This window comes from Protomyctophum bolini (genome assembly GCF_963924005.1).
Source record: "Protomyctophum bolini genome assembly, contig: SCAFFOLD_336, whole genome shotgun sequence".
NCBI classification, from domain to species: domain Eukaryota; kingdom Metazoa; phylum Chordata; class Actinopteri; order Myctophiformes; family Myctophidae; genus Protomyctophum; species Protomyctophum bolini.
The window spans coordinates 17501-72043 of NW_027665619.1; the positions used below are offsets into that span (position 1 = coordinate 17501).

The 54543-nt window shown below is 40.7% G+C and overlaps 2 protein-coding genes across 2 annotated transcripts in view; both read left to right on the forward strand.

Annotated features, from left to right (window-relative positions):
- LOC308312226 (transforming acidic coiled-coil-containing protein 3-like) overlaps positions 1 to 3941 on the forward strand; it is a gene marked incomplete at both ends in the record, with an annotated part of 21380 nt that extends 17439 nt beyond the window's left edge. The window contains 2 exons of the mRNA XM_080794609.1: positions 2743 to 2786; positions 3926 to 3941. Of these exons, the coding sequence (XP_080650735.1) occupies positions 2743 to 2786; positions 3926 to 3941 (60 nt within the window). The remainder of the gene's footprint in view (positions 1 to 2742; positions 2787 to 3925) is intronic.
- A 12824-nt stretch (positions 3942 to 16765) lies between these two features.
- Positions 16766 to 40816, forward strand: LOC308312225 (transforming acidic coiled-coil-containing protein 3-like; the record flags this gene model as incomplete). Its single annotated transcript, XM_080794608.1, has 17 exons — positions 16766 to 16884; positions 18378 to 18540; positions 18929 to 19056; positions 19139 to 19185; positions 19290 to 20883; positions 21125 to 21188; positions 21756 to 21924; positions 22135 to 22193; positions 22297 to 22427; positions 22543 to 22615; positions 23036 to 23185; positions 23560 to 23808; positions 24711 to 24817; positions 24910 to 25030; positions 25159 to 25209; positions 39618 to 39661; positions 40801 to 40816. The coding sequence occupies 17 exons, from the start codon at positions 16766 to 16768 to the stop codon at positions 40814 to 40816; spliced, it is 3285 nt and encodes a 1094-aa protein (XP_080650734.1).
- Between the last annotated feature and the right edge of the window lie 13727 nt (positions 40817 to 54543).

The following is a 54543-nucleotide window of genomic DNA, read 5'->3' on the forward strand; positions in this document are numbered from 1 at the left end:
TATTTATTTATTCATTTATTCATTTATTCATTTATTCATTCATTCATTCATTCATTCATTATTTATTTATTTATTCTTTCATTATTTCTTTCTTTCTTTATTTCTTTATTCATTTATTTATTTATTTATTTATTCATTTATTCATTTATTCATTTATTCATTTATTCATTTATTCATTCATTCATTCATTATTTATTTATTTATTTATTCTTTCATTCTTTCTTTCTTTCTTTATTTCTTTATTCATTTATTCATTTATTCATTTATTCATTTATTCTTTCTTTCTTTCTTTCTTTATTCATTCATTCATTCATTCTTTAATTCATTCTTTATTTATTCTTTCATTCTTTCTTTCTTTCTTTATTTATTTATTCATTTATTCATTTATTCATTTATTCATTTATTCATTCATTCATTCATTCATTCATTCATTATTTATTTATTTATTTATTCTTTCATTCTTTCTTTCTTTCTTTATTTCTTTATTCATTTATTCATTTATTCATTTATTCATTTATTCTTTCTTTCTTTCTTTCTTTATTCATTCATTCATTCATTCTTTAATTCATTCTTTATTTATTCTTTCATTCTTTCTTTCTTTCTTTATTTCTTTATTCATTTATTTATTTATTTATTTATTCATTTATTCATTTATTCATTTATTCATTTATTCATTTAATTCATTTATTCATTTATTCATTTATTCTTTCTTTCTTTCTTTCTTTATTCATTCATTCATTCATTCATTCTTTAATTCATTCTTTCTTTCTTTCTTTCTTTATTCATTTATTTATTTATTTATTTATTCATTTATTCATTTATTCATTTATTCATGTATTCATTTATTCATTTATTCATTTATTAATTCATTATTTATTTATTTATTCTTTCATTCTTTCTTTCTTTCTTTATTTCTTTATTCATTTATTTATTTATTTATTCATTTATTCATTTATTCATTTATTCATTTATTCATTTATTCATTTATTCATTTATTCTTTCTTTCTTTCTTTCTTTATTCATTCATTCATTCATTCTTTAATTCATTCTTTATTTATTCTTTCATTCTTTCTTTCTTTCTTTCTTTATTCATTTTTTTTTTTTTATTCGTTTATTCATTCATTCATTCATTCATTCATTCTTTAATTCATTATTTATTTATTCTTTCTTTCTTTCTTTCTTTCTTTCTTTCTTTCTTTCTTTCTTTCTTTCTTTCTTTCTTTCTTTCTTTCTTTCTTTCTTTGTTCTTTCATTCTTTCTTTCTTTCTTTCGGACCAGAGACGGCCGAGATACGCCCGGGGACCCCTTCGCGGACCCCTTCGCGGACCCCCGCCCGGGCACGAGACCCACAGAGGCGGCCCCGGTCGCAACGAGATTCCCCCCATCCAAAACGGACCAGAGATGGCCAAGATACGCCCGGGGACCCCTTCGCGGACCCCTTCGCGGACCCCCGCGGACCCCCACCCGGGCACGAGACCCACGGGGGCGGCCCCGGTCGCAACGAGATTCCCCCCATCCAAAACGGACCAGAGATGGCCAAGATACGCCCGGGGACCCCTTCGCGGACCCCCGCGGACCCCCGGACCCACCCACTGTTGAGCAAGATTATGGTACACACATCACTCGCTCGCTCGCTCGCTCGCTCGCTCGCTCGCTCGCACGCACGCACGCACGCACGCACGCACGCACGCATGCATAACAGATAGTGTGCATAACAGATAGTCAGGGGAGACATGCATGCAAATCAAGTTTACCCAGGATAACTTGAAGCATCAGATACTTGTTTACAGCCAAGCCCTGTTCATAGAACATTTCATGGTAGTGGTTCAATGCCTTGTCCAAGGCCCAAGGGCACTTCACCGGTGGTGAAGTGTCGGACGGCTGATTCGAACTGGCGGCCACCGCTGCCACAGGTATATAGTTAATCTGCATACCAGCACCCTCTGGTGGTGCACAGAAAATACAGCCACCAACTGACACTGCCTAAGACTACATGACGCAAGATGTAGCTGATGTAGCAAGATGTAGCAAGATGGAGCAGACATTTACAGTGTCAGAGTGATTTATACTCAGTCCTCCTAAAAGCTAATGATTGGATTTCATCCCAAAACAAATTCAGTTTGAATCCTTAATCCTTGGTCCGCGGTCTCGTGATCTTGACTCCGGCTGCGTACCCGGGCCGTTGAAACTCAAATGCGCTGCGTTATCCATTGGACCAACGAGACTACGCAATCCAACTGATTTTTGGTAAGGTTGTTTTTATTTTTTTCCAGAGGGAGGTCAAAATATATTCTCAAATGTTAGGAAGGGACTACTGTTTGTTACTCTAAGCTACAAGTTCTGTGTCCCGATCTGAAACTGACAGGTGGGTAATATCTCTATCTCTCTAGTGGATTCGTTTTTAGATCCATCATGTTCATTGTGTACTGTTAAAACACAACATCACTATATTGTTGTAACTGCCGGGGACACTTGCTGGTTTTATTTGTTTATTTACATTGCTTTGGGATATATTTATTTTGACACTTGTTGTACGTTTGGTCTACCTTTTATTTTGAAGTGCCCAGTGTAACAGAGTTAAATAGTTAGTTAAATTGAGTTGTTAATTTGCCCCTTATTGAGCAGTACCAGACATTGTTTTGTTGTTGCAAACTAAGATAATTTATATAGCACTTTGGTTCACTGCATATCACACTGTTTGTCCTAGTGGTGTTCCCGTAGCTGCCGCTCTGTATGTCCTAGCGGTGTTACCGTAGCTACCTCAGTGGATTCCGTGTTCCTATGAGGTGAGGCGGCTCTTTGAAAACGCTGTGATGTTATTTTATGTTTTTGTTATGAAAGAGTGTTCATTTCAGCTGTAAATTGAAGCATACAGTGTCTAATATACATATGACTTTGGGTCATTATGATAATATTAACTGAGAGCAATGAATCTTTTTGTAAACAGCTTTTGGTTTATCACGGGGGGACTAGTGATGACGTCACGCAGTGTTATTCTTTTTGCACGAAAATAAAGTGAGTTTACTGTTTGTGTTGTGTTGCCCACAGACAGTCTGAGGAAGCAGTGGGCAGTTCCAACTACAAATATGTGTTTTATTTGTCTGTTCTTACAGGTATGTGCTATATATATATTGTACCAACTATAACTTGTTATAATTTAATGTTTTGATGGTAGTTCTTCTGTGATTGCAAACTCAATGTTGAGCCCAGTATGCTGCTATGGTATTCTTATTTCAATATTGTATTTGTATTAAAGACCTCTTATAATAAAATTAAAACATGTATTAGACAGAGGCTAATGTTATTGGTTAGGCAAAAAGTATTGGACAGATAAGCTACTGTTATTGGTCAGGTTAAAAAAAGAGTGTTCAATAGCAGACCTAAAAGCACTACAAGCTTGAAAAATAGCAGATCTACAAGCTCATAGCGCACCACCGAGTGGCGCGCTACGAGCTTGTAGGTCTGCTATTTTTTTAAACTGTCAGGATTTAAGACATTTTTGGAATCTGATCTCAGGTCAAAATGCATTGAAGAACCACCATTCTTCCATGCGTATCATCTCTTTATAATAATACAAAATATATACAGGTTGGAAACAAAAACAACAAAAGGGGGAATTTACTCACGACCCATACAAATTGGTGTGCGACCCGCATATGGGTCCCTGTTTTGGGAAACTAAGGAATAGGGTTTGGGAAGCTCACTGACTTTAATGGAACATTAATGGAACATCTGCACTCTGAAGAGTGCAGATGGACCCATATCCATGTGTACATTAACCCGTGAGGGTCCATTTGGTTCAAAACTATCACTCATTTTCCTTTCCTTTCCTTTCCTTTGTTTAAATAACTTAAGTCCATGCAGGATAACACATCGAAGAAGGTAAACTCATGAGCTACGTGTCCTCCTCTCTCCCTCTCACCAGACACGGAGACATGTGACTACGGATGGCACAAGTTCCAGGGTCACTGCTACGCTACTTCCCCACCAGGAAGAGCTGGGACGCGGCTGAGAGGGAGTGTCGTGTCCACGGGGCCCACCTGACCAGCCTGCTGTCCCACGAGGAGCAACACTACGTCAACCGTACGTCCCACAAACGCTAATATGGTATCCGTTTCGCATTCGGGTTCTTGGAAACGCCCCCCAGCCACTGCGCTAGTTTGACTGAGGTTAGGTTTAGGTATGCTTTACTGAGGTTAGGTTTAGGTATAGTTTTACTGAGGTTAGGGTTAGGTTTAGGTATAGTTTTACTGAGGTTAAGGTTAGGGTTAGGTTTAGGTATAGTTTTACTGAGGTTAGGGTTAGGTTTAGGTTTAGGCATAGAGCGTATATAGGTTTAGGCGTATATAGACGCCGCTAGACTGTATATAGACGGTGCTAGACTGTATATAGACGGTGCTAGACTGTATATAGACGCCGCTAGACTGTATATAGACGCCGCTAGACTGTATATAGACGCCGCTAGACTGTATATAGACGCCGCTAGACTGTATATAGACGGTGCTAGACTGTATATAGACGCCGCTAGACTGTATATAGACGCCGCTAGACTGTATATAGACGCCGCTAGACTGTATATAGACGCCGCTAGACTGTATATAGACGCCGCTAGACTGTATATAGACGCCGCTAGACTGTATATAGACGCCGCTAGACTGTATATAGACGCCGCTAGACTGTATATAGACGCCGCTAGACTGTATATAGACGCCGCTAGACTGTATATAGACGCCGCTAGACTGTATATAGACGCCGCTAGACTGTATATAGACGCCGCTAGACTGTATATAGACGCCGCTAGACTGTATATAGACGCCGCTAGACTGTATATAGACGGTGCTAGACTGTATATAGACGGTGCTAGACTGTATATAGACGCCGCTAGACTGTATTTAGACGCCGCTAGACTGTATATAGACGGTGCTAGACGGTGCTAGACTGTATATAGACGGTGCTAGACTGTATATAGACGCCGCTAGACTGTATATAGACGGTGCTAGACGGTGCTAGACTGTATATAGACGGTGCTAGACTGTATATAGACGCGCTAGACTGTATATAGACGGTGCTAGACTGTATATAGACGCCGCTAGACTGTATTTAGACGCCGCTAGACTGTATATAGACGGTGCTAGACGGTGCTAGACTGTATATAGACGCTGCTAGACTGTATATAGACGCCGCTAGACTGTATATAGACGGTGCTAGACGGTGCTAGACTGTATATAGACGGTGCTAGACTGTATATAGACGCCGCTAGACTGTATATAGACGGTGCTAGACTGTATATAGACGCCGCTAGACTGTATATAGACACCGCTAGACTGTATATAGACGCCGCTAGACTGTATATAGACGGTGCTAGACTGTATATAGACGGTGCTAGACTGTATTTAGACGGTGCTAGACTGTATATAGACGCCGCTAGACTGTATATAGACGGTGCTAGACTGTATATAGACGGTGCTAGACTGTATATAGACGGTGCTAGACTGTATATAGACGCCGCTAGACTGTATATAGACACCGCTAGACTGTATATAGACACCGCTAGACTGTATATAGACGGTGCTAGACTGTATATAGACGGTGCTAGACTGTATATAGACGCCGCTAGACTGTATATAGACCGTGCTAGACTGTATATAGACGGTGCTAGACTGTATATAGACGCCGCTAGACTGTATATAGACGCCGCTAGACTGTATATAGACGCCGCTAGACTGTATATAGACGGCGCTAGACTGTATATAGACGCCGCTAGACTGTATATAGACGCCGCTAGACTGTATATAGACGCCGCTAGACTGTATATAGACCGTGCTAGACTGTATATAGACGCTGCTAGACTGTATATAGACGCTGCTAGACTGTATATAGACGGTGCTAGACTGTATATAGACGCCGCTAGACTGTATATAGACGCCGCTAGACTGTATATAGACGCCGCTAGACTGTATATAGACGCCGCTAGACTGTATATAGACGCCGCTAGACTGTATATAGACGGTGCTAGACTGTATATAGACTCCGCTAGACTGTATATAGACGCCGCTAGACTGTATATAGACGGTGCTAGACTGTATATAGACGCCGCTAGACTGTATATAGACGGTGCTAGACTGTATATAGACGGTGCTAGACTGTATATAGACGGTGCTAGACTGTATATAGACTCCGCTAGACTGTATATAGACGCCGCTAGACTGTATATAGACGCCGCTAGACTGTATATAGACGCCGCTAGACTGTATATAGACCGTGCTAGACTGTATATAGACGCTGCTAGACTGTATATAGACGCTGCTAGACTGTATATAGACGGTGCTAGACTGTATATAGACGCCGCTAGACTGTATATAGACGCCGCTAGACTGTATATAGACGCCGCTAGACTGTATATAGACGCCGCTAGACTGTATATAGACGCCGCTAGACTGTATATAGACGGTGCTAGACTGTATATAGACTCCGCTAGACTGTATATAGACGCCGCTAGACTGTATATAGACGGTGCTAGACTGTATATAGACGCCGCTAGACTGTATATAGACGGTGCTAGACTGTATATAGACGGTGCTAGACTGTATATAGACGGTGCTAGACTGTATATAGACGCCGCTAGACTGTATATAGACGCTGCTAGACTGTATATAGACGCCGCCGCTAGACTGTATATAGACGCCGCTAGACTGTATATAGACGGTGCTAGACTGTATATAGACGGTGCTAGACTGTATATAGACGGTGCTAGACTGTATATAGACGGTGCTAGACTGTATATAGACGCCGCTAGACTGTATGTAGACGCCGCTAGACTGTATATAGACGGTGCTAGACTGTATATAGACGCTGCTGCTAGACTGTATATAGACGCCGCTAGACTGTATATAGACGGTGCTAGACTGTATATAGACGCCGCTAGACTGTATATAGACGGTGCTAGACTGTATATAGACGCCGCTAGACTGTATATAGACGCCGCTAGACATATAAGGAATCAACAGGAAGTTAACATTTTTATAATAATATATTGTCTGAGTTATATCAATATAACATTTTTATATATGATATATAACATTACGAGGTTTAGTGATGTTGTCCGAATCAACTTTGTTTGTGTTTGTTTACATACTAAAAGTATGAATACTTTCATACTATGTCATATAATCCTAGGCTTTTGACTTTGTTCCATGTGTTCCCAAAACTTCTGTTTGGCCTTGAATATTGTCCATTTGTTCTTCCTGGAGTCTCAAGCGATGTGTCAGTTTCTCCATGAGACATAATATCCTCTATATCAACTCTAACTTTTACTCAAGTGATATGGTATTGCTAAGTTTAACTTCCACCTCTGTCAAACACTTTCTCTCCACTGCACATCTGGAGTGCTCGTTTAAAGGGGCTTATAGGCTGATTTTTGTATTATTATATATATTTTAGTTCAGGTTAAAGACAACATCAGATTAAAAATATGTACAGTAAGAAATGCATCTGTGGCTAATCAAATAAGACCCATTGGTGTGCCAATGTGCAATCACAGACAGTAGTCAACAGTATTATAAATGCACATTGACGCACCTATACAATACATCTAACACACCCATTATTCATTTTGATTATCTGCAGCTGTGTCGCTCACGTCACAGCGTAGGCTACTACTATAAGGTCAGCCTTAGTGTTTGAGTTGGAAAAGAAACTACTAAATCAGCCTAGGGCTTCTCCCAACTTTAACTCTGAACGTGCACATGTGTGCCGGTATACCAAATGGTCCATTTGGTTTTTATAAACTCTCAGTTAAAGCTGAGTAATGTATAAATCTACAATGAGGCTTCTATTGTGTGGACCCATACATGAAAACTCTGGATTTAGCTGCTAAATAACCCAGTAAAGCAGAGAAGACCTACAGTAAAAGTAATCCCAGATTATATAGATTTGTAAAGTCAATGCTGTTGACTTTACAAATGCTAATGAAAAAGACAACAATTATTGCAACAATGCATGCATTGTCATATTTGTATGTATTATTGTTTGTTTGTTTTAATTCACTTTTTCTTTTGTCCATGGACTAAAGTCAATTTGACGAGGACCAGGACACATATGATGACATAGATACCTTGGAGAGGAATGGTATGTGACATCTTAGCTCTTCTGCTTCTTAAAATTCAACCTGCTTAACTCTTATTTTGATTGGTTTTGATCTGTTGTTGTTTTACTTACATGATAGTATTGAAATTTCAGAACAGAGATTAAAAAAATATATATACTAATTGGACCCACTTAGATTAGATACTAATGCTTAATTTACTTTGTAGCACATGTCAAGTACCAACACTAGCGGATCTACAAATGTAAAAAGATTCTCTGAAAAGTATTGTCTACAATACACTACAGTATGTTAAGCATGTAATCCGTGATCTAACTACCAACAGACCAAACAACCAACATTTAGTATTATTATAGAAGAGTCGCTGTCAGTGTTTTCAGTGTCTGGCTATATTACATCCATGTATTCTTTGAAGACAAATTCAAAAGATCATTTTAACACACATACTTTCTTTGTGCTGAGCTAAACTGCGAGGACAGTGAAATCATTTAGGAAAAAGGCTCCCAAGTCAATTGTTTAATGCTCCAAAACGTTTTAAAACACTGTTTGCCCTGTCTGAATAAAGTTTGCAGCAATAAAAAGGTGAATTGCAAGCCTTTTTCCTGAATCCTTTCAATAAATGCACTACCATGTCCCAATGAAGAGCATCATTTCAATATAGTTTCTGTTTTATGTTTTTTCATCCACAGATTCCTGGACGGACTGCAGTTCACAGCATCTGACTGGAGTAAGGACACAATATTAATTATAACGCCAGATTTTAAAACATAGGATGTAGATTTTGCAGGTGCAATAGAGCAGCAGATTGGTGTCAATTGCCAGCAAACCATGCAATGCATTATTGTGCATTTTAATGTTGTAGATCTGTGTAACTAAAATAAATGCACCAGCTAGGTTTATCTCGGACTATTTCCTGTTGAACATGCACTAGCCTGCTCATGGCCCACGTAAAGGACAATTACAGTACCCTGAATCATGAAGACAAGATGTGTATAGTGTTTAGAAGAACTGTGTGTTTGTGTACGTGAACGTGGGAGAAGGATGACTAATTCTAACGAACAGAATAACAAATAAAATATGGTATGTGTTGTTATTTACAGTTTATATCCGCTTTGCTAAAAAGCTTTTCAGAAGTGTGTTCGTTCAGGTAAAGAAAACTAGACGGACGTGTTTGAAGTATATTAAAGTGATTACGGTAACTTCACAATTTTGATCTGTTCATGGACGTTTTCTCTTTCAGGGGAGTGACGACAGTGAGGTGTATGAAATCATTGACGAGTAAGTGTAATACAGATGCAAATAATAATAACAAATATAAATGCAATCAATTAAATTACAGATAAAGAAATTGAACTTTTATCTCTTGCACTCTCGCCCACACAAAATGTGCAGGTGCCAGTAATGTGAACCTATAGGAATGGCACAGGGAGGAGATCCCAAACACTTTTTTGATCAGCAGTATCATATTATCTTCAAGGGCTTTAATTTGTCAATGTTATGACAGATGAAGGCTATTTTATTTTAATTGTATTTTTTGAGTCCCAGGGCTATTCAAAGAACTTCCCCAGACACCCGCACCGGGCCCCAACGACACCCTTTAGCTAAGTGGTTCTCAAAGTGGGGTCCAGGGACCCCCATGGCCAAATACTAATTAATTTGGGGGGTTCTTGACATGAAAACATTTGAGAACATTTGAGAACCCCTGCGAAACTGTATCTCCAAAATAGGTTTCCTATATGATTCTCTGACAAAGAACCACTTTTAGTGATATTTAGCACATTCTTTGTGATATGTTTCTCTTTCTTTCGCATTCTGAAAGAAGCCAACTGGAACTGAAGAAGGGATTCTCTGAGAAGAAGACAGAGGTGAAGACACATGGACAGCAGGAGGACAAGAGACAACAAAAGGAGAGACTGAAAGGGGAGCGTGAGTTGAGGAAGAAATTCCAGGTAGGATGTGGAAATGCCCACCTGCATGTCCATCTGTCCATGAAAAGTAAGAGAACTGTGTGACATAATAATAATAATAATAATAATAATAATAACTTTATTTGTATAGCACTTTTTAAAAACAAGTTTGTCGTGTGGTTTTGGGAGGACTCCTCCCTGAGTGGCTCCCAGTCCGCAGCAAAAGGACGAACAGTTTAAACTTTAAACACATACAGTACCTATTATATTAGCCCTATTATATTATTATTATTACTAGAGCGGTGCCCATTGGGCACTTGGAACGATGCAAGTTGGAAATGAATGCCCCACCCAGTTATTATGTCTGTGTCCCTTTTATGCCCATATGGAGTTCTTTGTCAGGCAGGCCCAAATATGGAGTCTATGCAGATGTCAGAACAAAGACTGTGATGTCAGAACAGGCCAGTTCCATATATGGAGATATATATAGACGGACTCTGCACCAGGCACTTGCACTCCCTGTGGTGGTGTGGAACGCGTATTATATGTCGAATTTGAAGTCTGTGGGGCAAACGGTTCTCGAGTTACGTGGATTACAGACGTACGTACGTACGCACAGAGACTTAGTGCATTTATTTATACATAGATATCTCCAAGCTCTCAAAATGCCGCGATGGGTTGTGAGACTGTAATATTGGCTATTTTAAAATATATAAATACTTTGTTTAAAGCATATTCACTTTGGGGGTCCATGACATGCAAATGGTGGAGAACCACTGCTGCAGGATATCATCAATGTATTGTATACTCTGAGTGTACTCTGTGGACTCAAAGTCAAAAGGGTTCATTTGTAAACCCTCAGAGTTGAGTTGACAGTGCTTGTCTTTCCTGCTGCAGATCAAAGGGGAAGTGGAGGTTCTCTACGTGGCTCAGGTGCGACAGGACTGGCATGGTGGCAAACTGGACCTGAACGTGCACCAGGGAGACAGAGTGGAGATCCTCCGGGTGAAGGACAATCCGGGCGGCCGGTGGCTCGCTCGCACCCCCAATGGAGACTGTGAGTTGTTTGGGTTTGGGCCGGCCCTCGGCCCACCTCAAACCCAAAAGAAAACATTTGTCATGCTGTATTTCAAAATGTACTTTTTTCATTGCTCCGATGCGCACCAAACAAAACACTGTTCAGGCGTATGGCTTGAGGATAGGCACAACAGCGGCCACATTGGACAGTCCAGCTTGCTCCCAAAAATGCACACATAGGCCTGGGCCGCGGCTGAGCGGTCCAAGCACCTAGGCTGGTAATGCAGCCTGACGGCGTGTCGCGGGTTCGAGTCCCGAGCCTGTCGGCCTTTGCCCCATCTCTCTCCCCCTTTCCTGTCTAATTATTACTGTACCCTATCAATAAAGGCAAAAAACGCCCCAAAAAAGCACACATACTGCTGTTACACAAGCAACAGCAGTATTACAGCAGTCTTTAACACTCAAATGGCTATAACCTATAACTTGATGATCATTGACCATCCCTCTGATCAGTGCAATATGGAACAATAGCGGTCTGAAGATCTAGTTTTTCAAGAACTTTCAGTGTTGCAAAATTTGCTGAGCTACAGGCTCAGAATGTCTCACAAATGCAAGCCGCTGTGAGCTTATAGATCGGCTAACATCATTGTTCATTGTACCGAAAAGTAAATGCTCACGGATGTTTATTAGTCTTGTCCTCTTGCAGACGGTTATATCAGCAACACCTGCGTGGATGTGGACTATGACGAGGTGAAACGTAAAGTTCTTCGAGCCAAAGGGTTGGATGCATATCCGCTACCACCACCTCCACCCGACCCCTGCCCGCCGGCTCTGCATCACCCCCGCCTACCGCCTTCACACGACCCCCGCCTACTGGCTTCACATCACCCCCGCCTACCACCCCCACAACATGACCCCCACCTACCACCCCCACATGACCTGCGTCTACCGCCCCCACAACATGACCTCCGCCTACCACCCCCACATCACCCCCGCCTACCACCCCCACAACATGACCCCCACCTACCACCCCCACATGACCTGCGCCTACCGCCCCCACAACATGACCTCCGCCTACCACCCCCACATGACCTCCACCTACCGCCCCCTCCACCCGACACCCCTCTGACTGACGACATCTACTACGATGTGGACTCGGGTGACCACATGGACAGGTGAGGGTCGTAGGCCATGTGTATTTTCGTGGCTATTATTCGATCAATCAAGCTTTTTTGTATATATTTGTTTGGCTGGAAATGGGGAGAGAGAGAGAGTCACGGGAGTGACACGCAGGAAAGGTCGTCGGGATCGGGACTTGCACCCACGGCATAATTACATTCACACACACGTTATAACACTGATGGCTGGAGGAAACCATGCAAGGCACCAACCTGCACATTGGGAGAAATTAGGGGTTCAGAGTCTTGCTCAAGGACACTTCGACACTTAACTTTGGGGGAGCCTGGGATCTTGTACGTACAAGATAAAATATATTCAGGGGCTCCGTAGATATGGTATATAAATAGCTATTAATTATGTACAGTATTACCTCGATTCTGTATTCTGTCTAAGTTGAGTTCTTTATTGTTTTTCTGCTTTGCCGTTTCAGCAGCAGCTGGGCACAGGAAAACGGTGAGTGCTGACTGTGTCAGAATGGTTCATATTCGTGATATTTATGATAGGTGAAGACTGAGTGAATAAGACTATAGTGGTTATCTGTGTCTCTGATTTTTTCAGATTTTATGGGTCCATCAGTGCCAGTGGATTTCCCCGCGCCTCCTCATGAAATCAGGTATCTGTCCAAGTGAAGTTGAGCAGCTCAATTCAATTCAATTCAATTCAATTCAATTCAATTCAATTCAATTCAATTCAATTCAATTCAATTCAATTCAATTCAATTCACAACACACTGTCTTAAAGGTGTTTGCACACTGGTGCGTTCTGATTCTGATCAGGGTCGATTTGATTAGTTTTACGCAGCTTTCTAGTGGGGCCCTGTGGGGTGTTGGTGACAGGCTGACAGCTAGTGATAGCCTACTGCTTTCGGATCTGCAAAACGCACCAGTGTGCAACCACCTTAAGGACTGTGAGTAGAGCAGAGGCCCACTGTTCTCATTTAGCTCTCATTTGCAATTTGGAACCTATTTTAATGAATAGATTGTTATTTTAACCAATCTGTATGTTAGACTGTTAATACAATATGACTTGCACATCTGCAGTGGTTGGAGGTTGTCTCCCTAGTCTCTATTACAACTAAAATAACGGATTGGTTATTTTCGGCAAGCAACACTGTACTACAATATGGAGTTGACTCCATACTACAAAGTATAAATTAAGCTTGTGTTGTTGCCAATTTGTTACAGGATAGATCCTAAAGTGGAAATGGAGCTGAGAAAAAGGTTTAAGGTAAATATCTCTTGTTACTTAAAGCTGCTATAAGCAATAATAATATGTCAAAGTTTGAATTTCAGACTGCCGTCTGAATACAAAAGAATGTAGTCACAGAGACTAAATTTTTTGGGAGCGTTCTACCCATTGCTGGCTGTCTGAATACCAAAAAAAAAATGTAAAATTAAAAATGTTGACCTTATTGCTTATAGCAGCTTTAATTTATTTACACTACGACAATGGTCATTGGGAACGCATGCCCCTCAGGTTATGCAATACTCTTTGAGCTCGTTGAGCATGTAAAGTAAATGTCACGTTGACAGGTGCGCTGATGTTCCAATCCGCACCAAACTTGGCACAAACACAGTTCAGGCACCGAAACGACTAAATTGCACACATATGTGGCACTATAACAGTGTTACGGCAGTGTTAAACACTTGTAATTTGCAATCACACATTGCTCTGATCTGAGTGGCCTGAAAATCTAGGATATAAAACGCACTTCTCGATTATTCGATGAATCAAAACGTGATCGATAGACTAATTGCTAAGAATATAATTGATGGTTTCAGCCCTGTACTGGTCTAAACCTGAATGTTCTCTTTCCCAGTATGAGGGACCCCTGACGGTTCTGCACACCATGATGGTGGACCCCAACGGCATCATCAGGAAGCCGGGGGGGAAGGATTTGGCAGTAGCACAGGGAGAGATCCTGGACGTCATCCAACTGACCAATGACACGAAAGCCCTGTGTCGGAACCAGTACAGACGATGTAGGTTCACACACCACTTCCTGTCTGAATAGTCATTTGATGTCACTGTTTCCCAGCGTAGAGTCTGAGGACCACAAGGGGTCCAAATAAACACCATGAGTCTGTAACTCTCTTACAGCAAAAAACTAAATGAAATGGGGGGTCCAAGGTCTAATGCATGCGTATCAAAATTGGGGGTTTATGTGCTCCTGGTCATATTATTGTACACTCATTTTGTATGTCTGTGGCAGAAATAGAATATTGACAAAAACATTCCACCACAAGCCAGCATGGTGATGATCCCTGGTCCCATCAGTTAACAGCTGTTTATTACATTCACTTTCATGGCCTGAACTGCAGCAGCCAGTAATTCACGCCCAGTAGCCAGGTTCGTAGCACCCTCTTGTGGCAGAGGCCAGGGATCACTTGGTTTTGAATTTCTGCCCTACAAACCAGACCAGACAGTAATAGCTAGGTCTACAAGGGAGAATGTTGAATAAAATGTTCACATAATACTGAAAGTATCGTTCATCCAGAAGATAATGTTTCACTCGTCATTTTATATATTTTATGGATGCATAGCTTTGTTGAAAATTAAACCATTGTGTGATGGAGTAGAAGTTTATCAATAGAACAATTTAGGCAACATACTGGTACGTACTATCAAAAATAATCTGTACATTGAAACTACGGAAACTATGGGATATCAGGTTAATCATGAACCCAGAATCTGTCTAAATCTAAATGGCATTTTAACCTTAAGTCTTCACATGGCCAGGCTAGGTCAAGTCATTGTTATTTGAAGTCTTCATCTTGTCTTCCTGCATACAGATGGATATGTCTCCAGGGCTCTGCTTCTCCAAATGTAAGTCTCCTCTGCCCGTTGTATAACTAATATTTGACTAAAAAGATGCCCTGCATTTGGTGTCGCTGTGCAGTAGCCTACAAAAAAAGAAAAAGTGCTTTTGTTGTCCATTCAAGAGTTTCAATGTTTTTTTTACAGGGAAGGGGACGATATTTATGATGATGTGGACACTTTTAACGGTATGTTCTCCCAGGCTCATCAGTATGCGACCACAACATTTTTGTGATACTAATATTAATGTGGTAAATACACTATACATTATGCATGGTAACAGTAAATGGTTATATGGTTTCATAAATGTTTACACATTAACATTTTTGGAGATAAGAGCAGAGAGAGGGAGAGCTTTTGTTTAGTTATTTCGGTCCGTTGAATAAACTATCATTTTTGGGGGGGTGTGTTTTTTTCATATTGATCCATGCAATTTTCGCCATAGTGTTATAAAATAAAATGCATGATAGCACTCATAAAGCTACCACTGGTGCAATGCTATCACATATTTTCTAACTCTAGACATGTATACCTTCACAAAAATCACTATGAGCATTATTCAGCCAGGTGGTACAGACCAACCCCCCTGGCTCACGGTCTATAAGTAAGTACTGTACAGTACAGTACAGTACAGTACAGTACAGTACAGTACATGCAGCATTGCAGCCACAGGTAACGCTTCTGAGTTAAAACTATCAGGTGTGTCTAACCTCAGACACACCTGAGGAATGAGGTACTGGAATGGCATAGACATATTAGTCTTTGTGCAAGTCCACATGAAGTATACAATTAAATCCAAATCAAAAGATAAGATGTGCACCCACAGGTAAAATCCACATGGTAAATTGTAAAAGACACAAACAGAGTAAAGATTGAGCAAAATTGACCCGTAGGAGTCCATTTGTTTCCACAATCTCTTTTCTGATTTTTGATTTTTTTATGCATTATAATGCATAATACACTGCAGGGGGTCCGGTTTGGGAATCCATGCACTAGATTAGGACATGGTGTCTGTCCCTCCATTGGGGTACAAATGAAGCTTTTGTTTCTCATCTGTTTTGATTTGATCTCTTTGCAGATGCTGACATGAAGATCTATGACAATGACAACCTACACTGATAGAAACATCCATCACTGTTTCGCACGGCTTCTCAAAGTGGCATATTTTGAGAATTGTATGTCAATTTACAATAATGCACTATTTGCTGTTGAGATTTAAACACATAAAATATTTTTTTGTTATTTGATTGTGTCATGATTTTATATTGAAAGCACCTTGCTCTTCCATAGAAAAGGTGAACAATATTGATTGACCATGTTACTGATTTTGTTAAAAAGATCATTTTCTTATGAGTAGCCAACACCTCGAGAGTTACTTTAAACCAATGGAAACAGTTATTACTCTGTTGTTTTAATGGAAATTACTACAGCTGTGATTAAATTATGACAATTTAATACCAGACTAGTCCTAATGTTAACCAGAGATCAGTAATTCTCACACTTTCAAGATTTTCAAAAATAGCAAAAACTATAGCTTGCCCTAAATGACAAAATTAAGGAGCTAAATGCTGCCAACACCTAGCCTGATTATCAGACTGTATAGCTTTCTTGAGAGTGGGCGGGATCTTTGGGCTGGATCCAGGCTAGCCAACACCATAGTCGCCAGGAATATGAGGAGGAGGCCACCACAGCCCAGCCCAGGCCAGGGCGTGTCAAACATGATATATCTATAGATTTAAAGATGACATGGAAGAAGACACTGCTGGCGTGGAAGAAGCTCTGGACGTTCCAGGTGAGGCGGCCGCCAACGCAGACAGTGCTTGATGCGGAGATGATGGATGTCAAAAGGCTCATGGAGAGGCACGCAACGCCACCAAATCAAGCCTGATTGAATGGCAGGTTGTTCCCTGGCCACGCACAGGTGTGGGAGGCTATATAAGTGGCATAGCTGCACTCATTTCCTCAAGCCCAGATCACCAAAGCACTGCTGCGGTCTCCCAAACCTAAACCGCCACCTTTAGTTTCTACCACCTTCTGCAACCCTCCAACCTGTGTGAGTCCAAGAACCAACGTCAGTTTGGATCATTTAGCCACTGTTTGTTCTCCCCTGTACAGTGCAGGGGTTAATGAGCACACATTAATGTATGTAAGGGACAATGTATCACAATGTATTATGGACTGCACATGTTTGAGCTGTAGCTCGACCACTTTTAACTGTTTGTTCTGACCTGAAATCCTAAGCAGTGCATTTAAGTTATATGTTTATTGATTATTTCATATATATGTTTATCCTGCTTAAATATAGTTTCTTACATTTAATCCTGAGTAAATCTGACGTGTACTTATGTACTCTTATTTGATGCTTTAAGTATTATATGATATTCTGATTTATGATTATTATGAATATGATTTATTTATTATTGCCAATCTTGAATATGAATTGAATGCTATTTATTTCGTTTATTGGATATGTATATAATTCCAAATATTGTATATTTGTTTACTTTGTACATCGATGTCTCAGTAAAGATACCACAAAGGATCTCTGTCTCCGCCTCCGCCCCGTATGGCACTGTCTAGTGAGCTAATCTAGTGAGCTAATTTAAGACTTGCGGTGGACGATCTCTTCAAAATAAGAGTACCCTCTAGAGCGTTGGAAAAAAGTTTAATTTGCACATTAGAACTACAAATTAAGCATTTAAATGATGCTATTAAATGATTTAAATGATGCTATAAGACACACATTATGTTCCATGATCAGCAGTTTACTAGTAAATCAAATCAGGGAATCCAGAGTAGCATGTAATCCACCCTCTAATCCACCAGGGTAACATTATAGAGAAAATGTAATGGAAAAACATAACTTTAATAATAATATCTTTAGCCTTGAACAAGGAAGATTTTTTTTCCTTTTTTTCTTTTTTACTAATTTATCTATTCTGACGTCTGTCGGATACTGAACACCACCCCACTGGACACTCTTACCACAAACGTCAAAATATAAAGTGAGCCAGTTGTGTTCTGAAATATCCTGTTATTATAAAGATTAAGAAGTTGTAATCCCGACTCACCACCATGTTACAATGTGTATCAGCACTGCTGTGCTGTTGCAGCAGACGATGAGCTGCAGATGAAAGTGGATATTATACAAGAGGGAGACCAGAAATTCTGTGGAATTCAGCCATTGCATGATGCTCACTAGCTCTGGTCCATAGCCTAATTAATCATAGAAGCATTAGGCTATGGACCAGAGCTAGATGCTCACATGGTCTCCACTCCAGTTTATTGTCAGGTGGAGGATTTTGTCAGAAGTTCAATGCACCCACTTAGCTCTCCATCTCCCTTTAAAACAGGATGGCATCCGTTCTGAATGATGAGAACCAAAGTCCCTGTCCTGAAGCGAAGCACATCGATTCAGTCCTGGACATCTTTGCTTTGGATCAGCCGACTGGGAGACCCTCCATTCTGCGACAGTCTGAGAACCTGCCCAGCAAGACTGTAGCAAAGGGAGTAAAGGTACAGAATTGAGTTGCCTATTTTTTTATGTACTGTTTTTTAACCTATCTTACTTAAATTATGGTCAGGATGTGTACCCTTAAGCAGTGACTGTATTATTTTATTTATTTTTATTATGTTTACTCAAGTAGTGTTTAAGATTGTAATGAGAGTAATGTGCTCCCCTTTTCTTTTTTTTTTTTTGAGTCACTATTATTATAATATGGTCAAACTTTAGTAATACATTTTATTATAATGCACTTTACATGCTTGCAAATCTCAAAGTGCTAAAATGTATAGAGAGATTTCACACTGATTAGAAAGATGATTGCTGGGACATTTTAGTTTGAATTTAAAGTTCCAGTTAACCAGCTATACTACACTGATTATTATTTATATGTCAATCCAGGTTTGTTTTCAGACTCCAAGAAGAGACCCTTTCACCAAAAGAATTGTATCTCCTTCAAAGACTGGCAAGAGAACAATCCTGGATGAGTGCACAAAAGCAATGGAGTCCTTACAGTTGCATAACTCAAGGTAAATCTTCAGTTTCTTATGAGTAATATTGTGCTGACAAAACTATTACGATGGCTAATCTGTTCTCTTTTGTATCTTATAGTACTTTGCCTCAGGATGTCACTGCACCAGTTGACAGGCCCAAAATTGGTAAAACATCCAGATATGAATATCGTAGCATTTGCACCTCTTATTTAGCTTTCCGAACTGCTTAGCTAATGAAGTGTTATCCCTTGTTCAATTTGTCCACACAGAGTTATCACCTAATCTTGATGACATGCCCATACAAAGCAAGGGTGGCTACAACTTTGATTTGGACAACTTGGATGCCATAAATCCATTTCAGGCGTCTATTAAAGTCCCTAACTCTCCAACCAGGCCTGCTCTCGAAGACGTTCCTGCAGGCACAAAAGTACCTCAATGTGGAATGCCAGAGAATGTGTCACAGGAGATTTCTCAAACCGAAACGGTACTGGATGATACACTTCCTATCACCCCCTCTATGGAAAATTCACTTGCTAATATGTCTACAGACATACACTCCACGGATAGCAGTGTGGTCATAATGTCGAAAGGAACGGCTGACAAGGAACAACATTCATCGTCCAACATAACCGATGAGGAAGCGGCTATGTCTTCCACTGTCATTCCAGAAGAAGCTACAGCCAATTATTCTGTAGAAGATGCCCCTCTGCCAACCAAAGGCTCTTACAATTTTGATTTTGACAAGGAACAACTTTCATCGTCTAACATAACCGATGAGGAAACGCCTGCGGCTATGTCTTCCACTGTGATTCCAGAAGAAGCTACAGCCAATTATTCTGTAGAAGATGATCCTCTGCCAACCAAAGGCTCTTACAATTTTGATTTTGACAAGGAACAACATTCATCGTCCAACAGAACCGATGAGGAAACGCCTGCTGCTATGTCTTCCACTGTCATTCCAGAAGAAGCTACAGCTAATTCTGTTGAAGATGCTCCTCTGCCAACCAAAGGCTCGTACAATTTTGATTTTGACAAGGAACAACATTCATCGTCCAACATAACCGATGAGGAAACGCCTGCTGCTATGTCTTCTACTGTCATTCCAGAAGAAGCTACAGCCAATTATTCTGTAGAAGATGCTCCTCTGCCAACCAAAGGCTCTTACAATTTTGATTTTGACAACTTGGATTCGGTCAATCCTTTCATGACGGGAGGCTCAAAAATGCAGAATTCTCCTCAGGTTGGGAAAAAAGTGTCATGCAGTGACCCGCCGGATATGGAAAGCGTAAACAAGGTAGACGTACCTGCCACGGTGGTATCCGACACGCCTAAACTAACGGAGGATGACTTCATGTCCCAACCCACTGGTGCTCCTCTTAAGGTCCTGGAAAGCATAAATAGTGTAGATGTACCAGAGAAGCCGGTAGCCACTGCAGTATCTGACACCCTTAAACCAACGAAGGATGAATCTGTGTCTCAAACAACTGATGCTCTGCTTAACGAAGGCCCAGTGAAACTTGAGTTCAATTTTGACGATGGTATTGATGTCAAACGGAAGCCACCCAAAAGGTTTAGTAAAAAGCCGCCTGGTTTGAAATCGACGGAGAGAAAGCCTGCACCTGAAAAAAAGAAGGAACCCACCCCACCAACAAAATCTCCAGTCAAGCCTGTGGCCGATGACGTTGATATTGCTCCTATTCCAAAGTCTTCTTACTCCTTTCAACTTGACGATGACCCAAACTTCAATCCCTTTGGCACAAATGCAAAAATGAACAATTCACTAACATCTGGGGAGAAGTCCAGTCCCGTGGGAATTCTGGGCAAGGCACCAAATCCAGTTAAAGAGATTCCCACTCCTGTGTGGTATGTAAAAAATAACTTTAAGGCCTAAACTGCACCAATGATATGCAACTACTCGCAACCAAACGGTTGCGAGTAGTTGCATGAAACTATTATCCCCAATGGCAGTTCCAAAGAGTTGCATTAGTGCGGTTTAGGCCTAAAAGGCAATCTAATTGCTCTGACCAATGCAAATTTTGAAGCACAAAATGCTATGTGTTAAAAGTATTCCAGCTTACGTGTGTGTCTTGTCTTTGCTCTCTAGTACTGGAGATGAGAAAGATGACATCCAAAAGATTGATGGACCCACTCTTGTTGCATTGAAAGAAGTAATTAATGATCTTAACATCTATTTGTTGAATATATATTTTTGTCTCCTTGCACACTTAGTTCTGAACTCCCAAGATTGAGCGGGGTGCATACTTAGTTTAGACTACATTGGCACCGTTTTAAATTTATTTTCTTTTTTTTAACCCATTCTGACCGGGCACCCATTTTGGTGTTGGCATCATGTTATGCTTTAGCTATTGAAAAATAGCAGATCTACAAGCTCATATCGCGCCACCGAGTGGCGCGATACGAGCTTGTAGATCTGCTATTTTTGAAAAATTCGAAGAACGACTGACATTTTTAGAATCTGATCTCAGGTCAGAATGGGTTCATCAGACCAGTGTGTGTCCCGTGGAAACCTCGTATGAATCTGATCTCAGGTCAGAATGGGTTAATGTAATAATCTGCTGTACTGTTGCTGCTGGACAGTCAAAGCATTAGCAGTGGACCCCCCCTACTATAGCTGTACTAAACTTGAGTCTTTGTATTTTGACACATTTGTCCACCACTGTACTTAGTTTGTACACCACTGATTATAAGCCTATCTTTTTTGTTTTTATTTTTAGAATAACATGACGACTGAGAAGATGGAGACTGCTCCTGGCCCTGACTTGGGATTTGAGACTGAGCAACCTGTGTTTATTACACCTGAATTCATTACACTGGGTCACCTTGATCAGAACTCACAGACTGGGCTGCTGGAACCCAGTGAGGAGTTTGTTCCTGGAACCATGTGTAAGTCATATTGTCTCACATTTTAGGACACTTCAACCTACAGACATTTAATGTTTACTTATCTTTTGTATTCTTGAGTGGTACATTTGAGGACTCTTTTATTTGTATATTCAAAAATAACTAAATTAAGTATAAAATTTCTCTTCCATACATTGAATATAAGCTACCTGAATTTGCCCTCTTTAATTTGCTATGTTATCTTTTCTCTAGTCATGGCAAATGACTTTGATGGTCAAATGGACTACCTCGAACAATGTGGGACTGGCAGCGTGAGTGTTGCCCTCATGTTTCTTCTTCTCTTTTTTTTCTCCTTGTACTTTTGTACTTACTAAATTTAAATGTGTTTTTTGTTTGCTAATCTGCTGTTAACAGTTCAAGGAATCTGCATTAAGGAAACAGTCTCTCTACCTTAAGTTTGACCCCCTGATGAAAGAGAGCCCCAAAAAGGCAGTGGGCCCTGGTGCACAGAATCCTATCCCTCGTCTAGCCCCCTTTGTTTCACGGTATGTTGCACCAACCTCACCCGCCAGATGCCCTAGCTTGACTTGTTCTATGCTGAGCATCAAATAGTCTTTACTTTAAAGCCAGTCAATTAATTAAACTGTGCTTTCTTTTCAGTTTGGAAGCTCCACAGATTGCTGATACAAAGGCTGCACAAGATGATTTCAAGCTAGTTGATGTCATAGAATCAGTAAGTCACCTGTCACATTTGCCACTGTAATTGGTCATACTTGAACCATTCCTGCAATATATGCAAGAGCCTTTTTTTCTGGATCATCCATCACTTCTTTCTTCTTAAATTGTACTAAAATTGTCTACCCCATCAGTAAAACACTTTAGACAATGTTTCTGCTAGCCACGAAGGAATGTGAAAGTAAAGAAAGAGGGAAGCGGTTTAACCTTGGGATGGAACAGAACTGGGAAATCACATCAGTTTTTTTTTTTTTTTTTCATTTCAGTTGATTTGCAAAAGCTTTAAAATTCCACCAGCTGCATTACAATTTTAAAACTCTGAAATTCATGGGATTGTAACATTAAATGGAGTTAATTTGTGTTGCATCAAAGCTGTTGAATCAGCCTATCTAAGCTATGTAAACTCATTTTTATTTAGACTGTGGATCCATTTGTCCAGGATTCTGAAATGCATGTGTGCAGAGTCGCTCCTCTTCCCCAGCCAACAAATACAGAGGATGCAATTGTTGAAATGTTGAAATACAGTCAGAAAGACATGGATCAAGCCATTGCGTTGGTTCAGACGGTGGTAAGTTAAGAGCTGATTTAATTCTCATTGCCACTGTTTATGTATTACTTTTAGTGTCAAGTTAATGTCTTGAGTATGAAATAATTAGATTAATTAAATTCAGACATACACTGATTCTAACAATAGAGTATATTTATTCAACAGGCAAATGAAAAAGATAAGCAATGGGAAGCAAAATATGACAAGCTTTTTGCAGAATCTGAGGACAAGAAGTGAGCCATTTATTACTGTTATTTGCTACTTTATCAATTTTATTCATGTACAGTTTAAGCAATTTTTCAATTTCTTGCACAGGAGAATCGTTTCTGAACTCGAGAGCTCAAGTGCAAAGATGAGATGTAAGTTATTGAAACCGAATTTGTATTTGATGGCAGGGTTCTGTGAATGTGCACTATCCCCCATCTTTATGGATCATTGTTTGTCTCTGTCAATCTTGCCTCATTCTACCAGTTACACAAGAGAGAGACCGCCAGAAGATGGAAACAAGCCTCAAGGAGGCCTTGAGGGAGGCCTTGCAGGAGAAGGAACAAGTGCAAACCGAGCTGAGTAACTTGGAGAGGTCTTTCTCTGAAGTCTTAAAGAGACTGGACAAATATAAGGAGGTCATTGTAGGTTGCAGAAAGGTGAGTAATAGTCATCACAGCATGACTTGGAGGTCATGCTGAACATATCTAATTTTTAACACGCATCATATTCTGAGAACATGTTGAAGATCTGATGTAACACTTCTTGAACTTGTCATGTGTCAAGAGCTAGCACTTGAAAATCGCTGCCAACCTGTGTTAAAACGTATCGAATTGGGTAGTTTTACATACAGTAGGCTGCCTGGTATGGAGAGAGAGTGAGTTCTTTTCTTCTTCTTTTCTCATGTCCTCCATAGGCTCTGTGCATAACTAGTCCCAGGGTTCGAGATGGAGGCACATCCGTTTTTTGTTTCCTGTACTGGGGTGATTTTCTCAATGGGTAATGTTAATTGTAAATTCTGATCTTTTATTTGATGGGCTCTGCAACAGATTTGAACTGATTGTGTAAACGCCTGCACCTGATATGTGTTTCCCAGTTTAAATCTGCTGCAGACCCAATCAAACAAAGCTATAGTAAAATGATCGGGTACACCCAGTACAGGCTTTAGTTTCGACATACTATTGGCCCGACTGTCATTAGAACGACAACCTACCTCAAACCCTAACCATAACCGCAAGCGGGGAGCAGCGCATGTTCACCAACCTTAATCCGATCGTTGTTTCCCCATGTCTGTCCAATGGTCAGATAAGCATGCACAACCCAAAATGATCCAGAACAGGAAATTAGTATGCCATCTTCGAGAACCCCAGGACTACAGTTGTACACATTGCACAGAGACTAGGAATGTGGGTGACGTTTGCCTGGGCTCACCTACCTAAGGCTCACCTATTAAGGCTCAGTCCTTGCATAGCCGGCCCGATTGAAAAGTACAAAAAAGGATTTGCTTTTATAAACTGAAATTTTTGTTATGACACAATTGTTTTATCTGCCTAATTACTAGAATGAAGAAACTCTGAAAGCATGCGCTCAGGATGCCCTGGCCAGGATCAAAAAGGAGGAGCAGCGCTATCAGACACTGAAAGCCCATGCCGAGGAGAAAATTGAGATGTAAGATTTACTAGACTCTACCATTCTGTTTATTGTATGAGCCCTGCCAAGACACTGGTTTTGTAAACTGACTGTGCTTGTGCTGTTTTCAGGGCAAATAAACAGATTTTTGAGGTGCGGTCAAAGTTCAAGGCTGAGATGGCAGGACTTCAAGCCCAGCTGCGCATGGAGCAGCTAAAGGTTCATTCTCTGGAAAAGAGCCTTGACCAGAAAGTAAGTGAACACTGTTAAGCAGAATAAAAATGACATTAGTTGATCATCTACTCTCTAAACTGTTTGTAATAATCTGAAGATATCTACTTATGTTTTCTGCCTTTTTCTCACCATTCTCTGTACCTCAGGGAAAAGAGTGTGAAGAGCTTAGTAAGGTCTGCGACGAACTCATCACAAAAGTGAGGAGCTGAAAACGGGATCATCATATTATTGTCCTGCTGTTTTGTTGATGTTCGTCTCTTATTGCTGTTTAATGTTTTATGTTCTGCTCTTATTGCTGTTCTGTGATTAACTCATCTAAAATGGCCAGAGGAGCTGAAAACGGCACACTTTGTTTTATTGATGTTTATTGTCGCTCTGATTAGATTTCTTGGAATATTTTGTACAAATAAAGTTAATACTGTTCTGATTATATGGTTTAAAATGTCTCTTATTGCTTGTTTGTTGTATCCCATTAATAAAGCTATTAACTATTTTATACTTTGGCTTTTCAAAAATAGCAGATATACAATCTCGTAGATTTTTATCGTAAACATGCCACAAATAAAATAAAAATTAAACTCAAATCTTTGCTTCTGGGTAGACCCTAGATTAGAACTACATATTTTCATGTGGGTCTGTGGCCAAATACTTGGCACGACTGACGAACTCTTTTTCAGAAAACTGAAACACAAATGTCTTGCAAACTATTTTTGCGGAATTGCGGAAATGGTAATTGCGAAAATTGCTCTTCACTTATAGCTATCTATTTTCAGGTAGATTGTTTTATTTTACTCAGTCAGCCATATCACTACTCTTTTTTTTTCATGAAAAAGGTCATATCTGGGTAATCTATTTTCAGGCAAATTGTGTTTATTGTATTTTATTTTACTCAGCCATAACAATTTATTTTCTGTTAACCAACTTGCTGGCTGGCAGGCAGGCAGACAGCTACTCATAGACAGGCAGACAGACAGACAGCTACTCATGGAGAATTGGACAGGCAGGCAGTCAGACAGCTACTCATAGACAGGCAGACAGACAGCTACTCATGGAGAATTGGACAGGCAGGCAGACAGCTACTCATGGACAATTGGACAGGCAGGAAGGCAGACAGCTACTCATAGACAGACAGACAGCTACTCATAGACAATTGGGCAGGCAGGCAGACAGTTGCCTCGCGGAGCCGTCTTTTGTCCAGTGTCCAGTCTGGGTCCGGAAACGGTAAATTTTTTTGCATTGACCCCAGTAGAAGCTCTGCTGCTGTGAATTTTACACCTCTCCCGCTTAGTGGAGAGTGGGGTGTGGTAGAGGACATCTCCCCGGACGCGTGGGTATGTCCAGATAGTTGCCTCGCGGAGCCGTCTTTTGTCCAGTGTCCAGTCTGGGTCCGGAAACGGTCATTTTTGTTGCATTGACCCCAGTAGAAGCTCTGCTGCTGTGAATTTTACACCTCTCCCGCTTAGCGGAGACTGTGGGGTGGTAGAGGACATCTCCCCGGACGCGTGGGTATGTCCAGATAGTTGCCTCGCGGAGGCCTCTTTGTCCAGTGTCCATTCTGGGTCTGGAAACGGCACTTTTTTGAGTGTTGACCCCAATAGAAGGTCTGCTGCTGTGAATTTTACACCTCTCCCGCTTAGCGGAGAGTGGGGTGTGGTAGAGGACATCTCCCCGGACGCGTGGGTATGTCCAGATAGTTGCCTCGCGGAGCCGTCTTTTGTCCAGTGTCCAGTCTGGGTCCGGAAACGGTACATTTTTTTGCATTGACCCCAGTAGAAGCTCTGCTGCTGTGAATTTTACACCTCTCCCGCTTAGTGGAGAGGTGTCCTGCGTTACGTCCTACGCTTTAGAGATCTACGTCCTACGCTGTAGAGACCTACGTCCTACGCTTTAGAGACCTACGTTACGTCCTACGCTGTAGAGTCCTACGTCCTACGCTTTAGAGACCTACGCTACGTCCTACGTTTTAGAGACCTACGTCCTGCGTTACGTCCTACGTTACGTTCTACGCTTTAGAGACCTACGTCCTGCGTTACGTCCTACGCTTTAGAGATCTACGTCCTACGCTGTAGAGACCTACGTCCTACGCTTTAGAGACCTACGTTACGTCCTACGCTGTAGAGACCTACGTCCTACGTTACGTCCTACGTTTTAGAGATCTACGTCCTACGCTACGTCCTGCGCTTTAGAGACCTACGTTACGTCCTACGCTTTAGAGACCTACGTCCTACGCTGTAGAGACCTACGTCCTACGCTTTAGAGACCTACATCCTACGCTTTAGAGACCTACGTTACGTCCTACGCTGTAGAGACCTACGTCCTGCGTTACGTCCTACGCTTTAGAGACCTACGTCCTACGCTTTAGAGACTTACGTCCTACGCTTTAGAGACCTACGTCCTACGTTTTAGAGATCTACGTCCTACGCTGTAGAGACGTACGTCCTACGCTGTAGAGACCTACGTCCTACGCTTTAGAGACCTACATCCTACGCTGTAGAGACCTACGTCCTACGTTACGTCCTACGCTGTAGAGACCTACGTCCTACGCTTTAGAGACCTACGTCCTACGCTTTAGAGACCTACGTTACGTCCTACGCTGTAGAGACCTACGTCCTACGTTACGTCATACGCTGTAGAGACCTACATCCTGCGTTACGTCCTACGCTTTAGAGACCTACGTCCTACGCTTTAGAGACCTACGTTACGTCCTACGCTGTAGAGACCTACGTCCTGCGTTACGTCCTACGCTTTAGAGATCTACGTCCTACGCTACGTCCTACGTTTTAGAGATCTACGTCCTACGCTGTAGAGACGTACGTCCTACGCTGTAGAGACCTACGTCCTACGCTTTAGAGACCTACATCCTACGCTGTAGAGACCTACGTCCTACGTTACGTCCTACGCTGTAGAGACCTACGTCCTACGCTTTAGAGACCTACGTCCTACGCTACGTCCTACGTTTTAGAGATCTACGTCCTACGCTGTAGAGACGTACGTCCTACGCTGTAGAGACCTACGTCCTGCGTTACGTCCTACGTTACGTCCTACGCTGTAGAGACCTACGTCCTGCGTTACGTCCTACGCTTTAGAGATCTACGTCCTACGCTGTAGAGACCTACGTCCTACGCTTTAGAGACCTACGTCCTACGCTTTAGAGACCTACGTTACGTCCTACGCTGTAGAGACCTACGTCCTACGCTTTAGAGACCTACGTTACGTCCTACGCTGTAGAGACCTACGTCCTGCGTTACGTCCTACGTTACGTCCTACGCTGTAGAGACCTACATCCTGCGTTACGTCCTACGCTTTAGAGATCTACGTCCTACGCTGTAGAGACCTACGTCCTACGCTTTAGAGACCTACGTTACGTCCTACGCTGTAGAGACCTACGTCCTGCGTTACGTCCTACGTTACGTCCTACGTTCCGTCCTACGCTGTAGAGACCTACGTCCTGCGTTACGTCCTACGCTTTAGAGATGTACGTCCTACGCTGTAGAGACCTACGTCCTATGCTTTAGAGACCTACATCCTAAGCTTTAGAGACCTACGTCCTACGTTACGTCCTACGTTTTAGAGACCTACGTCCTACGCTACGTCCTACGTTTTAGAGACCTACGTCCTACGCTGTATAGACCTACGTCCTACGCTTTAGAGACCTACGTCCTACGCTGTAGAGACCTACGTCCCACGCTACGTCCTACGCTGTATTTCATAGGCGTGATTGGCGTGGTTTGTTTGTGGGTGTGGCTTGATTTTTTGTGGGTGTGGTTTGTTTGTTTGTGGGTGTGGCTTGATTGTTGGTGGGCGTGTTTTGATTGTGGGCGTGGTTTGTTTGTGGGTGTGGCTTGATTGTTTGTGGGTGTGGTTTGTTTTTTGTGGGCGTGGCTTGATTGTTTGTGGGTGTGGCTTGATTGTTTGTGGGTGTGGCTTGATTGTTTGTGGGTGTGGCTTGATTGTTTGCGGGTGTGGCTTGTTTGTGGGTGTGGCTTGTTTGTGGGTGTAGCTTGTTTGTGGGTGTGGCTTGATTGTTTGCGGTTGTGGCTTGATTGTTTGTGGGTGTGGCTTGTTTGTGGGTGTGGCTTGATTGTTTGTGGGTGTGGCTTGATTGTTTGTGGGTGTGGCTTGATTGTTTGTGGGTGTGGCTTGATTGATTGTGGGTGTGGCTTGATTGTTTGTGGGCGTGTTTTGATTGTGGGTGTGGCTTGTTTGTGGGTGTGGCTTGTTTGTTTGTGGGTGTGGCTTGATTGTTTGTTTGTGGGTGTGGCTTGATTGTTTGTGGGTGGGGCTTGATTGTTTGTGGGCGTGTTTTGATTGTGGGTGTGGCTTGTTTGTGGGTGTGGCTTGTTTGTGGGTGTGGCTGTTTGCGGGTGTGGCTTGTTTGTGGGTGTGGCTTGATTGGTTGTGGGTGTGGCTTGATTGTTTGTGGGCGTGGCTTGATTGTTTGTGGGTGTGGCTTGATTGTTTGTGGGTGTGGCTTGATTGTTTGTGGGTGTGGCTTGATTGTTTGCGGGTGTGGCTTGCTTGTTTGTGGGTGTGGCTTGATTGTTTGTGGGTGTAGCTTGTTTGTGGGTGTGGCTTGTTTGTGGGTGTGGCTTGATTGTTTGTGGGCGTGGCTTGATTGTTTGTGGGTGTGGCTTGATTGTTTGTGGGTGTGGCTTGATTGTTTGTGGGTGTGGCTTGATTGTTTGCGGGTGTGGCTTGCTTGTTTGTGGGTGTGGCTTGATTGTTTGTGGGTGTAGCTTGTTTGTGGGTGTGGCTTGATTGTTTGCGGTTGTGGCTTGATTGTTTGTGGGTGTGGCTTGTTTGTGGGTGTGGCTTGATTGTTTGTGGGTGTGGCTTGATTGTTTGTGGGTGTGGCTTGATTGTTTGTGGGTGTGGCTTGATTGATTGTGGGTGTGGCTTGATTGTTTGTGGGCGTGTTTTGATTGTGGGTGTGGCTTGTTTGTGGGTGTGGCTTGTTTGTTTGTGGGTGTGGCTTGATTGTTTGTTTGTGGGTGTGGCTTGATTGTTTGTGGGTGGGGCTTGATTGTTTGTGGGCGTGTTTTGATTGTGGGTGTGGCTTGTTTGTGGGTGTGGCTTGTTTGTGGGTGTGGCTGTTTGCGGGTGTGGCTTGTTTGTGGGTGTGGCTTGATTGGTTGTGGGTGTGGCTTGATTGTTTGTGGGTGTGGCTTGATTGTTTGTGGGTGTGGCTTGATTGATTGTGGGTGTGGCTTGTTTGTGGGTGTGGCTTGATTGTTTGTGGGCGTGTTTTGATTGTGGGTGTGGCTTGTTTGTTTGTGGGTGTGGCTTGATTGTTTGTTTGTGGGTGTGGCTTGATTGTTTGTGGGTGGGGCTTGATTGTTTGTGGGTGTGGCTTGATTGTTTGTGGGTGGGGCTTGATTGTTTGTGGGCGTGTTTTGATTGTGGGTGTGACTTGTTTGTGGGTGTGGCTTGTTTGTGGGTGTGGCTGTTTGCGGGTGTGGCTTGTTTGTGGGTGTGGCTTGATTGTTTGTGGGTGTGGCTTGATTGTTTGTGGGTGTGGCTTGATTGTTTGTGGGTGTGGCTTGATTGTTTGTGGGCGTGTTTTGATTGTGGGTGTGGCTTGTTTGTTTCAATCAATCAAGCCACACCCACAAACAATCAAGCCACACCCACAAACAATCAAGCCACACCCACAAACAATCAAGCCACACCCACAAACAATCAAGCCACACCCACAAACAATCAAGCCACTCCCACAAACAATCAAGCCACACCCACAAACAATCAAGCCACACCCACAAACAAGCCACACCCACAATCAATCAAGACACACCCACAATCAATCAAGACACACCCACAAACAATCAAGCCACACCCACAAATAATCAAGCCACACCCACAAACAAGCCACACCCACAAACAAGCCAAACCCGCAATCAAGCCACACCCACAATCAAGCCACACCCACAATCAATCAAGCCACACCCACAAACAATCAAGCCACTCCCACAAACAATCAAGCCACACCCACAAACAATCAAGCCACACCCACAAACAATCAAGCCACACCCACAAAAACCAACACCCACAAACAATCAAGCCACACCCACAAACATTCAAGCCACACCCACAACCAATCAAGCCACACCCACAAACAAGCCACACCCGCAAACAGCCACACCCACAAACAAGCCACACCCACAAACAAGCCACACCCACAAACAACCGAGCCACACCCACAAACAAACAAGCCACACCCACAAACAATCAAGCCACACCCACAAACAATCAAGCCACTCCCACAAACAAGCCACACCCACAAACAACCGAGCCACACCCACAAACAAACAAGCCACACCCACAAACAATCAAGCCACACCCACAAACAATCAAGCCACTCCCACAAACAATCAAGCCACACCCACAAACAATCAAGCCACACCCACAAACAAGCCACACCCACAATCAATCAAGACACACCCACAATCAATCAAGACACACCCACAAACAATCAAGCCACACCCACAAATAATCAAGCCACACCCACAAACAAGCCACACCCACAAACAATCAAGCCACTCCCACAAACAATCAAGCCACACCCACAAACAATCAAGCCACACCCACAAACAAGCCACACCCACAATCAATCAAGACACACCCACAATCAATCAAGACACACCCACAAACAATCAAGCCACACCCACAAATAATCAAGCCACACCCACAAACAAGCCACACCCACAAACAAGCCAAACCCGCAATCAAGCCACACCCACAATCAAGCCACACCCACAATCAATCAAGCCACACCCAAAAACAAACAAGCCACACCCACAAACAATCAAGCCACACCCACAAACAATCAAGCCACTCCCACAAACAATCAAGCCACACCCACAAACATTCAAGCCACACCCACAAACATTCAAGCCACACCCACAACCAATCAAGCCACACCCACAAACAAGCCACACCCGCAAACAGCCACACCCACAAACAAGCCACACCCACAAACAAGCCACACCCAAAAACAATCAAGCCACACCCACAAACAGCCACACCCACAAACAAGCCACACCCACAAACAAGCCACATCCACAAACAATCAAGCCACACCCACAAACAAACAAGCCACACCCACAAACAAACAAACCACACCCACAAACAATAAAGCCACTCCCACAAACAATCAAGCCACACCCACAAACATTCAAGCCACACCCACAAACATTCAAGCCACACCCACAACCAATCAAGCCACACCCACAAACAAGCCACACCCGCAAACAGCCACACCCACAAACAAGCCACACCCACAAACAAGCCACACCCAAAAACAATCAAGCCACACCCACAAACAGCCACACCCACAAACAAGCCACACCCACAAACAAGCCACATCCACAAACAATCAAGCCACACCCACAAACAAACAAGCCACACCCACAAACAAACAAACCACACCCACAAACAATAAAGCCACTCCCACAAACAATCAAGCCACACCCACAAACATTCAAGCCACACCCACAAACATTCAAGCCACACCCACAACCAATCAAGCCACACCCACAAACAAGCCACACCCGCAAACAGCCACACCCACAAACAAGCCACACCCACAAACAAGCCACACCCAAAAACAATCAAGCCACACCCACAAACAGCCACACCCACAAACAAGCCACACCCACAAACAAGCCACATCCACAAACAATCAAGCCACACCCACAAACAAACAAGCCACACCCACAAACAAACAAACCACACCCACAAACAATAAAGCCACTCCCACAAACAATCAAGCCACACCCACAAACAATCAAGCCACACCCACAAACAAGCCACACCCACAATCAATCAAGACACACCCACAATCAATCAAGACACACCCACAAACAATCAAGCCACACCCACAAATAATCAAGCCACACCCACAAACAAGCCACACCCACAAACAAGCCAAACCCGCAATCAAGCCACACCCACAATCAAGCCACACCCACAATCAATCAAGCCACACCCACAAACAATCAAGCCACTCCCACAAACAATCAAGCCACACCCACAAACAATCAAGCCACACCCACAAACAATCAAGCCACACCCACAAAAACCAACACCCACAAACAATCAAGCCACACCCACAAACATTCAAGCCACACCCACAACCAATCAAGCCACACCCACAAACAAGCCACACCCGCAAACAGCCACACCCACAAACAAGCCACACCCACAAACAAGCCACACCCACAAACAACCGAGCCACACCCACAAACAAACAAGCCACACCCACAAACAATCAAGCCACACCCACAAACAATCAAGCCACTCCCACAAACAAGCCACACCCACAAACAACCGAGCCACACCCACAAACAAACAAGCCACACCCACAAACAATCAAGCCACACCCACAAACAATCAAGCCACTCCCACAAACAATCAAGCCACACCCACAAACAATCAAGCCACACCCACAAACAAGCCACACCCACAATCAATCAAGACACACCCACAATCAATCAAGACACACCCACAAACAATCAAGCCACACCCACAAATAATCAAGCCACACCCACAAACAAGCCACACCCACAAACAATCAAGCCACTCCCACAAACAATCAAGCCACACCCACAAACAATCAAGCCACACCCACAAACAAGCCACACCCACAATCAATCAAGACACACCCACAATCAATCAAGACACACCCACAAACAATCAAGCCACACCCACAAATAATCAAGCCACACCCACAAACAAGCCACACCCACAAACAAGCCAAACCCGCAATCAAGCCACACCCACAATCAATCAAGCCACACCCAAAAACAAACAAGCCACACCCACAAACAATCAAGCCACACCCACAAACAATCAAGCCACTCCCACAAACAATCAAGCCACACCCACAAACATTCAAGCCACACCCACAAACATTCAAGCCACACCCACAATCAATCAAGCCACACCCACAAACAAGCCACACCCGCAAACAGCCACACCCACAAACAAGCCACACCCACAAACAAGCCACACCCAAAAACAATCAAGCCACACCCACAAACAGCCACACCCACAAACAAGCCACACCCACAAACAAGCCACATCCACAAACAATCAAGCCACACCCACAAACAAACAAGCCACACCCACAAACAAACAAACCACACCCACAAACAATAAAGCCACTCCCACAAACAATCAAGCCACACCCACAAACAAACAAACCACACCCAAAAACAATCAAGCCACACCCACAAACAAGCCACGCTACACCCACAAACAAACCACACCCACAAACAATCAAGCCACACCCACAAACAAGCCACACCCACAAACAAACAAGCCACACCCACAAACAATCAAGCCACACCCACAAACAAACAAGCCACACCCACAAACAAACAAACCACACCCAAAAACAATAAAGCCACTCCCACAAACAATAAAGCCACTCCCACAAACAATCAAGCCACACCCACAAACAATAAAGCCACTCCCACAAACAATCAAGCCACACCCACAAACAAACCACACCCACAAACAATTAAGCCACACCCACAAACAATCAAGCCACACCCAAAAACAAACAAGCCACACCCACAAACAAACAAGCCACACCCACAAACAAGCCACGCTACACCCACAAACAAACAAACCACACCCACAAACAATCAAGCCACACCCACAAACAAACAAGCCACACCCACAAACAATATTTTATTTATTTTTTATTTATTTATTTATTTATTTATTTATTTATTTATTTATTTATTTATTTATTTATTCGTTTATTCGTTTATTCGTTTATTTATTTATTTATTTATTTATTTATTTATTTATTTATTCGTTTATTCGTTTATTCGTTTATTTATTTATTTATTTATTTATTTATTTATTTATTTATTCTTTCATTCTTTCTTTCTTTATTTCTTTCTTTATTCATTTATTTATTTATTCATTTATTCATTTATTCATTTATTCATTTATTCATTTATTTATTTATTCATTCATTCATTCATTCATTCATTCATTATTTATTTATTTAATCTTTCATTCTTTCTTTCTTTCTTTCTTTATTCATTCATTCATTCGTTTATTTATTTATTTATTTATTCTTTCATTCTTTCTTTCTTTCTTTCTTTCTTTATTCATTTATTTATTTATTCATTTATTCATTTATTCATTTATTCATTTATTCATTTATTCATTTATTCATTCATTCATTATTTATTTATTTATTCTTTCATTATTTCTTTCTTTCTTTATTTCTTTATTCATTTATTTATTTATTCATTTATTCATTTATTCATTTATTCATTTATTCATTTATTCTTTCTTTCTTTCTTTCTTTATTCATTTATTTATTTATTTATTTATTCATTTATTCATTTATTCATTTATTCATTTATTCATTCATTCATTATTTATTTATTTATTTATTTATTCTTTCATTCTTTCTTTCTTTCTTTATTCATTTATTCATTTATTCATTTATTCATTTATTCTTTCTTTCTTTCTTTCTTTATTCATTCATTCATTCATTCATTCTTTAATTCATTCTTTATTTATTCTTTCATTCTTTCTTTATTTCTTTATTCATTTATTTATTTATTTATTCATTTATTCATTTATTCATTTATTCATTTATTCATTCATTCATTCATTCATTATTTATTTATTTATTCTTTCATTATTTCTTTCTTTCTTTATTTCTTTATTCATTTATTTATTTATTTATTTATTTATTCATTTATTCATTTATTCATTTATTCATTTATTCATTCATTCATTCATTATTTATTTATTTATTTATTCTTTCATTCTTTCTTTCTTTCTTTATTTCTTTATTCATTTATTCATTTATTCATTTATTCTTTCTTTCTTTCTTTCTTTATTCATTCATTCATTCATTCTTTAATTCATTCTTTATTTATTCTTTCATTCTTTCTTTATTTCTTTATTCATTTATTTATTTATTTATTTATTCATTTATTCATTTATTCATTTATTCATTTATTCATTCATTCATTCATTCATTCATTATTTATTTATTTATTCTTTCATTATTTCTTTCTTTCTTTATTTCTTTATTCATTTATTTATTTATTTATTCATTTATTCATTTATTCATTTATTCATTTATTCATTCATTCATTCATTATTTATTTATTTATTTATTCTTTCATTCTTTCTTTCTTTCTTTATTTCTTTATTCATTTATTCATTTATTCATTTATTCATTTATTCATTTATTCTTTCTTTCTTTCTTTCTTTATTCATTCATTCATTCATTCTTTAATTCATTCTTTATTTATTCTTTCATTCTTTCTTTCTTTCTTTATTTATTTATTCATTTATTCATTTATTCATTTATTTATTTATTCATTCATTCATTCATTCATTATTTATTTATTTATTTATTCTTTCATTCTTTCTTTCTTTCTTTATTTCTTTATTCATTTATTCATTTATTCATTTATTCATTTATTCATTTATTCTTTCTTTCTTTCTTTCTTTATTCATTCATTCATTCATTCTTTAATTCATTCTTTATTTATTCTTTCATTCTTTCTTTCTTTCTTTATTTCTTTATTAATTTATTAATTTATTTATTTATTCATTTATTCATTTATTCATTTAATTCATTTATTCATTTATTCATTTATTCTTTCTTTCTTTCTTTCTTTATTCATTCATTCATTCATTCATTCTTTAATTCATTCTTTCTTTCTTTCTTTCTTTATTCATTTATTTATTTATTTATTTATTCATTTATTCATTTATTCATTTATTCATTTATTCATGTATTCATTTATTCATTTATTCATTCATTATTTATTTATTTATTCTTTCATTCTTTCTTTCTTTCTTTATTTCTTTATTCATTTATTTATTTATTCATTTATTCATTTATTCATTTATTCATTCATTCATTCATTCATTCATTATTTATTTATTTATTCTTTCATTATTTCTTTCTTTCTTTATTTCTTTATTCATTTATTTATTTATTTATTTATTCATTTATTCATTTATTCATTTATTCATTTATTCATTTATTCATTCATTCATTCATTATTTATTTATTTATTTATTCTTTCATTCTTTCTTTCTTTCTTTATTTCTTTATTCATTTATTCATTTATTCATTTATTCATTTATTCTTTCTTTCTTTCTTTCTTTATTCATTCATTCATTCATTCTTTAATTCATTCTTTATTTATTCTTTCATTCTTTCTTTCTTTCTTTATTTATTTATTCATTTATTCATTTATTCATTTATTCATTTATTCATTCATTCATTCATTCATTCATTCATTATTTATTTATTTATTTATTCTTTCATTCTTTCTTTCTTTCTTTATTTCTTTATTCATTTATTCATTTATTCATTTATTCATTTATTCTTTCTTTCTTTCTTTCTTTATTCATTCATTCATTCATTCTTTAATTCATTCTTTATTTATTCTTTCATTCTTTCTTTCTTTCTTTATTTCTTTATTCATTTATTTATTTATTTATTTATTCATTTATTCATTTATTCATTTATTCATTTATTCATTTAATTCATTTATTCATTTATTCATTTATTCTTTCTTTCTTTCTTTCTTTATTCATTCATTCATTCATTCATTCTTTAATTCATTCTTTCTTTCTTTCTTTCTTTATTCATTTATTTATTTATTTATTTATTCATTTATTCATTTATTCATTTATTCATGTATTCATTTATTCATTTATTCATTTATTAATTCATTATTTATTTATTTATTCTTTCATTCTTTCTTTCTTTCTTTATTTCTTTATTCATTTATTTATTTATTTATTCATTTATTCATTTATTCATTTATTCATTTATTCATTTATTCATTTATTCATTTATTCTTTCTTTCTTTCTTTCTTTATTCATTCATTCATTCATTCTTTAATTCATTCTTTATTTATTCTTTCATTCTTTCTTTCTTTCTTTCTTTATTCATTTTTTTTTTTTTATTCGTTTATTCATTCATTCATTCATTCATTCATTCTTTAATTCATTATTTATTTATTCTTTCTTTCTTTCTTTCTTTCTTTCTTTCTTTCTTTCTTTCTTTCTTTCTTTCTTTCTTTCTTTCTTTCTTTCTTTCTTTGTTCTTTCATTCTTTCTTTCTTTCTTTCGGACCAGAGACGGCCGAGATACGCCCGGGGACCCCTTCGCGGACCCCTTCGCGGACCCCCGCCCGGGCACGAGACCCACAGAGGCGGCCCCGGTCGCAACGAGATTCCCCCCATCCAAAACGGACCAGAGATGGCCAAGATACGCCCGGGGACCCCTTCGCGGACCCCTTCGCGGACCCCCGCGGACCCCCACCCGGGCACGAGACCCACGGGGGCGGCCCCGGTCGCAACGAGATTCCCCCCATCCAAAACGGACCAGAGATGGCCAAGATACGCCCGGGGACCCCTTCGCGGACCCCCGCGGACCCCCGGACCCACCCACTGTTGAGCAAGATTATGGTACACACATCACTCGCTCGCTCGCTCGCTCGCTCGCTCGCTCGCTCGCACGCACGCACGCACGCACGCACGCACGCACGCATGCATAACAGATAGTGTGCATAACAGATAGTCAGGGGAGACATGCATGCAAATCAAGTTTACCCAGGATAACTTGAAGCATCAGATACTTGTTTACAGCCAAGCCCTGTTCATAGAACATTTCATGGTAGTGGTTCAATGCCTTGTCCAAGGCCCAAGGGCACTTCACCGGTGGTGAAGTGTCGGACGGCTGATTCGAACTGGCGGCCACCGCTGCCACAGGTATATAGTTAATCTGCATACCAGCACCCTCTGGTGGTGCACAGAAAATACAGCCACCAACTGACACTGCCTAAGACTACATGACGCAAGATGTAGCTGATGTAGCAAGATGTAGCAAGATGGAGCAGACATTTACAGTGTCAGAGTGATTTATACTCAGTCCTCCTAAAAGCTAATGATTGGATTTCATCCCAAAACAAATTCAGTTTGAATCCTTAATCCTTGGTCCGCGGTCTCGTGATCTTGACTCCGGCTGCGTACCCGGGCCGTTGAAACTCAAATGCGCTGCGTTATCCATTGGACCAACGAGACTACGCAATCCAACTGATTTTTGGTAAGGTTGTTTTTATTTTTTTCCAGAGGGAGGTCAAAATATATTCTCAAATGTTAGGAAGGGACTACTGTTTGTTACTCTAAGCTACAAGTTCTGTGTCCCGATCTGAAACTGACAGGTGGGTAATATCTCTATCTCTCTAGTGGATTCGTTTTTAGATCCATCATGTTCATTGTGTACTGTTAAAACACAACATCACTATATTGTTGTAACTGCCGGGGACACTTGCTGGTTTTATTTGTTTATTTACATTGCTTTGGGATATATTTATTTTGACACTTGTTGTACGTTTGGTCTACCTTTTATTTTGAAGTGCCCAGTGTAACAGAGTTAAATAGTTAGTTAAATTGAGTTGTTAATTTGCCCCTTATTGAGCAGTACCAGACATTGTTTTGTTGTTGCAAACTAAGATAATTTATATAGCACTTTGGTTCACTGCATATCACACTGTTTGTCCTAGTGGTGTTCCCGTAGCTGCCGCTCTGTATGTCCTAGCGGTGTTACCGTAGCTACCTCAGTGGATTCCGTGTTCCTATGAGGTGAGGCGGCTCTTTGAAAACGCTGTGATGTTATTTTATGTTTTTGTTATGAAAGAGTGTTCATTTCAGCTGTAAATTGAAGCATACAGTGTCTAATATACATATGACTTTGGGTCATTATGATAATATTAACTGAGAGCAATGAATCTTTTTGTAAACAGCTTTTGGTTTATCACGGGGGGACTAGTGATGACGTCACGCAGTGTTATTCTTTTTGCACGAAAATAAAGTGAGTTTACTGTTTGTGTTGTGTTGCCCACAGACAGTCTGAGGAAGCAGTGGGCAGTTCCAACTACAAATATGTGTTTTATTTGTCTGTTCTTACAGGTATGTGCTATATATATATTGTACCAACTATAACTTGTTATAATTTAATGTTTTGATGGTAGTTCTTCTGTGATTGCAAACTCAATGTTGAGCCCAGTATGCTGCTATGGTATTCTTATTTCAATATTGTATTTGTATTAAAGACCTCTTATAATAAAATTAAAACATGTATTAGACAGAGGCTAATGTTATTGGTTAGGCAAAAAGTATTGGACAGATAAGCTACTGTTATTGGTCAGGTTAAAAAAAGAGTGTTCAATAGCAGACCTAAAAGCACTACAAGCTTGAAAAATAGCAGATCTACAAGCTCATAGCGCACCACCGAGTGGCGCGCTACGAGCTTGTAGGTCTGCTATTTTTTTAAACTGTCAGGATTTAAGACATTTTTGGAATCTGATCTCAGGTCAAAATGCATTGAAGAACCACCATTCTTCCATGCGTATCATCTCTTTATAATAATACAAAATATATACAGGTTGGAAACAAAAACAACAAAAGGGGGAATTTACTCACGACCCATACAAATTGGTGTGCGACCCGCATATGGGTCCCTGTTTTGGGAAACTAAGGAATAGGGTTTGGGAAGCTCACTGACTTTAATGGAACATTAATGGAACATCTGCACTCTGAAGAGTGCAGATGGACCCATATCCATGTGTACATTAACCCGTGAGGGTCCATTTGGTTCAAAACTATCACTCATTTTCCTTTCCTTTCCTTTCCTTTGTTTAAATAACTTAAGTCCATGCAGGATAACACATCGAAGAAGGTAAACTCATGAGCTACGTGTCCTCCTCTCTCCCTCTCACCAGACACGGAGACATGTGACTACGGATGGCACAAGTTCCAGGGTCACTGCTACGCTACTTCCCCACCAGGAAGAGCTGGGACGCGGCTGAGAGGGAGTGTCGTGTCCACGGGGCCCACCTGACCAGCCTGCTGTCCCACGAGGAGCAACACTACGTCAACCGTACGTCCCACAAACGCTAATATGGTATCCGTTTCGCATTCGGGTTCTTGGAAACGCCCCCCAGCCACTGCGCTAGTTTGACTGAGGTTAGGTTTAGGTATGCTTTACTGAGGTTAGGTTTAGGTATAGTTTTACTGAGGTTAGGGTTAGGTTTAGGTATAGTTTTACTGAGGTTAAGGTTAGGGTTAGGTTTAGGTATAGTTTTACTGAGGTTAGGGTTAGGTTTAGGTTTAGGCATAGAGCGTATATAGGTTTAGGCGTATATAGACGCCGCTAGACTGTATATAGACGGTGCTAGACTGTATATAGACGGTGCTAGACTGTATATAGACGCCGCTAGACTGTATATAGACGCCGCTAGACTGTATATAGACGCCGCTAGACTGTATATAGACGCCGCTAGACTGTATATAGACGGTGCTAGACTGTATATAGACGCCGCTAGACTGTATATAGACGCCGCTAGACTGTATATAGACGCCGCTAGACTGTATATAGACGCCGCTAGACTGTATATAGACGCCGCTAGACTGTATATAGACGCCGCTAGACTGTATATAGACGCCGCTAGACTGTATATAGACGCCGCTAGACTGTATATAGACGCCGCTAGACTGTATATAGACGCCGCTAGACTGTATATAGACGCCGCTAGACTGTATATAGACGCCGCTAGACTGTATATAGACGCCGCTAGACTGTATATAGACGCCGCTAGACTGTATATAGACGCCGCTAGACTGTATATAGACGGTGCTAGACTGTATATAGACGGTGCTAGACTGTATATAGACGCCGCTAGACTGTATTTAGACGCCGCTAGACTGTATATAGACGGTGCTAGACGGTGCTAGACTGTATATAGACGGTGCTAGACTGTATATAGACGCCGCTAGACTGTATATAGACGGTGCTAGACGGTGCTAGACTGTATATAGACGGTGCTAGACTGTATATAGACGCGCTAGACTGTATATAGACGGTGCTAGACTGTATATAGACGCCGCTAGACTGTATTTAGACGCCGCTAGACTGTATATAGACGGTGCTAGACGGTGCTAGACTGTATATAGACGCTGCTAGACTGTATATAGACGCCGCTAGACTGTATATAGACGGTGCTAGACGGTGCTAGACTGTATATAGACGGTGCTAGACTGTATATAGACGCCGCTAGACTGTATATAGACGGTGCTAGACTGTATATAGACGCCGCTAGACTGTATATAGACACCGCTAGACTGTATATAGACGCCGCTAGACTGTATATAGACGGTGCTAGACTGTATATAGACGGTGCTAGACTGTATTTAGACGGTGCTAGACTGTATATAGACGCCGCTAGACTGTATATAGACGGTGCTAGACTGTATATAGACGGTGCTAGACTGTATATAGACGGTGCTAGACTGTATATAGACGCCGCTAGACTGTATATAGACACCGCTAGACTGTATATAGACACCGCTAGACTGTATATAGACGGTGCTAGACTGTATATAGACGGTGCTAGACTGTATATAGACGCCGCTAGACTGTATATAGACCGTGCTAGACTGTATATAGACGGTGCTAGACTGTATATAGACGCCGCTAGACTGTATATAGACGCCGCTAGACTGTATATAGACGCCGCTAGACTGTATATAGACGGCGCTAGACTGTATATAGACGCCGCTAGACTGTATATAGACGCCGCTAGACTGTATATAGACGCCGCTAGACTGTATATAGACCGTGCTAGACTGTATATAGACGCTGCTAGACTGTATATAGACGCTGCTAGACTGTATATAGACGGTGCTAGACTGTATATAGACGCCGCTAGACTGTATATAGACGCCGCTAGACTGTATATAGACGCCGCTAGACTGTATATAGACGCCGCTAGACTGTATATAGACGCCGCTAGACTGTATATAGACGGTGCTAGACTGTATATAGACTCCGCTAGACTGTATATAGACGCCGCTAGACTGTATATAGACGGTGCTAGACTGTATATAGACGCCGCTAGACTGTATATAGACGGTGCTAGACTGTATATAGACGGTGCTAGACTGTATATAGACGGTGCTAGACTGTATATAGACTCCGCTAGACTGTATATAGACGCCGCTAGACTGTATATAGACGCCGCTAGACTGTATATAGACGCCGCTAGACTGTATATAGACCGTGCTAGACTGTATATAGACGCTGCTAGACTGTATATAGACGCTGCTAGACTGTATATAGACGGTGCTAGACTGTATATAGACGCCGCTAGACTGTATATAGACGCCGCTAGACTGTATATAGACGCCGCTAGACTGTATATAGACGCCGCTAGACTGTATATAGACGCCGCTAGACTGTATATAGACGGTGCTAGACTGTATATAGACTCCGCTAGACTGTATATAGACGCCGCTAGACTGTATATAGACGGTGCTAGACTGTATATAGACGCCGCTAGACTGTATATAGACGGTGCTAGACTGTATATAGACGGTGCTAGACTGTATATAGACGGTGCTAGACTGTATATAGACGCCGCTAGACTGTATATAGACGCTGCTAGACTGTATATAGACGCCGCCGCTAGACTGTATATAGACGCCGCTAGACTGTATATAGACGGTGCTAGACTGTATATAGACGGTGCTAGACTGTATATAGACGGTGCTAGACTGTATATAGACGGTGCTAGACTGTATATAGACGCCGCTAGACTGTATGTAGACGCCGCTAGACTGTATATAGACGGTGCTAGACTGTATATAGACGCTGCTGCTAGACTGTATATAGACGCCGCTAGACTGTATATAGACGGTGCTAGACTGTATATAGACGCCGCTAGACTGTATATAGACGGTGCTAGACTGTATATAGACGCCGCTAGACTGTATATAGACGCCGCTAGACATATAAGGAATCAACAGGAAGTTAACATTTTTATAATAATATATTGTCTGAGTTATATCAATATAACATTTTTATATATGATATATAACATTACGAGGTTTAGTGATGTTGTCCGAATCAACTTTGTTTGTGTTTGTTTACATACTAAAAGTATGAATACTTTCATACTATGTCATATAATCCTAGGCTTTTGACTTTGTTCCATGTGTTCCCAAAACGTATGTTTGGCCTTGAATATTGTCCATTTGTTCTTCCTGGAGTCTCAAGCGATGTGTCAGTTTCTCCATGAGACATAATATCCTCTATATCAACTCTAACTTTTACTCAAGTGATATGGTATTGCTAAGTTTAACTTCCACCTCTGTCAAACACTTTCTCTCCACTGCACATCTGGAGTGCTCGTTTAAAGGGGCTTATAGGCTGATTTTTGTATTATTATATATATTTTAGTTCAGGTTAAAGACAACATCAGATTAAAAATATGTACAGTAAGAAATGCATCTGTGGCTAATCAAATAAGACCCATTGGTGTGCCAATGTGCAATCACAGACAGTAGTCAACAGTATTATAAATGCACATTGACGCACCTATACAATACATCTAACACACCCATTATTCATTTTGATTATCTGCAGCTGTGTCGCTCACGTCACAGCGTAGGCTACTACTATAAGGTCAGCCTTAGTGTTTGAGTTGGAAAAGAAACTACTAAATCAGCCTAGGGCTTCTCCCAACTTTAACTCTGAACGTGCACATGTGTGCCGGTATACCAAATGGTCCATTTGGTTTTTATAAACTCTCAGTTAAAGCTGAGTAATGTATAAATCTACAATGAGGCTTCTATTGTGTGGACCCATACATGAAAACTCTGGATTTAGCTGCTAAATAACCCAGTAAAGCAGAGAAGACCTACAGTAAAAGTAATCCCAGATTATATAGATTTGTAAAGTCAATGCTGTTGACTTTACAAATGCTAATGAAAAAGACAACAATTATTGCAACAATGCATGCATTGTCATATTTGTATGTATTATTGTTTGTTTGTTTTAATTCACTTTTTCTTTTGTCCATGGACTAAAGTCAATTTGACGAGGACCAGGACACATATGATGACATAGATACCTTGGAGAGGAATGGTATGTGACATCTTAGCTCTTCTGCTTCTTAAAATTCAACCTGCTTAACTCTTATTTTGATTGGTTTTGATCTGTTGTTGTTTTACTTACATGATAGTATTGAAATTTCAGAACAGAGATTAAAAAAATATATATACTAATTGGACCCACTTAGATTAGATACTAATGCTTAATTTACTTTGTAGCACATGTCAAGTACCAACACTAGCGGATCTACAAATGTAAAAAGATTCTCTGAAAAGTATTGTCTACAATACACTACAGTATGTTAAGCATGTAATCCGTGATCTAACTACCAACAGACCAAACAACCAACATTTAGTATTATTATAGAAGAGTCGCTGTCAGTGTTTTCAGTGTCTGGCTATATTACATCCATGTATTCTTTGAAGACAAATTCAAAAGATCATTTTAACACACATACTTTCTTTGTGCTGAGCTAAACTGCGAGGACAGTGAAATCATTTAGGAAAAAGGCTCCCAAGTCAATTGTTTAATGCTCCAAAACGTTTTAAAACACTGTTTGCCCTGTCTGAATAAAGTTTGCAGCAATAAAAAGGTGAATTGCAAGCCTTTTTCCTGAATCCTTTCAATAAATGCACTACCATGTCCCAATGAAGAGCATCATTTCAATATAGTTTCTGTTTTATGTTTTTTCATCCACAGATTCCTGGACGGACTGCAGTTCACAGCATCTGACTGGAGTAAGGACACAATATTAATTATAACGCCAGATTTTAAAACATAGGATGTAGATTTTGCAGGTGCAATAGAGCAGCAGATTGGTGTCAATTGCCAGCAAACCATGCAATGCATTATTGTGCATTTTAATGTTGTAGATCTGTGTAACTAAAATAAATGCACCAGCTAGGTTTATCTCGGACTATTTCCTGTTGAACATGCACTAGCCTGCTCATGGCCCACGTAAAGGACAATTACAGTACCCTGAATCATGAAGACAAGATGTGTATAGTGTTTAGAAGAACTGTGTGTTTGTGTACGTGAACGTGGGAGAAGGATGACTAATTCTAACGAACAGAATAACAAATAAAATATGGTATGTGTTGTTATTTACAGTTTATATCCGCTTTGCTAAAAAGCTTTTCAGAAGTGTGTTCGTTCAGGTAAAGAAAACTAGACGGACGTGTTTGAAGTATATTAAAGTGATTACGGTAACTTCACAATTTTGATCTGTTCATGGACGTTTTCTCTTTCAGGGGAGTGACGACAGTGAGGTGTATGAAATCATTGACGAGTAAGTGTAATACAGATGCAAATAATAATAACAAATATAAATGCAATCAATTAAATTACAGATAAAGAAATTGAACTTTTATCTCTTGCACTCTCGCCCACACAAAATGTGCAGGTGCCAGTAATGTGAACCTATAGGAATGGCACAGGGAGGAGATCCCAAACACTTTTTTGATCAGCAGTATCATATTATCTTCAAGGGCTTTAATTTGTCAATGTTATGACAGATGAAGGCTATTTTATTTTAATTGTATTTTTTGAGTCCCAGGGCTATTCAAAGAACTTCCCCAGACACCCGCACCGGGCCCCAACGACACCCTTTAGCTAAGTGGTTCTCAAAGTGGGGTCCAGGGACCCCCATGGCCAAATACTAATTAATTTGGGGGGTTCTTGACATGAAAACATTTGAGAACATTTGAGAACCCCTGCGAAACTGTATCTCCAAAATAGGTTTCCTATATGATTCTCTGACAAAGAACCACTTTTAGTGATATTTAGCACATTCTTTGTGATATGTTTCTCTTTCTTTCGCATTCTGAAAGAAGCCAACTGGAACTGAAGAAGGGATTCTCTGAGAAGAAGACAGAGGTGAAGACACATGGACAGCAGGAGGACAAGAGACAACAAAAGGAGAGACTGAAAGGGGAGCGTGAGTTGAGGAAGAAATTCCAGGTAGGATGTGGAAATGCCCACCTGCATGTCCATCTGTCCATGAAAAGTAAGAGAACTGTGTGACATAATAATAATAATAATAATAATAATAATAACTTTATTTGTATAGCACTTTTTAAAAACAAGTTTAAAAAGAATGTTTGTCGTGTGGTTTTGGGAGGACTCCTCCCTGAGTGGCTCCCAGGCAGTCCGCAGCAAAAGGACGAACAGTTTAAACTTTAAACACATACAGTACCTATTATATTAGCCCTATTATATTATTATTATTACTAGAGCGGTGCCCATTGGGCACTTGGAACGATGCAAGTTGGAAATGAATGCCCCACCCAGTTATTATGTCTGTGTCCCTTTTATGCCCATATGGAGTTCTTTGTCAGGCAGGCCCAAATATGGAGTCTATGCAGATGTCAGAACAAAGACTGTGATGTCAGAACAGGCCAGTTCCATATATGGAGATATATATAGACGGACTCTGCACCAGGCACTTGCACTCCCTGTGGTGGTGTGGAACGCGTATTATATGTCGAATTTGAAGTCTGTGGGGCAAACGGTTCTCGAGTTACGTGGATTACAGACGTACGTACGTACGCACAGAGACTTAGTGCATTTATTTATACATAGATATCTCCAAGCTCTCAAAATGCCGCGATGGGTTGTGAGACTGTAATATTGGCTATTTTAAAATATATAAATACTTTGTTTAAAGCATATTCACTTTGGGGGTCCATGACATGCAAATGGTGGAGAACCACTGCTGCAGGATATCATCAATGTATTGTATACTCTGAGTGTACTCTGTGGACTCAAAGTCAAAAGGGTTCATTTGTAAACCCTCAGAGTTGAGTTGACAGTGCTTGTCTTTCCTGCTGCAGATCAAAGGGGAAGTGGAGGTTCTCTACGTGGCTCAGGTGCGACAGGACTGGCATGGTGGCAAACTGGACCTGAACGTGCACCAGGGAGACAGAGTGGAGATCCTCCGGGTGAAGGACAATCCGGGCGGCCGGTGGCTCGCTCGCACCCCCAATGGAGACTGTGAGTTGTTTGGGTTTGGGCCGGCCCTCGGCCCACCTCAAACCCAAAAGAAAACATTTGTCATGCTGTATTTCAAAATGTACTTTTTTCATTGCTCCGATGCGCACCAAACAAAACACTGTTCAGGCGTATGGCTTGAGGATAGGCACAACAGCGGCCACATTGGACAGTCCAGCTTGCTCCCAAAAATGCACACATAGGCCTGGGCCGCGGCTGAGCGGTCCAAGCACCTAGGCTGGTAATGCAGCCTGACGGCGTGTCGCGGGTTCGAGTCCCGAGCCTGTCGGCCTTTGCCCCATCTCTCTCCCCCTTTCCTGTCTAATTATTACTGTACCCTATCAATAAAGGCAAAAAACGCCCCAAAAAAGCACACATACTGCTGTTACACAAGCAACAGCAGTATTACAGCAGTCTTTAACACTCAAATGGCTATAACCTATAACTTGATGATCATTGACCATCCCTCTGATCAGTGCAATATGGAACAATAGCGGTCTGAAGATCTAGTTTTTCAAGAACTTTCAGTGTTGCAAAATTTGCTGAGCTACAGGCTCAGAATGTCTCACAAATGCAAGCCGCTGTGAGCTTATAGATCGGCTAACATCATTGTTCATTGTACCGAAAAGTAAATGCTCACGGATGTTTATTAGTCTTGTCCTCTTGCAGACGGTTATATCAGCAACACCTGCGTGGATGTGGACTATGACGAGGTGAAACGTAAAGTTCTTCGAGCCAAAGGGTTGGATGCATATCCGCTACCACCACCTCCACCCGACCCCTGCCCGCCGGCTCTGCATCACCCCCGCCTACCGCCTTCACACGACCCCCGCCTACTGGCTTCACATCACCCCCGCCTACCACCCCCACAACATGACCCCCACCTACCACCCCCACATGACCTGCGTCTACCGCCCCCACAACATGACCTCCGCCTACCACCCCCACATCACCCCCGCCTACCACCCCCACAACATGACCCCCACCTACCACCCCCACATGACCTGCGCCTACCGCCCCCACAACATGACCTCCGCCTACCACCCCCACATGACCTCCACCTACCGCCCCCTCCACCCGACACCCCTCTGACTGACGACATCTACTACGATGTGGACTCGGGTGACCACATGGACAGGTGAGGGTCGTAGGCCATGTGTATTTTCGTGGCTATTATTCGATCAATCAAGCTTTTTTGTATATATTTGTTTGGCTGGAAATGGGGAGAGAGAGAGAGTCACGGGAGTGACACGCAGGAAAGGTCGTCGGGATCGGGACTTGCACCCACGGCATAATTACATTCACACACACGTTATATAACACTGATGGCTGGAGGAAACCATGCAAGGCACCAACCTGCACATTGGGAGAAATTAGGGGTTCAGAGTCTTGCTCAAGGACACTTCGACACTTAACTTTGGGGGAGCCTGGGATCTTGTACGTACAAGATAAAATATATTCAGGGGCTCCGTAGATATGGTATATAAATAGCTATTAATTATGTACAGTATTACCTCGATTCTGTATTCTGTCTAAGTTGAGTTCTTTATTGTTTTTCTGCTTTGCCGTTTCAGCAGCAGCTGGGCACAGGAAAACGGTGAGTGCTGACTGTGTCAGAATGGTTCATATTCGTGATATTTATGATAGGTGAAGACTGAGTGAATAAGACTATAGTGGTTATCTGTGTCTCTGATTTTTTCAGATTTTATGGGTCCATCAGTGCCAGTGGATTTCCCCGCGCCTCCTCATGAAATCAGGTATCTGTCCAAGTGAAGTTGAGCAGCTCAATTCAATTCAATTCAATTCAATTCAATTCAATTCAATTCAATTCAATTCAATTCAATTCAATTCAATTCAATTCAATTCACAACACACTGTCTTAAAGGTGTTTGCACACTGGTGCGTTCTGATTCTGATCAGGGTCGATTTGATTAGTTTTACGCAGCTTTCTAGTGGGGCCCTGTGGGGTGTTGGTGACAGGCTGACAGCTAGTGATAGCCTACTGCTTTCGGATCTGCAAAACGCACCAGTGTGCAACCACCTTAAGGACTGTGAGTAGAGCAGAGGCCCACTGTTCTCATTTAGCTCTCATTTGCAATTTGGAACCTATTTTAATGAATAGATTGTTATTTTAACCAATCTGTATGTTAGACTGTTAATACAATATGACTTGCACATCTGCAGTGGTTGGAGGTTGTCTCCCTAGTCTCTATTACAACTAAAATAACGGATTGGTTATTTTCGGCAAGCAACACTGTACTACAATATGGAGTTGACTCCATACTACAAAGTATAAATTAAGCTTGTGTTGTTGCCAATTTGTTACAGGATAGATCCTAAAGTGGAAATGGAGCTGAGAAAAAGGTTTAAGGTAAATATCTCTTGTTACTTAAAGCTGCTATAAGCAATAATAATATGTCAAAGTTTGAATTTCAGACTGCCGTCTGAATACAAAAGAATGTAGTCACAGAGACTAAATTTTTTGGGAGCGTTCTACCCATTGCTGGCTGTCTGAATACCAAAAAAAAAATGTAAAATTAAAAATGTTGACCTTATTGCTTATAGCAGCTTTAATTTATTTACACTACGACAATGGTCATTGGGAACGCATGCCCCTCAGGTTATGCAATACTCTTTGAGCTCGTTGAGCATGTAAAGTAAATGTCACGTTGACAGGTGCGCTGATGTTCCAATCCGCACCAAACTTGGCACAAACACAGTTCAGGCACCGAAACGACTAAATTGCACACATATGTGGCACTATAACAGTGTTACGGCAGTGTTAAACACTTGTAATTTGCAATCACACATTGCTCTGATCTGAGTGGCCTGAAAATCTAGGATATAAAACGCACTTCTCGATTATTCGATGAATCAAAACGTGATCGATAGACTAATTGCTAAGAATATAATTGATGGTTTCAGCCCTGTACTGGTCTAAACCTGAATGTTCTCTTTCCCAGTATGAGGGACCCCTGACGGTTCTGCACACCATGATGGTGGACCCCAACGGCATCATCAGGAAGCCGGGGGGGAAGGATTTGGCAGTAGCACAGGGAGAGATCCTGGACGTCATCCAACTGACCAATGACACGAAAGCCCTGTGTCGGAACCAGTACAGACGATGTAGGTTCACACACCACTTCCTGTCTGAATAGTCATTTGATGTCACTGTTTCCCAGCGTAGAGTCTGAGGACCACAAGGGGTCCAAATAAACACCATGAGTCTGTAACTCTCTTACAGCAAAAAACTAAATGAAATGGGGGGTCCAAGGTCTAATGCATGCGTATCAAAATTGGGGCTTTATGTGCTCCTGGTCATATTATTGTACACTCATTTTGTATGTCTGTGGCAGAAATAGAATATTGACAAAAACATTCCACCACAAGCCAGCATGGTGATGATCCCTGGTCCCATCAGTTAACAGCTGTTTATTACATTCACTTTCATGGCCTGAACTGCAGCAGCCAGTAATTCACGCCCAGTAGCCAGGTTCGTAGCACCCTCTTGTGGCAGAGGCCAGGGATCACTTGGTTTTGAATTTCTGCCCTACAAACCAGACCAGACAGTAATAGCTAGGTCTACAAGGGAGAATGTTGAATAAAATGTTCACATAATACTGAAAGTATCGTTCATCCAGAAGATAATGTTTCACTCGTCATTTTATATATTTTATGGATGCATAGCTTTGTTGAAAATTAAACCATTGTGTGATGGAGTAGAAGTTTATCAATAGAACAATTTAGGCAACATACTGGTACGTACTATCAAAAATAATCTGTACATTGAAACTACGGAAACTATGGGATATCAGGTTAATCATGAACCCAGAATCTGTCTAAATCTAAATGGCATTTTAACCTTAAGTCTTCACATGGCCAGGCTAGGTCAAGTCATTGTTATTTGAAGTCTTCATCTTGTCTTCCTGCATACAGATGGATATGTCTCCAGGGCTCTGCTTCTCCAAATGTAAGTCTCCTCTGCCCGTTGTATAACTAATATTTGACTAAAAAGATGCCCTGCATTTGGTGTCGCTGTGCAGTAGCCTACAAAAAAAGAAAAAGTGCTTTTGTTGTCCATTCAAGAGTTTCAATGTTTTTTTTACAGGGAAGGGGACGATATTTATGATGATGTGGACACTTTTAACGGTATGTTCTCCCAGGCTCATCAGTATGCGACCACAACATTTTTGTGATACTAATATTAATGTGGTAAATACACTATACATTATGCATGGTAACAGTAAATGGTTATATGGTTTCATAAATGTTTACACATTAACATTTTTGGAGATAAGAGCAGAGAGAGGGAGAGCTTTTGTTTAGTTATTTCGGTCCGTTGAATAAACTATCATTTTTGGGGGGGTGTGTTTTTTTCATATTGATCCATGCAATTTTCGCCATAGTGTTATAAAATAAAATGCATGATAGCACTCATAAAGCTACCACTGGTGCAATGCTATCACATATTTTCTAACTCTAGACATGTATACCTTCACAAAAATCACTATGAGCATTATTCAGCCAGGTGGTACAGACCAACCCCCCTGGCTCACGGTCTATAAGTAAGTACTGTACAGTACAGTACAGTACAGTACAGTACAGTACAGTACATGCAGCATTGCAGCCACAGGTAACGCTTCTGAGTTAAAACTATCAGGTGTGTCTAACCTCAGACACACCTGAGGAATGAGGTACTGGAATGGCATAGACATATTAGTCTTTGTGCAAGTCCACATGAAGTATACAATTAAATCCAAATCAAAAGATAAGATGTGCACCCACAGGTAAAATCCACATGGTAAATTGTAAAAGACACAAACAGAGTAAAGATTGAGCAAAATTGACCCGTAGGAGTCCATTTGTTTCCACAATCTCTTTTCTGATTTTTGATTTTTTTATGCATTATAATGCATAATACACTGCAGGGGGTCCGGTTTGGGAATCCATGCACTAGATTAGGACATGGTGTCTGTCCCTCCATTGGGGTACAAATGAAGCTTTTGTTTCTCATCTGTTTTGATTTGATCTCTTTGCAGATGCTGACATGAAGATCTATGACAATGACAACCTACACTGATAGAAACATCCATCACTGTTTCGCACGGCTTCTCAAAGTGGCATATTTTGAGAATTGTATGTCAATTTACAATAATGCACTATTTGCTGTTGAGATTTAAACACATAAAATATTTTTTTGTTATTTGATTGTGTCATGATTTTATATTGAAAGCACCTTGCTCTTCCATAGAAAAGGTGAACAATATTGATTGACCATGTTACTGATTTTGTTAAAAAGATCATTTTCTTATGAGTAGCCAACACCTCGAGAGTTACTTTAAACCAATGGAAACAGTTATTACTCTGTTGTTTTAATGGAAATTACTACAGCTGTGATTAAATTATGACAATTTAATACCAGACTAGTCCTAATGTTAACCAGAGATCAGTAATTCTCACACTTTCAAGATTTTCAAAAATAGCAAAAACTATAGCTTGCCCTAAATGACAAAATTAAGGAGCTAAATGCTGCCAACACCTAGCCTGATTATCAGACTGTATAGCTTTCTTGAGAGTGGGCGGGATCTTTGGGCTGGATCCAGGCTAGCCAACACCATAGTCGCCAGGAATATGAGGAGGAGGCCACCACAGCCCAGCCCAGGCCAGGGCGTGTCAAACATGATATATCTATAGATTTAAAGATGACATGGAAGAAGACACTGCTGGCGTGGAAGAAGCTCTGGACGTTCCAGGTGAGGCGGCCGCCAACGCAGACAGTGCTTGATGCGGAGATGATGGATGTCAAAAGGCTCATGGAGAGGCACGCAACGCCACCAAATCAAGCCTGATTGAATGGCAGGTTGTTCCCTGGCCACGCACAGGTGTGGGAGGCTATATAAGTGGCATAGCTGCACTCATTTCCTCAAGCCCAGATCACCAAAGCACTGCTGCGGTCTCCCAAACCTAAACCGCCACCTTTAGTTTCTACCACCTTCTGCAACCCTCCAACCTGTGTGAGTCCAAGAACCAACGTCAGTTTGGATCATTTAGCCACTGTTTGTTCTCCCCTGTACAGTGCAGGGGTTAATGAGCACACATTAATGTATGTAAGGGACAATGTATCACAATGTATTATGGACTGCACATGTTTGAGCTGTAGCTCGACCACTTTTAACTGTTTGTTCTGACCTGAAATCCTAAGCAGTGCATTTAAGTTATATGTTTATTGATTATTTCATATATATGTTTATCCTGCTTAAATATAGTTTCTTACATTTAATCCTGAGTAAATCTGACGTGTACTTATGTACTCTTATTTGATGCTTTAAGTATTATATGATATTCTGATTTATGATTATTATGAATATGATTTATTTATTATTGCCAATCTTGAATATGAATTGAATGCTATTTATTTCGTTTATTGGATATGTATATAATTCCAAATATTGTATATTTGTTTACTTTGTACATCGATGTCTCAGTAAAGATACCACAAAGGATCTCTGTCTCCGCCTCCGCCCCGTATGGCACTGTCTAGTGAGCTAATCTAGTGAGCTAATTTAAGACTTGCGGTGGACGATCT